Source organism: Aythya ferina (genome assembly GCF_964211825.1).
Source record: "Aythya ferina genome assembly, chromosome: 3".
Classification (NCBI taxonomy): Eukaryota; Metazoa; Chordata; class Aves; order Anseriformes; family Anatidae; genus Aythya; species Aythya ferina.
The window spans coordinates 63,429,281-63,501,369 of NC_140298.1; the positions used below are offsets into that span (position 1 = coordinate 63,429,281).

General features: G+C 36.2%; 1 long non-coding RNA gene across 1 annotated transcript; it reads right to left on the minus strand.

Moving 5' to 3' along the window:
* Positions 1 to 33,849: 33,849 nt before the first annotated feature.
* Positions 33,850 to 41,509, minus strand: LOC311434678. Its single transcript, XR_014691633.1, has 4 exons — positions 41,402 to 41,509; positions 36,249 to 36,365; positions 35,126 to 35,220; positions 33,850 to 34,137 (listed from the first exon to the last, which is right to left on the minus strand). It is a non-coding gene; the product is annotated as an uncharacterized lncRNA (long non-coding RNA).
* Between the last annotated feature and the right edge of the window lie 30,580 nt (positions 41,510 to 72,089).

Below are 72,089 nucleotides of genomic sequence, written 5' to 3' on the forward strand. Positions count from 1 at the left end.
ATTGAATGCACCCTCAGCAAGTTTGCAGATGCCAACTAGCTGAGTGCTGCAGCTGATACAATGGAAAGAAGGGATGCCATCCAAAGGGACCAGACAAGCTAGATAAGTGGGCCCACATGAACTGCATGAGATTCAACAAGTCCAAGTGCAAGATGCTGTACCTGGGTTGGGACAATCCCAGACATGAGTACAGATTGGGAGAAGAACACATTGAGAGCAGCCCTGTGGAGAAAGACTTGGGTGTTCTGGTGGACAAAAGGTTTGACATGAGTCAGCAGTGCATGCTTGCAGCACATGCAGCCCAGAAGGCCAACTGCATCCTAGGCTTCATCAAAAGAGGAGTGACCAGCACGTCAAGGGAAGTGATTGTCCCCTTCTATCCTGCCCTCATGAGACCCCATCTGGAGTACTGCATCTGGGTTTGGGGCCCCCAGTGAAAGAAAGATGTGGACCTGTTAGAGAGAGTCCAGAGGAGGGCCACAAAGATGATCAGATTTTTTTTTTTGTTTTTCTCCTGTGAAGAAAGGCTGAGAAAACTGGGGATGTTCAGCCTGGAGAAGATCAGGTTCTGGGGAGACCTCATTGCAGCCTTTCCTTAAAGGTAAACTAAAAGGAACTAAATTAAATAATTTGATGTCAGGCTTAAAAAGAAATTAAAAAGAACAATACAAGCATTGGCACAAGACATGATTATACATATGCTTTCCTGAGTTCAAAAACCAGACAAATGAAGAAAAAAAAAATCACTGATTTTAAAGGATGTTCATGAGGTGCAGGGTGCTTGAAGCTAAGGAGCTTCTCCATCTGCCTAACCTGTGCTCTTTCCCAAGACATTTACTTGGCAATGGGCTGATACTACAGACAGGCTGCTGAGCTAAAGGGGTTTTCCGACTAATCAAGGATAGCCATTTTTATATTCTCATAAAAATAATACATAAGAGGTTGAAGCAGAGGTTAAATGTTTTTAAGCTTCAACAAACTTATGGTACATCTGTGTTTTCTACTTAAGAAAAAACATAAAACCTACCAAGTAAAATAAATATATATCTAAATTTGAAAAACCCTCATACAGAAGACTAAAATAATAGCTAGCCCCATATTTATGAATGGTTTAATGACATCTAAAAGTTTTTGACTATGTTTTTTGATTTTTCTTGAGTAGTTAGTTTCAACAGTTGTGAGAATATTATGTATTTGTTATATAAGTAACTCTTACTCAGTTTTCTTCAGCATTCATAAAAGCAGCAAACAGCTGAGCATGACTAAAATTAATTCAAGATTAAAAAACAAAAACAACCTTGGCCTTTAATAAAAATTGAAAAATATAATAATTTTTAAATTAAAAACAAAACAAAACATAATGTTGGAATGGAGAAAGTGAAAAAAATGAAATAAATGTTTGAAAAATGATGCCATAGTTAGTACTTGAATAATTGTTTGATAGTATGGAAATCAAAAAGGAATGCATTGTGCTATTTCTTGATTTATTTTGTCTGTCCCCTTTCTCCCCATCCCCTCCCCTCCCTGCAAAAGATTTTTTATGGCTTTTCTTTCCCTTGAGAAAACTCAGAAATCTAAAAGACATTCCATACCTGCAGAGCAGAAGGGAATGAGCAAGATGTCTAATAGTATTGAGTAAAAACAGTTTCTAGCATGGAAAACTGTGACTCTTGAGGGAAATCAGAAACTTCAAAGTAACTGATGTAGGGGCCTCACCTGAACTATTTTACATTAGCTTAAAACAAAACAAAACAAAACAGATAAATGTCTGAGTCAAACAACTATGTCAAAGATTGACAAGTGAAAGGTAGATGATATGCATTACATATCTTCAAATTAGTTTAAGTCACGCTCTTTTGTCCAAGATAATTGGATGCATCATTATCATTCATGCTTGTAATAAGATACATACAAATTAGAAATAATGTGACGAATCATCTGCTGGTGAATATCAGCATAACTCCATTTACTGAAATGGAGATGTATTGAATTCAGTTAATTGCATGTCCTGGTTTATACCAGCTGAAATCACTATATATTAGTGATTTCACTAATATATCTTAACTATTATTACAGCATTAGCAGTATTATCTGAGAATCCACCAGTTGGGATAAAATGATAGACAACATTAAATATGCTACATTTGGATATTGCACTTATTAAAGGAAACAGATGTTTTACTACAAAATTTTCATGGATTTCAATGGAATTCAATAATTCATTACAATTGTTTCTTCCTTTCATATTCTATTGGAATTTTCATGGAATATAATACACAGGCAGAAATATCACATCATTTTAAATATATAAAAAAAATAAGACTAGATAAAATATTTTATGACAATTTTAACAAATAATCAGAATCTAACAATATATAAAGTGAGAATATTTTTACAACAAAGTACCAAGAATGAAGTGATTTTAAATCATCTTTTTTTGTGTGTGTTCTGATTTTACTAGAAATTGTGTCTTAGTATCATTTACTTCAAGTATTTAAAGTGATTGTTAAATTTAGATGTTGACAAAGATTTAGAAGATCTAAGTTAAAGAGTAATCAAGTTTTTAATCTGGGTATGCTGAATTGCCTTCTGGAAGATTCCCACAATGTTAAAAAAGAGCCTCAGAATTACATAACCTGTAATGGGTTTACGTGGCAAGGTTTTGGTAACTGGGGAGGTGTGGGGGTAGGGAAGAGGGGTTGGAATGTTGGGAGGGGGGCATTGGGGTGGGTTCTGCAAGAAGAATCCAGAAGCTGATCCATGTTAGATAAGGGTCCTGATGCTGGCCAGAGCTGAGCCAATAAGTGATGTTGTTTTGTGCCACTGTGAGAGCATATTTAAGGAAGGAAAAAACCTTCCGTGGAACAGCAGCTGGGAGAGCAAGAGAAGTGGGACCCAGCCCTGCAGACCCCAAGGTCAGTGCAGCAGGAGGTCAGGAGGTGCTCCAGGCAGGCAGCAGCAGGCCTGTGGATAGGCCCCTGGTGGAGCAGGCTGTCCCCCTGCAGCCCATGGGTCCCACACGGAGCAGATCTCCATGCTGCAGCCTGTGGAGGAGCCCCCAGTGGAGCAGGTGGATGTGGCCTGGAGGAGGCTGCGGCCCATGGAGAGACCCCGCAGGAGCAGGCCCCGGGCCGGAGCTGCAGCCCGTGGAGAGGAGCCCGTGCAGGAGCAGGGGGTCTGGGGGGAGCTGCCACCCACCCGTGGGGGCCCCGTGCTGGAGCAGTTTGCTCCTGAGGGATGGTCCTCGTGGTATGGAGCCATGTGGGAGCACTTCTTGAAGAGCTGCTGCCTGTGGATAGCCCCAGCAGGCTGAGTTCGGGAAGGACAGCATCATGTGGGAGGGACCCCATGTGGAGCAGGGGTAGAGTGACCATGAAGGAGCGGCAGAGATAAAGTGCTGTAGACTGACTGCAACCCCCATTTCACTGTTCACCTGCACTGCTCAGGGGGAGGATGTGGAAGAGGGTGGATGGGGGAAGGCGTTTTTAATTTCTTTCCTTTGTTTCTCACTTCTTTAACTTGTTAGTAATAGCCAATAAATCTTATCGTCTCCCTACTCTTAGTCTATTTTCCCTGTTGCAATCTCCCCGTCTTTACCTCAACCCTTGAGCCCATTGTATTTTCTCCCCTGTCTACTTTGAGGAGAGGGAGCGAGAGAGAGGCCATGATGGAAATCGGCTGCCCACCTGAGTAAAACCACCACATAACCTTACCCAAAGAAGTATTCTACTTAGTGCTAGGCACCTCACCTCACTTAGGAAGCCAGGAGCTTCAGACTTACTTACTTTCTATGTCTCTATATCTGTGCAGAAAAATATATAATAACAATAATAAAAATATAATAATAATAATAATAATAATAATAAAGCAAACAAAACCAACCAACCAACAAACTGAAAAAAGCATGTTCAGAAACTGATTAAGACAAGCCTGAATTCTGTATTATGAAGTTATCAAATCTGAAAGTGCTTCCCAATTGCTATGTGAGGCCATATCCCATTTACATTCAAATTTCATAACATGAGTTCCCAGATATACAGGAGTTTACCAGTTGTTTCTTTGCATGCCATCATTTTGTAGGCTTCTATCCTTGGTATGTAAACCTATAGTGCACTTCAGCTGGCAATTCTGGAAGCAACCTGAATCTGTGGGAGTATAAACAGACTAGTTGGATGTGGAGTTTAAATGGACTAGTTTGTCTCTTGTAATAGGTTGCAGCCTATTTTAATTACATACATAATAATCTGAGCTTTATTGTGTATTTACCAAAAAAAAAAAAAAAAAAAAAAGGAAAAATCTCTGAAATTACGTTAGTGTTTTGTAGATAAAACATGAGTCACAAACATTAAACCATTAAGATCAAACTTCTCAGACTTCACTTGAGTGAATTGAGTCCCACTGTCTTCAGGATTAATTTTTACTCCCTTATGTAGGGTAAGTCTTAGGTTTCTCTGCAGCCTTAGTATGCCACAGGCCATCTCAGGGTGTGAAAGGTGCTTTTTTTTTTTTTTTTTTTTTTTTCTGGAACTTCAGCCCAAGGGAAACTACAGCTTCCAGACAATTCTGGCTCAGTGTTCAAAACACTGCAATTCACTTTCCTGCTGTTTTGCATGCAGTATTTGAGACAGCAAGACCTATCATTTTAAATAAATGAACAACTAACATAAACAAGGAAAAGGAATGGAAGAAAATCTACATTGTCCAGTACAGAATTTTATACCTTAAAAACAACAGTGACAACAAAAACAACCCTTAACACAAAGTGTTTGAGGATTTAGGGATGTAACAGGAATCAACACAGGAATTTACCAAGCTCTTTCACAGAATCACAGAATCACAGAATTTCTAGGTAGGAAGAGACCTCAAGATCATCGAGTCCAACCTCTACCTAATGCTAACAATCCCCACTAAACTATCCCTAAGCTCTACATCTAAACGTCTTTTAAAGACTTCCAGGGATGGTGACTCCACCACTTCCCTCGGCAGCCCGTTCTAATGCCTAACAACCCTCTCGGTAAAGAAGTTCTTCCTAACATCTAACCTAAAACTCCCCTGGCGCAACTTTAGCCCATTCCCCCTCGTCCTGTCACCAGGAACGTGGGAGAACAGACCAACCCCCACCTCACTACAGCCTCCTTTAAGGTATCTGTAGAGAGCAATAAGGTCGCCCCTGAGCCTCCTCTTCTCCAGGCTGAACAAGCCCAGCTCCCTCAGGCGCTCCTCGTAGGACTTGTTCTCCAGGCCCCTCACCAGCTTCGTTGCCCTTCTCTGGACCCGCTCAAGCACCTTGATGTCCTTCTTGTAGCGAGGGGCCCAAAACTGAACACAGTACTCGAGGTGCGGCCTCACCAGAGCCGAGTACAGGGGGACGATCACCTCCCTAGCCCTGCTGGTCACACTGTTTCTGATACAAGCCAGGATGCCGTTGGCCTTCTTGGCCACCTGAGCACACTGCTGGCTCATATTCAGCCGACTATCCACCATCACTCCCAGGTCCTTCTCTGCCTGGCAGCTCTCCAATCACTCATCTCCCAGCCTGTAGCTCTGCTTGGGGTTATTGCGCCCCAGGTGCAGGACCCGGCACTTGGCCTTGTTGAACTTCATGCAGTTGACCTCAGCCCATCGGTGCAGCCTATCCAGATCCTCCTGCAGAGCTTTCCTACCCTCGAGCAGATTGACACATGCGCATAGCTTGGTGTCATCTGCAAACTTACTGAGGGTGCACTCAATGCCCTCGTCCAGATCATCGATGAAGATATTAAATCTTTCTAATACTTTGATAAAACACTGTGTGAGCAGTGTGTACATTTGAAAGGTGGTTGGAGGAGAGACAAGAGTGAAAAGAGAGGAATGTGAACACAGGAACACGAGTTCTCATGCTGCTCAAACTGAGAAAATAACATCAATGAGAACTTGTTGTGCCACTGAAAACGGCAAAAGCTAGCATCAGTATCAGATAACTCTACTTCTTAAGCAATACAACAGTGGAGAGTTTGTAGATTTCTGAAATCTTTTAGCAATGATCCTTCACAAACCACTTGCTGATAACTTTGTAGAGGCCTTAAATAACTTGTAAGACCAAGAATAGACTGCAAACTCAGTCAGAAGCTCTTAATGAAAACAGTTTAGATCAAAAGCAGAGGAAATTTGCTATTTCATTGTCACTGTATTTCTTTTGCTTCTGCTGCTTTCAACAAAAGTTTATGAAGTGTTTTTATTTAGGTGAGAAATGTTCATTGTAATCTTAAGCATTCTGTTCTGTTCTATTCATTCCATTCCATTCCATTCCATTCCATTCCATTCCATTCCATTCCATTCCATTCCATTCCATTCCATTCCATTCCATTCCATTCATTTGCACTTGCAGCCTAGGAAGCCAACCATATTTTGGGCTGCATCAGAAGAATAGTGGCCAGCAGGTCAAGGAAGATAACTTTATTTATGAAAATAGTGAGAAGATAATTTTATTTCAGAAAATTAATTAGGAAAAATAAAAAGATCTGAACATTTGACAGCTTAACCTGGGATGTTTTCATTTTAGTTCAGATAGTGAAATGTTATTTCATCACATAGCATCAATGCTATAGATGTTGATGAAGTTCCTTACGGAAGTACAAGAGTACAAGTTGATGAAGTTTCAAGATCATTACATTGTGTTATAGTATAGCTGACTGTAAGAGCTCTAGGATAAAAAGTGCTTAATTTGAAGCCACGAAGGAAATCAGAAGTCATGGTAACAAGGAATATATCCAGTGATCTCACCTGGGGTCACCCTGGGGTCACTGCATATTTCTACAGAAATGAAAAGAAATATTGGAAAACAAAAATACTCTATCAGTATATTACTCTACCACTAGTACTCTTTTTTTTTTTTTTTTTTTTTTTGTATTATAGTTCATAGTGTTCATATAGTTCATGAGTTCTGAACTTTTCCCTTGTTTAATATGTCTGCAACACTGTTTCAGAAGGGAAGAAGGGATAGGTCCAGTAAATGTCATAGTACCTTTCTCACATTATTTAGTTTCATATTTGTGGAAAAAATTTACAGTATTTGTGAGCTGAGATGCATATGATCCATTCAAATAACAGGAAATACCTTCTCATGTTTTTGAGAGTATTGTTGAGTTGGGGGCATTTCTTAATGATTACATTAGGAGCAATAGTTGTGTTTAGTCCAGAAAACATGGTTATGATTAGAAAATGGAAGTTGATACTGAAATTGATTCCCTTCACTTTGACTCATCCAGCTGTGATAACATCACTAGTGAAAGAAGGGGAATTCCACTCCCACTGCTCAGTAATTCTACTCATGTCTCTGCTATTTGTTCTCTTGGGGCTCTTTTTACCATTTCATTATGATTTAGTGAACAGAAAGTTTGCTTCTTAGCTGTTGCTTCTGCAATTGTTTCTAGTCCTTCTGACTGTAAATTTCAGCTGACAGGTGAAAGATAATTTTCTTGTTTCAGAAAAATTTCAAAGTATAAATTTGGTATGAAAAAATCAAAATCTCTTTCATGAAATCAAAATAGAATGAAAAAAGAAAAAAAGCTCAGATCAGCTGAGTGAATACATTTTGTTTACACTAGATTCATGATGTTTCCCACTTATTTTGACTGTTTTAAATGATCCGTACAGAGCTTAACATTCAAAATGAAAAGTCATGGTGAAGACATAAACATATTTTTATATATTTATTGGCATCATTCATATTCATTTTTTAATTGAATGTTTGTTTTAAGGAATGAAATCTTCTAAAATACATCCTTCGGGAAAAAAAGTATAAACTAGACTTTTTAAATAATAATGTTATCATTTTAAATGCTTGAAAAGAGATTTGACAATTTAGTTTTAATGTTGCCTTCATTTTTTTCTACTAATCTTTTTATGATGAACTGCAATCTGTATTCCTGTGCTTTCTGTTATTTTTTTTTCTTACTCACTCTGAGTATAACTTCTGAAAGAAGTCAGAAAGTCAAGGAGAGAGAGAAATGCTAGGAAAAACTAGGTAAACTAATCTTAAACCAGAATGGAAGGAGATTAGGGTTGCAAACAACAGAGCTTTATGTCCTTCCTTGCAGATTCCATCAGTCATTAATGCTTCTGAGGGAGTTCAATTCAGAGACCTACAGCTAAACAAATGGATACAGAGTGCACTTCAAAAGTTTCTTTAGAAACAATTACAGCATCTAGTTAGTCTCACTAATTGACGTTTTAATGCTGTGTTAAAAATCTGTACTTAATTCAACAGCAACAACAACAAAAAAAGGATAGAAATGGGACAAAACTAAAATTCCTGGAAGAAAGCAGAAGTGAAACTTTTGAAAGACTATCTTGACTGTAGAATTAGCTTTTGATCAACTGAAGTATTTTGAAGCTATTCAGAATTACTCATAACTGCTGTTTTTGTGCAATTTTCTACCGTAAATGAGGTGGAACTATATATAGTCAATAAAGAAGTGTAAAGGAGATGCAAGATTTTAGAGGTGGCAAGGTAGATGCAGAAAACAGCTAGGTATTGGGAATGTAGCTGAATATAATGTTGGAAAGCAATTCTGATACATTCTAAGTGGTATACCAAAACTAGCTGATATTGAATGACAGGTAGCTTCAAAAATACAGTGTATTTATGAATCTATGGGTATACACCCATCTTCTAATTGATTTTTTTTTTCTTTTAGAGGGAACTAAAAATGATTCTATAACAGGGTTGTACGTGTGATTACGTTGTACTAATAAAGAACTAGGCAACCTGAAGGCTGTCTAAGTCAAAAAATGAATTAGGCATCCCCAAATATGCAAGAATAGGATGATGTCATAGGCCTTGAAAGTGCAAGGATAGGGTGATACCAGACATCCCAGACCTATAAATACTATTAAAAAAATGACCAATTACTGTTTAATAAAGGAATGCAGCTTTGAGAATAGAGCAGAACCAACAGAGAGCAATGAAATGTATCCAGCCTACACAATACTTAGATGTAATGTAAAATTTTAAGATAAAGAATGGTAACAAATGTGAAAGAAGAAAGCTAACTATTAGCAAATTTAAGAACTAAACTCAAGGACACCCAAGAACAAAGAAAAAGACCCCATCATCAAAACGTTGGGATGCTTATGACTTGCTATAACAATACACTAAAAATATTAGGCATAACTTCAGGAAAGATGGTAGATACTATAACCTTATATGTGTTAGTTGTAACTGTAACTTAATTTGGAAGGACTGTAATTGGATACTTTGGACCATAAGTATTAGTACAATTGTAAGGAGACTAATGTTAACTCTGATTAGACTGTTAAGATTTTAATTATATGTCTTAGTTTCAAATATAAGATGTGCATCCCTTGCCCACATAAATGCATGAGGTGTTTCATCTAATTGCTGTTTAATTTTAAATCGAATGGAAGAATAAAAACAGGAAAAAAAAAAGAAAAAAGGAAAAAAAAAAAAAGAAAGTAATATCACATTGTTAAGATTCTGATCTTTTTGCTTTGTTTTTATCTTTGCACCATTTTTAGAAATATTAAATAAAAGTGCGATTTATATATGCCACATCATGTATATGTTTCATGCTTTAAAATTTTGAATTTATTTAAGGTATTACTGTAGATAAAATTGTGTTTTAATTTACACAGTAGTAACGCTTAGTTTTTTCAACTGTACATCTTTTCCTTTGACACCTGATTTTGGCTAATTGTCCTTGTTTTTAGCACGAATAGTTTGTCAGACTTTACACTACAACCCTGAAAAAAAAAAAAAAAAAAAGTTGAATGAAAATTCATCTGGATTTTATAAAGACTGACTGTACAAGTAGTTGCAGGTATTTACCTTTGAGGAATTAGTTCATTATTTGTTCACATTGGTTATAAAAAATATTGTTTAGAAGGAAGTGCTCAAAGTATTCCAAGTTCTGACAGAAAAATGTTAATACTAATTTGTTAATTTGTTAACATCTGTTAACTAAATTTTAATACTAATAACTAATAAGATCTAAGTTGAAATATGTCCAGTTCTGTGTGCAAATTTCCAGAAACATAAATTCAGACTGGAGTCTTAGAATGTATATTCATATCACCAGTATAAAGTACATTCTAAATAAAGTACATAAAGTACATAAAGTCTTCATAAAGTACATTCTATAATATATATATATAGAATATATATAGAAATAACTTATTTGTATGAGAGAAAAGTGAAGATATGATTTCTCTCTATGAACATATTGAGAAAATAAAACAGAAATGATCCAATCCACTGAAACATTATCTATCTATCTATCTATCTAATTAGAATTCCATCAAAAGAGAAGGAAAGGTTCTAAACAGATTTTTGGAAGAGTTGTTTAATGACAGTAGTCAGAAATACACAGATAATTTAATGATATAAGTTGATATATTTTTGAGTTAAATTATGTGACAAAAGTTAGACTTTGAAATCAGAGGGTTTCACCAGACCATCCATGCTAGCACCTACTCAATTAATTTCGACTTCTAAGTCAGAGAATCACACAGAAAATTTCCCATCCATAAGAAAAAGTAAAATTATCGTTGCATTTCATTCAATTCATATTAAACATCCATTTTAACTCTAACAGAAGAATTGAATACCATCTTTTTCTGCTCCCATTGTACTAAAGCTCGTAAGACCAGATCTGCTGACTGTTCTAGAAGAAAAAGTAGGCCAGTACAGAAGTAAGGAAAAATAAAAAAAATAAAATAGTAAGGTCAAGCAGAGAGTAAAGATGGACAAATTCAGAGCCTTCTTAATAAGAGGAAAGACTTCAGAAGAAACTAAAACTGTATGGAAATGGTATGGAGGATGAGCAATATATTATCAATCTGTTATTATGATTTCTTATCAGCTAGTTTTGTGGTTTTATTTATTTATTTATTTATTTAATTGTTGTTCTTCTTCTGATTCAGCAGGTTAGGAAACTGAGCAGTAGCATGATGATATCTTCTTAGAGATATTCAGTTATCCTAATAATGAATATTCCAAAAGAATTATTTTGGAATAGATTTTTTTAATCTGGCTATAAAGAGTTAACATCTTTCTTGAATGTTTACTACTTTTTATTTATGTTAAATGTAAGAGGTCTCTTTAGCTCTGTCTGAGATAAGTCCTCTGTAACCAAGTTTTACTTTTATTAGGAAACCAAATCCTATTTGTTTGTTTTATTTTTTTTTCAGTCAAACATATTTGAAACAAATATATTTTGATTTTTGATTACAATAGTCATAAATGCATTTTCCAAATTAAATAAATAATAATAAAAAATAAAGCAAGTAAGTAATTATGTGAAAAAATATCGAGTTGAAATTTACATTCTCTTTGGAACCTTTACCACAACTGTGATCGATTTTATCTTGAATTGCCCTGGATTTGAGCTTCAGCTTTTTAAATTTTTTCTTGAAAGTACAAAAGTTGTTTTAGCATTTATGAGAAAATTAAGTTAATTTTGTTAAAATGAAAAAAATATTTCATCACTTTCTTCTACTAAGTGCATAAACACAAATTAGAATAATAGAAAAATAGATAATAATAATTAAAAAAAAAAAAAAAACATAATAAAAAGAGTAAAATACAGATTTTAAAATTAAGCTTGAATGACAACAGCAGCAGCTCTTGAGTAAGGAATGTATATTGTCTTTTATCCCTGAACTGGACTTTCATTTGGAATTAAGGAAGTATATGTCCATTAAGTAATTAAGAAAGTATATGGCTATTAAGTAATTAAGGAAGTATATGGCTATTACAAAAAGAGGGATATGAAAGGATTTTTTAGACACTCTTGGTCAGGATGAGCTGTCAATATATAATCAAAGTAAAAAATGAAACTGAAAACTAGATACTTTCCCCTATAAATTGTTATAATCATGTAAGATCTCGAACTTTATAACTGAAGATTTAAAAAAGTAGCAGATAACTGTTACTTTTTAGTTTCTGTGTTGCAAACATACTATCTCCCTACCAATCTTCATCTACTGCCCAGTACATCCACAGTATTATTTAGTTTTTAACACAATAGTTGCTTATTTGAGGTCTGACTGTCAGAGCACTAAATATAGATTTGTTGTTGTTTTATTTATTAAATGATGAGTGAGATTTGTTACTATGTTAAACAGTGCGTTCTTAGTTATGCCTTGAAGGATATTTATACCAATACTGAATATTTCAGTTAATTAGAAGTCATACAAATCCATAAAATTTGAATAGAATTTTACTGTAGTCCTGTTATGACCACTAATAAATGGTTTATCTAACTATTCTGTCTGAATTTGTTTAGACTGTGTAAAGATTCACTAGAACTGTGGAAGCACTATTGAATGCCTTTTAGAAAACCCACACCAAATATTGGCTGGATGAAAGTGATATGGTGATATCAATTGGTACTATCCATGATCCCTTGCCAGCTTTCCTGTGTGGCCTCATAGAATGCATCAGTAGTGTGTAGTACCCAGGCAAAGTTATGTTGAACACTTCCATCAGAAGAAAATGCAGGAAGCCACAGAACTGTGAATGCAATAAGAAAAAAATGTTATTTAAGTAATAATACATTTTCTTAAAAGATAGAAAGAAACAAACAAAAAAGACTGATGGTTTTATGACAGCTGTTTTTTATTCATGATTAAAAAGTATGACCTAGACAGCAATACTGACATGCTGATTTCAAAATTCCATGTTGTGTTGATATAAACTGAGGAAGTGAATTTTTATGACCACTGTCCAACAGAAGCAAGGAAATAATTTCCTGGAAACATTTGAAAGAAGAACATTGGCAACTGCATGTTTGGAAATGTGGCAATAACGATTCAGCACACGTAACTGAATATTGATGTTGCTAAGCACCCACCTGCAGGTGCAGGAATAGGTTGGCCAGCACAGAGTTATTTGAATCATTTCTGAATACAATTTGGCAAGAAAAAAGGTGGTATGAGGAAATCAGGATTTCTAAAGATACATATACATGGAAATGTGAAGAAAGTTCACACCATGCAAACAAATAAAAGTTCACACCAAAATCAAAAAATAAATAAAATAATAATAATAATAATAAAAAAGAAACAAAAAATAAAAAGCAACACTGGGATACTAAGTGCCACATTATAAACTCTGATTTCTCTTCAAATGATAGATTTTGAAAATGTTAGCATAAAGATATATTTGACTATTAAACTGTGAAGATATATATATATATATTTAAGTTTTCAAAAAGACTTCTAAACAAAACATGAGGTTTGTAATGTGAAAGTATTTTTTTTCATTTTTTTCTTCATAAAACACTAATTTGAAAGAAAATATTACTATACCATAAGAACAAAGTTATTAATAAATTTATTCTACTTTTAAGTAAAAATGTATTCAAAAATATACATTGAAAACATGAAAAATGGAGGAATTATACTGAGTCCATGAAATGTCAATAATTGAAAATGAAAACATTTACAAAACTACTTCTATCCTAGAAACAATATTTAAAAATAAATCATGAAGTTGATGTCCTAGAAGTCAGCAAACATTAGTAAGAAGCAAGTTGGTTTAAGAACTATGAGTCATAACAATAGAGCAGTATCATTCTGTTGGATAATATTTCAAGTTATGGCTATAGTGCTCTTCTCCAGGTCTTCCTTTCCACAGTATATTTCGAATTTCTTAGTTATGTTTTGGCATGGTACTCTCAGTCACAGATTTTCCCTTCTGCTTCTGCTTTCTCTTCTCTAATCTGGACTTTGGCTCCCCTATTGTTCTCTTGGACATGATTTTGGTCCCTTGGTCTCTTTGATCCACTTTCTTAGCCTCTTCATATCTTTCTACATTATTGTTTTTTTTTTTTTTTTTTTTTTTTTTTTTTGTTTGTTTGTTTTTTTCTTTTCTAATGTTGCACAGTTTCCCACGTGGCTTTGATTAATGCACTCTTCCTTGTGTTTGCATAAGTAGGAGTAAGCTAAAGAATTCCACAAAATATTTTTAGAAGCAACTTAAAAAGAAATGTATTATCTCCTCAGGTACTCTTTAATTTCTGATGGATTTGGTTTAAAAATGTTGGCCAATATTCACAGTGAAGAAGACAGAATGTTCTCCCTGCCCCCAATCCCCAAGAGCCTGTGGGCTCTTTTATTTAACACAATGAAACACAATTGAGTTGGTTATTTATCTTGCCCTACAGAATCTCCTCTTCCAATGCTATATGCAATCTGCTTTAACCTTTGGGCACTAATAGATTTCTACTATATGAAGACTACTGTCAGCCTGACTCCAGTAACTGATGTCTGAAAGGGTGGGAGCTATGCTTCATCACTATGTTGCTTATTTTTTGGACTGTAGAAATTATCTAATGTAGAAATATCTAAGTCACAACAAAAAGGATCATTTGTCTCTACCATATGTATACAATGTTCTCCACTTCCTGCATTTCTTTTCACCTTCATGGCTCAATCTTCTAGTGTAGATTAGGTGAAACCACAGTTAGCAATGAGAAAAGTTAGTACCTCTGACTGAATACATATCTTCATGGAGGAAAAAGGTAGGAGAGCTAAAATAAAGTCTTCCAAATGTGTGTGTTCTTATTTAAGAAATTAGCAATTGCATTATCTAATTGTAGTACTTTTTTTTTTTTTTTCTTTTTTAGGATCACAGTCAGTTAAAAAGACTAAAAAGATCCATTCCAGCATGAACGTGGCATCTCCTCAGAGCTGAACTTTCAGAACTTCATGAGAAGAGGCACAAAAGGATCAGTAAGAAACATGAAAAATCCTTGTGGAAGGAAAGATAAGAGACAGTAACTGGCTAATTCATCCCATCTGATTTGAGGCATCTAACTGATATACTTAGGAGTATAGTCAATCTTGTAAGGTTAAAAGATGGAGATACTTGAAGGAGACACCTAGATACTCTGACAGGAAAGTTCAGGTCTTAGACTAAAATGCTTTCTAGAGAGCTGTATGTCTCCCTTTGATCAAGGAAAATAGAAATGTTAGAACCTTACCTTGGACACCTTCCTCATTTTAAAGTTCAGTGGAATGAATATAGTTTGAAAAGTCCATGCAATCAATTGGCACACATGCAGAGGATATACTTTTGCATGCTCTTGAGCAATTCATTCAGAAATTTGGTAAATCATTTTATCATTAAAACAAAAAATAAAACAAAATAAAATACATAAAATAAAAGAAAATAAAAATCACTATTAAAAGCAGTATGCCTACCTCCAAAACCATTAGAAGAGGCAGTTTGATTCAGTATTGGGTGGAAAAGGAAAGGAGTGTCTTATACATAAGAAAATGCTTAGACATATTGAGAAAGACACATAACTAAGTGTGGAATGTGAATCTGGGTTTTAGGTGTAAGAAGAGAGCATTAGAAATAATTTAATGTTTGCCATTTTTTCTAGTATTGACAAATAAATCAAAATGTTTATACTGAAGAAAGGCTAAATAGAGATTCAGTAGTTCTAATCTGAGACATAAGAATATCGTTGACTAAATCTTCCATATCATCTTAACTGTCATGGGACACAGTTTAAAAATCTGTCCAAGGTCTTTCAAAACTTGGCTGTTGCCACAGAATCACAGAATCATCTAGGTTGAAAGAGACCTCTAAGATCACTGAGTCCAACTTCTGACCTAACAAGTCCTCCACTAAACCATATCACTAAGCTCTAAATCTAATCATTTTAAACACTGAAATGTGTTAAATGCTTTAATTGCACTAGTTTAAGTGCCCAGACTTTTGAGGTGTTTTATGGACAGTGATGAATATTGTCGGCTTCGTTATATCACTGTCTGGAGGCGATTGCTGTGCTCAGAATAGATAAGGTAATTGGCACCATACTAAAGTAAGATTAGAAAAGGCAGACCCATAGTGCTCTGGGTCATGTTGTGAGGGCAATAATTCTGAAAGAATACAAACAAACAAACAAACAAAAAAGTCGTGTAAATGCAGGCTGTTTATCATTTAAGGCAGTGGGAGTAAAAAACCTCCAAGTAAGCAAACACAGAATCATAGCATCATTAAGATTGGAAAAGACCTCCAAGATCATCTGGTCCAACCTTTAACCTAGTACTGAGAAGTCCACCACTACACCATGCTACTAAATTCAACATGTCACAAAGGCATTTCAAGTGTAGTGGCAGTTCACAAATAAAAAGAGAGAGACATTGCTTTCCAACCACCAAATGACTGCTCTTTCTGAGAAACAGTAAAAGAGTTTCTTTATAAGCAAGCTTTCACTTGATGTTATGTCTTTCCGCACAAGGTTCTAAGACCACTTCATAGTTCCCTCATTTTGGTTTCTCAACAATGTTCTATGCAAATCAGCTGCCAAATATCTAGAATTAACCTGTATTTTTACACAGATAGGACTGCAGACATTAGACAAACTTTCCCAATGAGAGGAGAAAGTTTGTGATTTACTGGGAGAATCAGCCATGCTTATAGTGCCAGTCATCCTGTTCATATTTGGGTTGAAACATGAATCCTGTTTCCTCAAAGGAGCTTTTTTACACTGTTCAGACTTAATCTTTGAAGTCAGTTTCCAGTCATTGAGTGTAGAGGAGGACTCAGACAGTGTGAAAACTTTCATAATACTACTGCTCATAAACCTGAGATTAATCTTGAAAAACACATTGAGATAGTTATGATATTCTGTAATAATTTTCAGAAATGATTGTTCAGCAAAAGTGTGTATTATGAAAGCATATCACCAGTTTAGGCCCCAAATTAGGATGGGTGTGTTCATTTACGTTTGTGCCTGTACTGAAAACATGATAGTCCTGAGCTTGCTTTTGTGAATCCAGTTTTGGTATCAAGGTATCACAGGATTTTAAAACTATATAAATTATCCATGCACAACAGAGCTCACTGTCTAAAGTTGTCAGACAAATCAAATTAACAGGCAATCAGTAAGTTAAAGACGGAATTTAAATCTGTTAAGTAGATAGAAATTAGAAGAAATACATATAAAAATATACCAAGAGATTCTATCTTATGTTTAGCAATTAATGCTCAGGGAGAGAATAAATTCATTTTGTTTGTTTGTTTGTTTTTGTTTTGTTTTTTTCTTTCAGACATTAGAAGTTTATTTATATATATGTATATATTGGAGTTTAATGTTTAATTAGAAAAGCGACAAACTCCTCAAATAAATTCCTCATCAGCAGGTCCAGAGAATTGATCCTTCCCCTCTGCTGTGAATTGGTGAGGCTGCACTTTTGGAGTATTGTGTCCAGTTCTGGGCTTCCCAGTACAAGAGAGAAAGAATGACACGGACATACTGGAAAAAGTTAATGTAAGGACACCAGGATGATGAAGGGACTGAAGCCTTTCTCCTATGAGGAGGAGCTGAGAACAGAGCTGGAATTGTTCAGTCTGGAGAAGAGGAGGCTCAGGAGAATCTTATGTCTATAAATACGTGAAGGGAAAATATAATGAAGACAGAGCCATGCTCTTTTCAGCAGTGCCCAGTGCCAGGACAAGAGGCAATGGACACAAACTGGAACGCAAGAGGTTCAGTCTAAACTTCCAAAAGCACTTCCAAAAAGTGTTTGTTATGGAGCACTGGAACAGGTTGTGCAGAGAGGTTATGGAGTTTCTTTCGTTTCTTTGCTTCCTTTCCTTCATAGAATGAGAAAAAATTATTAGTCAGATGTGCCAGTGGTGAGTTGTTGATAATCTAGGAAGAACTGTCTTTTTAGTGACACTGTCAGTGTGAGGAAACTGAGATTGTGTTAAGCAAAAGGAGGTGAAGCTGACTAAATGCTTTTATGGACATGTGTGTCATGTTGAAGTTTTGGATTTTTTTGATGGTGGTGAAGGAGTTGATGAGGACGATGCCTTGGCTTAGAAATTTTGATTTAACTATCTGTGTGTATTAACTAATATCAACTGCAGTTGATATTTATTACCAATTTCAAAAATACCTCTGTTTACCCTCACTATCCAATCTGTGGTAATAAGTTAGTACATACATGTATTAAAGGTGATTCAGAAAGTTAACAAATGCTACCAAAATATGTTCAACAAGACATAGTACACAGAGGGGTGAGGGAGATCAGCTGTCCCTCTTCAGAGCAGGAATCAATACATAAATCCCATCTTTGGGGATCCTGCTTTTAGCCTTACTTCCTTTGCCTAGTTCCATTTGGAACTCCACAATCTCATGGTCGCTGCATCCCAAGCTGCCCCCAACCTTCACATCCCTAACAAAGCCATCCCTGTTGGTAAGAACGAGGTCCAGGAGCACCCCCCGCCTTGTCGGCTCCTCCACCACCTGCGTCAGAAAATTGTCCTCAACACATTGTAGGAACTGTTTGGACTGCTCATGCCTGGCCGAGTTGCTTACCCAGCTGATGTCTGGGTAATTGCAATCGTGATCATGAGGCTACTAGCAGCTGCTCGTAGAAGGCCTCATCGACTTCCTCCTCCTGATCTGGAGACCTGTAGTAGACCCCCACCACTGTGTCTCCCATACCAGCCCACCCCTTAATTCTTACCCACAAGCTCTCCACTTGTCCTTCACCCTCCCCCAGCTGGAGCTGGGTACACTCTAATTGCTCCCTCACATAAAGGGCACCCCACCTCCTCGCTTCCCCAGCCTGTCTCCTAAAGAGGACATAGCCCTCAATGACAGCGTTCCAGTCATGCGAGCTGTCCCACCACGTCTCAGTGATCACAATGAGATCGTGGCCCTGAGACCGAACACAGGTCTTGAGCTCATCCGGTTTATTTCCCATGCTCCGTGCATTGGTGTACAGGCACTTTAGGGAAGTAGCAGGTGCAGTTACCCCTGGAGGGATGCAAGAAGAAGATTCTGGCTGGGGGATCAGGAATGCTACCTTCTTTGAGAAGCCCTCAGACAATCCTATGGGAGAGTTCAGAAGTTTTTCCCTGTCTTCAACAGTGACAGTAGTGACAACTTCCCCCAGCCCTTCTCTGTCACCTTTAGCTCCCCTCCCTTCCCCCATCAAACCTAGTTTAAAGCCCTGGTAATCAGCCCAGAGAGCTTGCTCCCCAACACACTTGCACCCCACTTGCTCAGTTGGTGTCTGTCCGTAGCCCACATACCCAGCTTCTGAAAGGATGGCCCAAGATCAAAATACCCAAATCCCTGGTCCAGACACCACCCCCTCAGCCAGTCATTTACCTGTCCTGTTCTGGTCCTTCTATCTGCATCCCAGTCACCCAGTGGGAGGACAGAGGAGAACACTACCTGCACCCCTGATCCCCTCAACAACCTCCCAAGGGATGCAAAGTCCTTTTTAATGCTCTTCATTTTTCTAATAGCAGCTTCCTGGGATCCAACCTGAATGACTATGAGAAGATAGTAGTCCTCTGGTTTAATGAGTCATGGCGGAGCCTTCCTAACGTCTCTGACACGTGCCCCAGGAAGACAGCACACTTCTCTGGATAGGTTATTTGGGCGGCACATAGGAGCTTCAGTGCCCCTCAACAAGGAGTCCCCCAATCACCAGAACTCTCCGTTCTTTTTTTGTGGCACAGGTTACAATGCAGCACTCCATCCGGCCCCAGTCCTTATGTTTTGCACTTCCCCCAATCTTGACTCTCTTCTCGGGGTTGCTTCCCAGGTTCAGACTACTGTCCAGACCCCTCAGCCTCTTCCGCAACCTCCCTGAGAGCCTCAAATCTATTTCCCAGGGACACCGTGCGGGTAGGTGGCACCGTAGGTGTCGGGGGTAGATGTCTCTTTCTGCTCTGAGCCAAGACAAGGGTCCAGCCCCTTGTCTCTTGCGGACAGTCTAGCCCTCTGTTCTGCATGCGTTCAACGGGGGCAGCTTCTACCCCTTGTCGGGACATAGGAGAGGGCTGCTGAGCAACAGCAGGGACAGGGAGACCCCTCCTATCTGTCACCCTCAGAGACTCCCTCAGGCTGCTGATTTCTCGCTGCAGCCCAGCCACCTGCTTGAGGAGTCCCTGAATTGTGACAGCGCTCTTCTCCATCATGGCCCAGATGGGCCTCCAGATTCCGGAGCTCCCCGCAGTCACCTGTCTGGACTGCTGCCTCCCCCCTCAGGGGATCCACCTGGGTACCCACATGAGCCCAGAGAGGCAGCATCTCCTCCGTTTGGGTTGCTGCCTTGGACCGACCGCTGCGACAGGTGCCCACCATGGCGAGGTCTAGGTTCTCCTCCCTGTCCCGCTTGAACTGCCCATGCAAACTGCCTGTGCTAACTGCCAAGCTGGTCCTGTTAGCGCATCCTGTTTGTGGTGCTCCCTAGGGACTACTTTTATAGCACCAGGGGTGGGTGGGCTGTTGTCACCCCTGGCTCTGCCCTCAGCACGTCAGCGCCCGCGGCGGCACAAGCACAGCTCCTGCCTGCCCGGGGGTGGGGGGGAGGGCAGGGCTGCGGCTCTCTTCTGCGTTAATTAATGATCCTTCTGCAGGTTCACCTACGGAAACCTTGTAATGACTTTTACTTCCTCTAGATAGTTACGTTCGACCGTCTTCTTGACGCTCCGGCAGGGCGATAACAATAAAAAAGAAGAAAATAATTTCTTGGTCACATCCATTACAAGCCTATTAGCATTTTTATTTTAAATAATAATCTGAATTATTAAAAAACTTTACACAAGTTTTGAAAATTATTTTCCAAAACCACTAGGAAATTAAACCTTTTAAGAAATGAGCAGTGAATACTAATTAATACTAGAGAAAATAGGCCATAAAGCAGTTTTGCTAATGATAGACAGGAAATTATTATTATAGAAGTGGCTAGAGTTCATTTTTCTGATATTAAGCCCCTATTTTAAACTCTTAAAAAAAGCTAAATACATTCTATAGGTAAAAATTAACAGGAGCTGCAGAAGATCATTGAGAAAACTGAATTTGTAGAAGACAAATGAGTAGAATTTAAAGACCGTAAACATTTTAAAACGCTAATGAATTAATAACTGGTAAGAAAATGTAATTAAAACACAGAAAATATAAGAAAAGCTTTGGAAAATCTTAGGCCTTATCTATGTGATTTAGAGGATTTTAGAATTTTATAAACACTAACGATTAAAGAGCTTGTCATTTTAAGATTAGAATTTTTGAGGGATTTAATTGAAACCTTTGGTGTCCAAATTTTAAACCTCAATCCGTGGTGTTTTCAGTCAGCTGGTACTCAAACTACTTGGATATGCAAGTTCCCAGTAACATCTCTACTGCTTGTCACAAATGTCATTTACCAGCTGAACTGCTGGGAGGCATCTGCATCTTTAAGCTCTTTACAACTAATATTAGTTGGAAACACTACTAGTTGGAAATACTACTAATAGTAGTTGATAGTAGCAACTGTTCTCAAGAATGATCACCAATCTGGTCCTTGTGTAGAACCCATTAACCTAATGCTTACCGAGTCACTGGGATATTGAAAATTTGAGAATGAGAGATTTGAATTTGCAGGAGTAGCTGGCATGTTCTCCAGAAAGCATCTTACACTGTGGCTCAAGTTCTTATACTAATCCTCTTTCCCGTTGTGAAAATTATTTAAATATCAGTGACAAATATTTTGTTAAAAAGTGTTACTGATCAGTTAGCTTATTTACATGAAAGGCACAAAGACCAGTACTTTTCTATATAAAATAGAATAACTATTTTTATGGAAGTGATTGAGATACACAACTTTGAGTGCCCTTAAATAAATGCCTATAAGGCAATGAACAATCTAAGTTAAAATGACTGTCAAATAAAAAATGGGGAGCTTTCTTTCTTTTTTTTTTTTTTTTTTTTTTCCCTACAAAATTGTATTCATAGCAGTGAGTTCATAGCAGAAAGAACAGACCTTGAGGTGGATACTTAATTCACTAAGCAAAGTAGGAAAGCCCACACTTTCTGTGGATCTACATTTCTGTGGAGTAAATGTCTCAATACTCTGCACATTGTTTTGTAAATCACAGAATCATAGAATTGTAGAATGGTTTGAGTTGGAAGGGACCTTAAAGATCATCTAGTTCCAGCCCCTTTGCCATAGGCAGAGACATCTTTCTCTAGATCAGGTTGCTCAAAGACCCATCCAACCTGGCCTTGAACACTGGGCAACCTGTTCCTGTGCCTCACCAGTTTTAGTGAAGAACTTCTCCCTAATATCTAATCTAATTCTCCCCTCTGTTAGTTTAAAATCCTTATTCTTTCTCCTATCACTATACACTCCGACAAAAAGTCCCTCTTCTGCTTAGTGTCTGTAGGCCCCCTTCAGACACTAGAAGGCTATAGTGTATCCCACAACCTTCTCTTCTCCAGGCAGAATGATCCCAGCTCTGTCCCCAACTCCCCAGTCCCAAATCTTATTACAAGACAATAATTTTTCCTCAGTGTTGTTAAGTCTATGTCTATCAATTAGCAATGTAGATTTCCCAGGGTGGCAGAATACAAAAGAAGAGGATGTTGCATTCCTGAGGTTCAGGCACCTTTGTGGATTTTGGTCTTTAGGGTTGTTATAATTCACTGAAATATAGCAAACATGGCCCTTATACCCTAGATGAATATAGCAGTGGTACGGAGGTGCTTGCTTTTCTCTTGTGAATACAGTGACTGTATTTACACTCAGAATAAAAGAATAAAGAAATAAGTGATGGTCATAAACCACTCAGACAGCAGCATATAAAGAATTCAAAAATAAAAAGAATGACACTTAGTGAAGTGAGTAGCTTAAATGCATTTCATCCAGAGTTGCTTAATAAAGAGGCAGGTCAAAATATTGAACAGAATACCAAAAGGGGCAAGATGGAAAGAGCTATAAATTGCTCTTGAGATGCAGAAAGGAAGAACTCTGGAAAAACTTTCAAAAAGGGGTAAAATGCAAGAGTGCATAGAATAATGGGATCAAAATGACAAGATAAAACTTGATAGATATTTGTTTGGTGTTATTATAAGCTGTTCTCAAGAGTCAATTAGTTTTCCTCTGGTCATTAACCATATTAATGTGTTTGTGTGCCACATTGGAATTTGAGATTCCCATGGAAGATCTCAGACTGTTATTTCTATAGAAATATATATATGTATATTTATATTTCACAGAATTGTCCAGGTTGGAACATTGCTTAGCAATATTTTCAAGTCAGAGTATCTGCATATCAGCAGGGAGTTGGACAACACAGAAAGTTTGAAAATATTTATCTTTTTTTTTGTTGTTGTTTTGTTTTGTTTTAATATATATATAAAGAAATGGTAAAGAAAAGTCAGGCTTCTTGAATTCACTGTCCCTTAAAAAATGGAAACCTTATCTTCTAACAATTATCTGCAAACCAACAGGAACCCTTAACCCATTGCTCACTGTTCCTAGTCCAATATAATACACGTTCTCTGACTCAACCACATGTTGTGATTGCTCCTGCTGTCATGAAAGAGTTCCTTCCTAAAATAACAGTATGAATCTATCTCTGTTCTTTCACTGGATAATAAAAAGGTATTACTTGTTTATTGCATGCATACCTAATAGATATAACATAACATAATATAAATTCTAATATAATGAAAATATTAATATATAGCAATATGTGTATATTATTATATGTATGTATGAAATTATAATATGAATATATAGGTACATAGATCTTGATACAAACATGTACAAACGTAACCAACTAACTCCTGGGAAGCCAAATTTGTAAACTAATTACAAATTATTTTTTCTGTGTTGAGAATGTACTGTTACTGTAACTAAGCCTAACATTCTATTAATGAGAAAGCTTTGACTTAATTGATGATTAACATACTTTTTATTTATTTATCATTACAGAAAGTGTATCTGTTCCTCGGATAGGAATTTCTGAAGTATATGAGGTTAATCCCACTGAAAAAAAAAATTCTTTATATTTAATAGCAAACTGAAATAGAGAGAAAAACATACAGGTGATTTGTTTGTATCAACCCATGAAGTTTATGAAGATTATCTGCTTCATGCAAGAACAATATTTTCAGGATGCCTTTGTATTTCCAACCTGGATGTCATTGATGGAAGAATTACCATGACGTGCAAGATCTATCCCTGATAAAATGAGGTTGCCAAGGAAGGTAGATTTTTCCCACAGTGCCATTTGCCTTTCGGTAACACTGGAGTCAAGGGTAATGATATAGTTTAAAATGATTTGGTTAAGGGTTTCCTCAATAAATGGGAAATATGAAAGAGAGATTTTTCAGTGACTTACATATTTCAGCCAGCAGCCAAATAGCAAAATAGTCTTGCTTGTGTTTGACTTACCTCACATGAAAATGTCAACAGCTAAATAGACTAGAGCTGCCTCATCCACTTTGTGCTATAGGGCTATAAAGACAGACCCTATTTGCCATCTGTCATTGTGTTCATCTCAGACTGCTCAAAGTTTAGGGTTGCACCAGCTCTGATTTAGTTTCTAGACAAACTGTAGTATAAACAGGGCAGTTTTCCATTCCCATTTTAAAGGTACCTTAGTTTCAACATTGTCAGCATTCCAAAAGCAGTTTCTACTGTCTCTAGTAAACAGGGATTTCCAAAAATGTTCAGTCAGTGTATACGATGAATTAAGTGTCTCTAATTCTGAATAAACAGTATTTCCTGTGTAGGAAAGCATGTACTAGAATCTAAAGGAACCGAAGTATGTCCTTATAAGCAAATCACATGTGGCCTAACTTCTTAAGTCAAAAGGGAAGCAAGAGATGAAATGATGATAGGACATGACAGCTCTTGACAAAGAAAGCAATTAGCTTGACAAAGACAACAATTAGTTTGTATCCCCTGTAATGGAAGACAAGCTTGAAAAGCTGGTTTTAACAGGACAATGATAATCTGAAAAGTCAGAGACAGCAGAAAATAATGAAAAAAGTTACTAGTATGACAACATAACATACAACAAATAAAAGATTTCTGATCAGAAAGTCATTAAATATAATAGTTATAATGAGGTACATTGGCATGAGTCAGACATTTCAAATTATTTTTTATAAGGGGTTATTACTTACATATATTACTAATAGTAGAGAAATTATGACTACATGATTACTTGGGTGGGGGGCTGTTTCACCATCAAACATTGTTTGTCCACAGAAGAATTGCTTGTAGATTGCTTAGTGACTGATTTGATCACATGCTGCAGGCATCCCTCCTTCTTTCAAACTGATAAAAGTAAAACGACTAAGCTACTTTATAAATGGGAGACAGAGAGACATCCTGATTAAGAAAATAAAGGGAAAAGAAAACAAAACATGAACATAAATGTGGAAAGGTGGAAGTGAGAAGTAACAGAAACAACTTAGTAGTATTAATATAAATGGTTATGACTAATTCTGTTCATTACCCTGACTCAAATGTACCTGTACTCTCATGGAAATCTGACTACTTACACAGCCATACTAACATTTAGGAAAGCAAAAATCTAAGTATCATAACATGTATTTATTTAAAAATATTTGGTGACTCTGAGATACAGGATTTGCCAGGGAATCTCTGCTTGCTGTATCTGATCATACTTTATCATGCATAATCATCACTTTTTTTGTGTTAAAAATCTTTTAAAAATTACCTCTTATTTATACGCAGAGCCATTTATACACATATTCATTTGTACATATAAATGAAGTGCTTCTATTTCTAATTTCCAATACAGGATCAGTTATAATTTGTATTAAATAAATAATAAGGACTGTTATTTGCATAATGTGCATCTTAGCTAATAAGTAGGTGTTTAAAATATTGAATACTGTATAAATAGCGGTTTTTAATTTTTATATAGAAAGATTGAGTATCAGATCAGTTATTGAATTGAAAGAAGAGAGTGATATTTAATGGAGGGCAGTAAGGACAGCTTTTTATTGACTGAATCTGTTTCTATATTAAAGATAAAAATTTCTGTTTACTACTCTGAAACTTAAGAGTTATAACTATAGTTCTCCAGTCTGGCCTATGATTAATGAGTTCTATCCTCAGCTGTATTAAAGAATGGAATGAAAACTTAATGGCCAAAGAACACATATATCTTCAAATATAACAAATAAAGCTAAGAGATAAAAGGTGTCCAAGTTGTTCACAATTCCCTTGATGCAGATATTTTTAGAAAATTAAGTACAAGCACACATACACAATCAATAGTTGTACATCTTTTAAGACATTCAACCAGCTCTCACTCTAATAGCTCAGATAGTTAAGTAAAGGTTGGAATACATACTTTGTGTGTCACTGAGTTAAAATAATTCAATGAACTAAGGAGAAATACAACATAAGCTGAAATCCCAAAGAGGAACGTGAAAAGGGGGGAAGCAAAATGAGCACTTGTTCAGGATGGATCTGTAGTTGAAATTATAAGAGAAAAATCATATTGCAAACTTGAGATATTTATCTTAGAAGTAAGCTTGTCTATTCTCCTTTGTTGTAATGGAACATTTCTATATGTACATATACACACACATTAGACTATTTCAGGTTGCTGTGATGGGAGTGTTTAGAAGACAGACACATCAAGCTGGGCATTAACTTTGAAACAAAATTTTGCTAAATTCATCTATTAAGAGCATACATTGTGCTCATGTTGAACTGTTACACATGATCTTCTGCAAACAAAAAAACTCCTGGTCTTTACATTTATGTCCCAAATTAGTTCTATATTGGTATACAATATGATGGATCTACTGCAATGTAGTTAGTGAAGATAGGAACGGCCCTTGATAGATTTTAGTCATAGAGATTGAGGCCCTTCTGTCAGAACTGAAGAGGGCTGTCTTCTCTCTTATTTTCCTTGGTTACACTTGATGATTGTATGCTATTTCCTCCCTCCTAAGAAGGATATGTTCCACTTTCTCCTGAAAGTTCTTATTTGTATATTTGTTTTTGCTTTGTTTTGCCTGTTTCTGTGGGCCAAACTTTTACATATTGAAAGGAAGAATTGTACTTTTCTCTGAGTGAATGACATTCTTTTATGAAATTTAGAGTCCATTAAAATAGCAATAAAATTGAATTCTGAATGTTTGAAGTAAAAGAAAAGAATGCATCACCCTGGAAGAAGTAAAACCGAGAGTGAAGTGGACAAAGGTATTTAGTTTCCTGGGTTGGCTGGTATTATTTATCTGTTTGTTTTTCCACATTTGCTCTTTGCTCAAAACATTGCTCAGTGATACAGATTGGTTACCATGGGCCATGGTAAGGATGTTAACGATGAAAAAGGCCAGGCAACCCTCATGCTCATGTTAGCCTTTGCAGTCTTTCTAGCCTAAAGGCAGAACTTTTAAAATTGTATAGCCCCCTTTTGAACTCTTATATATAACAACAAAAAAATATGTTAAAGAAACAGTAACATTATTACAATTAAGTTATCTTCAATCATATATATAAATGTAGTTTGTTTTTCAATCATAAATATAGTTTGGAGATGTTTTGTGTTTATAAAAAAAAAACACAAACGGTGTTTTACAAACCTCCAAAAAAATATTAAATCTTTTTCAGAGGGAGAAAACCAAGCACATAAAGCTTAACTAAGTAGCCCAAAGTCACTTACAGAGCTAGAATCTGAAATAAGAACTCCCAGACACAGGTCGATAGTGGTGGAACCTGCCTCTATTTTAGTATGGTAATCAAGATGATATGACTCCCTTAAGAGTTCCATTTTAATTTGCCCTGCATGGACAAAAAGCATTTTAAACTGAGAAATAACAAATGTCTTATTTCATATAAATAAAAAATGGAATAGAAAGAAGGTCAGAGAAATGACTCAAGCAAAGAAAAAAAAATATCACTGAAACAGAGTTGAGCTTTCAATCCAGAAAACGTTGCTATTGTCTTATTGATACCACAAAACGGGTGGGGGTGGGGGTGGGGGGGAGGAGGAGGAGGGATTCAGAAAGGATACAACTATTGCTTTATTTTTCCAGAAAAGTAAAAAAAAAAAAAGTCATCATTCTTCCAGTCTTAAAACAGACACATCATTTAATAAATTGTTATCTTGTCATTTAAATAGCAACCTCATGAGTATATTTGAGCTCCAAATTACTCTCCTAAAATATGCCAGATGATAAACTTTGTTCCATATATTCCAAAGAACAATTAGGTAAGTTGAAATTATTTTACTATGTGGAGAAACAAAAATAATAATAATAAAAGAAAAACCTGTAAGAGAAAAGAAAATGTAAAAGGAAATGGAAAAAATAAAAAAAAAAAAAGAAATTAAACAAATAAAAAGGAAAAAGGGGAAAAAAAAAGGTAAAAAGGAGAAAATGGAGAATCAGAACAGAAGAATCAGAGAGTCATGAACACTGAATTAACCATGCTATTCAGAAAAGCGGAGAGGCTAAACTATGGATGATAGAGACTTGAATGATTAACAGGGAGCTGGGAAGAAAAATGGAGAAAAGTAAGATGTGAATGGGAGGTAAACTGGAAAAGTAAGTTTTTACACATTATGGACACGCAAAAAATTATGCTTTCTACAGTATTTAAAACATCACAGGTGTGTAAGCACTAAGATTTTGCAGCCTTGCTTTAGCTCTATGAAATTAAAATATGGCAAAAGTGATCATAATTTTATATTTTTTCCTCTAGAAAAGCCTCCTAAATACAGTGGAAAAAATAAAGTTATTTCAAAAAATTTTTAGACATGTTAAGGGTGGAAGAACTGGCATATTGTTTGAAAATAAACATGGAAACAAACAAATAAAGAGGTATTTTGTTTTGCTTTGTTTTCATATTATTACCAGATAATTTTATGAGAGAAATTAGTGAGAAAATGTAATAGCATTCCTTTCCTAGTAGCTATCCATCATCTAGTGAATACATGAGGCCATAGTGATTCACAGGACACCAAATATAAATTAAAGTCTTCATGCTGAATTTATATTTTAATAAAGTCTTCATGCTGCACATGTTCAGCAATTTAGAAGATCAGAATGCCAAAATACAGAATGCGGGTATTCTGATCTGATTCTGAATACTAGGGTCTGGCTTGTGCCTGAGAAGCACATATTAAGGCTGAAATCATGAATGAATTTTCCTTGTGGGTAGGAAAAAAAATGCAGCAGGTTTTAAAATTACTCAAATACAGTAAAGTCAGTATTTAAAATAGCTCATTATCTAATCCATAAAATCTTTCTCAGTCTTTCAAATAAGCTGGTAATGTCCTTTTGTCTACCAGAATCAGACTACTCTCAGTATTGCAGGGATTTAAGTGCACTTGGCATTCAGCAGAATCAGACAGAGGATATTAGGGGACAAGAAAAAAATATTTTTATGACAGTCTCTTACATAAGGCTTTGCAAATTTGACTTTCTGGATTACCATACTCAGCTTTCTTGAATGAGGGGAATGATCTGCTCTTTAAGTTAACACATCATGAGCACTAGGAATAATATATTTGTTATGGTAGCAGTATATTGAAATGGCTTATGCTATGTTTATCTTACAGCAGTAAATTAATATCTATAGTAGTTTAACTGGAAAATTAAGTGTGCTAATTTCCTGAAGAAGGACTTTAGGTGACATTTTTGATTCTACTATGGATAGTGGAGAAAGAAAATAGCTTATGTAACATTAGTCTCAGATGCCTTGATTTTCAGGAATGGAACAGTTTGAAATCCTTCCATGGCCTACCATCTTTCAGGGAAAGATAACTGTTACTCCAAGACAGTCTTTAGATTTACCTCTGTGCAGACTCAAAGGCTCACAGTAAAAACAATACATTCTTCTTTTTTCACTGTCACAGAATCATCTACGTTGCAAGAGACCTACAAGATCACCTAGTCCAACCTCTGACCTAACACTAACCTATGGAGTGTTAGTGGAGGACTAAACCATATCACTAAGCTCTAAATCTAAATGTCTTTTGAAGAACTCCAGGGATAGTGACTCCACCACTTTCCTGGGCAGCCCATTCCAATGCCTAACAACTCTCTCAGTAAAGAAGTTCTTCCTCACATCCAACCTAAACCTCCCCTGGTGCAACTTTAGCCCATTCCCCCTTGTCCTATCACCAGGCATGTGGGAGAATAGACCAATCCCCACCTCGCTAAAGTCTCCTTTAAGGTAGCTGTAGAGAGCAATAAGGTTGCCCCTGAGCCTCCTTTTCTCCAGGCTAAACAACCCCATCTCCCTCAGCTGCTTGTAGGACTTGATCTCCAGACCCCTCACCAGCTTCGTTGCCTTTCTCTGGCACTCTTGAGCACCTCAGTATCCTTTCTGTAGTGAGGGTCCCAAACAGAGTAGTTTTGGTGCACAAAGAGACATACCATTGAATCATAGAATCATTTAGGTTGGAAAAGACCTCTAAGATCATCTAGTCCAACCTGTAACCTAGCACTGCCAAATCCCCCATTAAACGATGTCACTACACTCTACATGTATATCTACATGTTTTTTGAAGACCTTCGGGGATGGCGACTCAACTGCTTCCTTGGGCATCCTGTTCCAATATTTCACAACCCTTTCAGTGAAGACTTTTTTTTCCTAATATCCAACCTAAACCTCCCCTTACACAACTTAAGGCCATTTCCTCTTTTCTTATCACTTGGTGTTTGGGAGAAGAGAGCAGTCCCCATCTCGCTACAGACTCCTAATATCAATCATGTGGCAAGAGAAGACAAAGCTAATATTACAATAACCAAGCTGAAAGAAAATTAAAAAAATATTGCAAAAAATCTTCTTAGCAACATTCAAATAATTCAGTTGTTTTAAAGCTTCCCTCATGATAAATAAAAATCACTGAGAAAAAATGCTGATTTTCATTTAAGCCACTTCTACCTTTTTAATCAAATTTAATATGTATTACACAATAATAATCTACAGAAGCTATAAAACTCACTAGAAGAAAAAAAATCCAATACTTGTAAAATATTATATAAAAAGCACTTAATTTAACTAATGTTCTGTGTAACAGAAGTCACATAAATAGCCAAGTTATAAAAGTTTCTGTTACTGAAACAGATTCTACTGCAAGAGGTTTAAAGTACAAAGTAACATGAAAATCTCATGGAGACCTTATTTAGATGGATAATGACTGTGATGATTCTCTTGCACTTAGGCAAATGAAGAACAACCTTACCAATAAATGCAGCATCAGAATCAAGGCCAGTAATACTTTCCAGAAATGATTGACTTGTTCATTTGGAATATTGCATATTGGAATACTTCCACTCTACTTTGCTACCACATTTTTTTTTCTTCATGCACACTTGACAGTCTTCTACACCCACCATCTTTCCACTCATCATTCACTGTCTTAAGAAACAGATAAATTTTAAAATAATTAGCAACGTCTTACACATAGGTTTCTCTAATATGACATCTCACTTCATTTTGCTCTTATTCCCACATGTTTTTGTATTTATTTGATGTTAAAATTATCCTTAAAATCCTTAGGTTAAGGAAATCTTTTTTTTTGTTTCAACTAGAACAGGTTGTACTGCCAGTAACACTGAAATGAAAGCAAGAACCATTCTTTCAGTGGCTTTACAAGACCTTTCATCTTCTAAATGGCCTGGGCAATCTGAAAAGGTAAGCATATTTATTGTAGTGTAGTCCTTCAAATAAGAGGTCACTGGGCTTAGTCCAGCTAAACAACTCCTGAAGACAAGAAAATTAGACTGAGAAAGGAGCAGATGAGATTAATACCTTATGTCTGTACTGCCAGTCCTCCTTTTCTGCTAGCATTTATGAGTCTTATTCTTTACTATTCACACATATCAACATTCCAAGACAAAGACATTATTCTAAGGTCCATAAAAGCCCTAGAAGCATGCTAAATTCAACTGACTCAATGAGGATGAATAACATGAGCACGCGTGTAAGTGTGTGTCTGTGCATACATGTGCATGTATATATATATATATATATATACATGTATATATGTATAAATATATATATATATATATGCATGTATAAATGTAATAAATTAGGTGTATGCTATTGGTAGATAATCATAAGGATCTGGGTTCTACAGCCATTCTCCTCATGCCTAAGGAAGTCAGGAACATGTAAAAAGCTGAAGGCATCACATCCCGGCCAACATGGGTTCATGAGGGGTAGGTCTTGCCTAACAAATTTGATTTCCTTGAGATAATGAGGAAACAAGTGGTAGAATTAAAAACTTGAGCAAGGTTGAGATAAAGTAAATTGGCTACAGTGTTAAAGATGAGCTTTGGGCAGTGGCCAACTGCTGGCTGGCTCGAGGTGCGTGTCTGAGGGTCTCTAACCAATTGTGTAACAGATTCAGGCACGTGGACAGTGTGTGGGGCTACGGGGAAAGTATATGTAGTAGAGAAAAAGGGCAATAAACGTCTCCCGTTCAAGTGCCATCAGGAGTCCGTATCTTTCAGTGAAGGGCCTAAAGGGGAAGACGTATGAGGAGCAGTTGAGGTCACTGGGCCTGTCTGGAGAAGAGGAGGCTGAGGGGAGACCTCGTCACAGTCTACAGCTTCCTCACGAGGGGGAGTGGAGGGGCAGGCACTGACCTGTTCCCTTAATCACCAGTGACAGGACCCGTGGGAATGGTGTTAAGCTGAGGCAGGGGAGGTTTAGGCTTGACATCAGGAAGAGGTTCTTCACCGAGAGGGTGGTTGCACATTGGAACAGGCTCCCCAGTGAAGTAGTCACTGTACCAAGCCTGTCTGAATTTAAGAAGCGTTTGGACTGTGCACTTAGTCACATGGTCTAAAATTTTGGGTAGACCTGTGTGGTGCCAGGAGTTGGACTCCATGACTTATGGGTCTCTTCCAACTCAGGATATTCTATGATTCTATGAACTTCACATTATCTTCCCAGATGAGAGGAAAGCAGAGTGAGTACAAAACAATTCATCAGCTACTTCTTTGACACTCTATTTTGCCAGCCATCCTCATGTCACTGTCTCTTTTGCAGTTGTCAAATATCTATACAGTCTAAAAATTACATGGCAGCATATCATGATAAATTAATATTAAATACTGTAGTTGTATGAGAAGTTGTAGAAGGAGAAGGCAGTGCAACTTCAAAGAAACCTGGGATTCCTGCTTTTCAAAGACTGTCTGCATTGAACAATACTAACTGGTTTCAAACAATGCAAGACAGAAAATAAGCTAATAAAAATGCAATTCAATTTATTCATCTTAAGTCAAAGTGGATTTGTCCAGTACTCTCTCCAGTTTTTCTCCAAAAACTGAAGCATATAGGAAAACCAAATAACTTTATAAGCTATAGTATATCACATTTATTTCACTAGGAAGATTCAAAAGGGGAAAAAAATCAGAAATAAACTTTCAGATTAAAATCAATGTAGATAAATGTGAAATGATTCATGTAAATTCATGTGTGCACACATACACAGATACAAGAAACAAATACACACAAGAAATCAACATTTGACAAAAATTGAATCAACAATTTGAATTGATTGAAGTTGTTTTAGAACAATTCTCAGTTGACTGTTCTAAACCGGAGCATGGGTTATGGTTCTGGGTTATGAAAAATAGTTCTGTAAAAACATAAGCTGTAAGCACATCAGGAAGCAGAAAAGCTAACCAGATGTAGGAATTGCACAGGAAAATTATTGTTTCATTGAGAAGAAAAATGTATGGGTCATCCACATCTTGAATATTGATTTCATTTATGGACCTCTATCTCAAAAGATTATATAGACCTAAGAAAATTTTCAGAGATGGCAACCAGGAGGATTGGCAGAATGGAAAAAACATCCATATGAATAAGAATACAAATAGTTCAAGACTCTTGAGTGTGGAAAAGTTCTAACTAGAGGAAAGGGTAATTAGAGGAAGATATAATAAAGCCCCACAAATGCATGAGCAGCATCAAGACTCTGTATGGTGACTAATCATTCACTGCATCACATGCCACAGGTACTAGAAAGCTCTGACTAGAAAGCTATTTAGATCCTGGTTCAAAACAACTAATAGGAAGCAGTTCTTCAAGAGTCGAAGCAGACCTGTGCAATTTATTGACAAGCCTGAAGAAATTTACACTGATTCAGGAGAAAGGAAGATACGTTCATGTTAAAGGAAAGACAGAATCAGATATTTCCTTTGAAGAAAACAACTGGAGATTAAGAGAGCATTAAAACGAAGAATATAGCTACCCAGGTTTTACTCCTCTACAGACAAAATTAATTTAAGAACATTGACACAGACGAAATAATGGATAAGGGGTTCTTCTTACTCCTTGTGTTCTGTCTTTTCTCTGAAAAGGACAGTTCAGCTGGAAACAAAATCAAAAAGGATTTTTGTAAATTTTTGTAGCATTAATAATATTTATAAGTTGATAATAGTTATATGCTGATAAGGCCACAAAGGATGAGGTCTACTTTTATGCTCAGAGACTTTCAAGAAAGAAAATATCAGAGGTTAAGATCTTCAAGGTAGTTCCAGTGTGACTAGCTGAGGTGAAGAACTAGATTACCATGAAGACTGGAGTTATACTCACTCCATGAGTAAGATATTTCTAATGTTTCAAGCCAATAAACCTCTGTAGAGAAATTAAAAACAACAGCTGCATTTCCTTTAAAAAGTTGTCAGATCCATGACATCATTTTGTATTCAAAGTGTATTGTTTAGTTAATTAAAGTTTGTTAAATCCTTTTTTCACTTTAAACCTTTAGAGCTTCAGATGAGCCCTTACAATAAGGATCATAATATATTTATGCCTCAGTAGGATTAAACAAACAAACAAACAAAACATTAGTTATTTTTAGTAATGAAGTGGAAGAAAAAATGAACAGTGCATTAATTACATTTTCAGATAGTAAATTAGGAGGTGTTGCCAAAAAAAAAAGTAAAAAAAAAAAAAAGTGAGAAATTAGAAATATAAAAAGACCTGAAAAACTAAGAATTGAAGTATGAGCTGGAAATAACTAACTGAGCTTCAGCCTGCAAACCGGCACACGAGTATCTCTGGGAATTAATAATCCAGATATTCTTAGATGTGAGATAACACATCAGTAACACTGATATATAACCTTGAGTAGGACTTTGGGCTTTAAATGGACTGTATGTTGAAAAAAAAAAAAAAAAAAAAAAAAAAAAAGAAAAAAAGATTTGAGCTGTTTATAAACAAATATAACGTTATGGAGGAAAAGACTAAAAAACAGGCTTTTTAACCTTCTGTAATATACAAACCAAACAAATCTGAAGACAAATGAAAATTCCATATGATATGTGAATATATATTCTATATATAGAATACTTACGCATTTCTGGGCACTTTCTTATCCAGATCACATGAAGAACTGGAGGGAATTCAGGGAAGGACAATCACTTTGATTAGACATCTGAAGGGAATAATCTATGGGGAAAGTTAAAAACTATTATAGGCATTTATTGGCTAAACAATAAATTAAAATGTTAGCTATTCAGTTGATGCAAATATAGCCATTTGTAAATTAAATTGTGAATAAAATCTCCTTATGTACTTTGCAGGTTTCATTTCTTTTCATTCTTTTATAGATATCAAGGTGGGAGGTTTTTTCGTTTGTTTTGTTTTGGTTTGTTTGTTTTAATTTCTCAAGAGTATGTAAAAAAGGATAACTTTTAAAAATATTTATGCAAAAAAATATGTGAGAACTTTTCCACTGGTAGTGATCTTGTAATTATTTGGGAAGTAACTTTTAAGTATTTCAAAAAAGTGTTCTTTGAAAAATTACAAATTACAAAATTACAAATTACAAACCCCAAACCCTTGAGTTCTATCTCTAGTCACCAGAGAGCAGAGCTCAATACCTGCCCCTCCACTTCCCTCATGAGGAAGCTGTAGGCCACCATGATGCCTCCCTTCAGTCTCCTCTAAGCTAGACAGTCCAAGGGACTTCAGCCACATGAGTACACATTCCCCTCTAGAGAGTTCACCATCTTTGTTGCTTTCCTTTGAACACTCTTTAATAGTTTGTCTTATATTGTGTCACCCAAAACTGCACACTCAAGGCTGCACCAGTATACAGTAGAACTAGACAATCATTTTCCCTTGGCCTGCTTGTGCTTCCCTTGGCTATGTTGTGCTAGATGTACTCCATGAATATTGGTGCGATTGGAGTGAAACTTTATGTTTATAAATTTGTAGAGACTAAAGAGAGAAAGAAAAAATATCGCGATATATCGTGATATCTTTCAAGTCATAAATTGCACTGTGCAACTAGCAATGAATAAAAAGCAAAAGGTAAATGATCATCTAGGAAAAAAAATAAAAAAAGGAAAAGGTGGCAAATACTATCAAAGTATTATCACTTGCAATGATGGATCATTTTGCAAATGTTTTAAGCAGCTATTGAATTACAAGAGCTATGATCTAAGACTATGAAATTTTCAGTACATACTCACTTGCTCCAGTCCCAAAGGTCATGTCATGCAAACACGTTCCCCTCATGAGTCTTCTGGAGGTTTTAGTAGTCACATTTTCCTAGTCAACTCTGTATTTCAGTATTTATCCTGAATGCCCTAAAATTCAGACTGCAATCAGTTCTTTGTATTAGACAGACTGAACTCCTAAACTGGCACCTATATTATTCAATATCAAAGTTAGTTGTACTTCTCTGGTCGCATGCATCTTTGTAATTGTCAAATTTCTACCCATTTCTGTCCTCTAGCTTTTGCTTTTTTTTATTTATTTTTATTTTTATTTTTTTTTATTTTTAATTTGATATGATCACTGACTGTATTTTCTGTTTAAAAATATTATTCTATTTCTTTAATTAATTTTGTTTATTGATACGATAATCAGATCATTATCTTAATTTAAAGAATATTTTCACATCTCTATTCAAAATATAATTTGCCAAAACAAATGAGTTGATTCAGATTCGTGTTTTCTGACTATTAAAGGTATTTTGTTTAAATGAAGTTTAATCCTTCCTAGAACCCTCTTTCTTTCTTAATATCACGAGGAAGTTGCAATATTGTATGTTTCCATATCATGTTTATATCAACAAAAGATGATGGCATAGTGTCTCCTTGAAATACACACACATATATTGGCAAAGTAACAATGTCTCAGCAAGATCAAGAAGATGGGGAATTGTGATATGAGAGAATAATAAAAATAAGCTCCTACTCAAATCCAAATATCTGAAATAATAGCAAAAGGATTACTGAAAATTACTTTTTTACTTTTTTTTTTTTTTTTTTTTTTTTTTTAATTTGGACTATCCTGCAACTGCCTTTTTTAGATCTAAATATAAGACATACTGTTTTTCAGTGGAGTAGTTATTCTCCGTGTAACTATACAGAAATGATAGAAGTTGCACACATGCTGAATTTGGACCTTTGGATTTTATCTTATTTTATCTGAACAGTAAATCTGCAAAAAGGATTACCTTTCAATTTTAATGTAATATTGTAAAGTATCATAAGATGGCTCGGTGTGATAAGGTACTGTATAAATTTAAGTAGCTGTTCTCAGGATAACTCTGTGATAAGTGACCACCAGTTACAGGCCAGTATCTGACTTATTATAGTTTTTTCTTCTAGCAACTGGTTTATAGCTTCAGCTAGTATAAACACTGGTGAATACAAAGAGACAAGCTTTATACTTTTCAGATGTTTTAGGTATCTACTACATTCATAAACATTTTTTTTTCTCATCTTTCATCACAGATAACTGTGAATGCTCACTTTTTCCATTAGCAATTGGTGTTTACTTAGGCTGAAATAAAGAAGAGTGCCTTTTTTGTACCGAATTACCAAGGTAAAATAAAAGTCAAACATCACAGACTTTTCCCATGTTTCTTGATGTATCACCAGTCCAAGTGGAAGGTAGATAGGATGACAATTCCACATCAATTTATTTGACTTTCCTTTTCAAACTTATTTTCTTGAGTGTTAGAATAAATAACAAGATGATGAAATACGGTGTTATATTGAAGCCTAAGTATCAGCTGGAAAAGGGAAGGGAAAGGGAAAGGGAAAGGGAAAAGGGAAAGGGAAAGGAAAAGGGAAAGGGGAAGGGGAAGGGAAAGGGAAAGGGAAAGGGAAAGGGAAAGGGAAAGGGAAAGGGAAAGGGAAAGGGAAAGGGAAAGGGAAAGGGAAAGGGAAAGGGAAAGGGAAAGGGAAAGGGAAAGGGAAAGGGAAAGGGAAGACACCAAACAGTACATTTTATGGTTACCACTTGAGCTGTGATTTCTTGTTCTAAAAATACTCAGAAGCAGGGTGCATTTATTAATAATATTTTATATCACCTTGACACATGATTCTGTATTAGTTAAAGGCCATAATGTGTCTAATTACTAACGTGCATGTAATAAACAACAGTTGGTCCTATAAAATTAATTTATTCTTTAAATACACATTTGCTTCACTATTATATAAGTTAAAGCCTGTTAATGAAATTATTTTTAATATTTGAGCTTAATTTTCATCATCAATAATTTCCTTACAGCATTATGGTTTCTGTACAATCCCATGAGAATGCCGTTATAGTTTTAATATTATCCAAGAGCTTAGTAAGAAGTGTTATAAAAGACTTGGATTGTAAAAATGAGTTTAGTAAGGAGTTTGGGTTCCTTGAATGTCATTTCTACATAACCTTGAAAATGACAAATGAGGATTTGAAGAACATTAATAATGTATGGGAAATGCAATCTATTTTCTGGCTCCACAGTCATAATTAGGTTCTGATAGAGCCGTCTGTACCAATTTACCAAGAAACTTTTACTAAAAAAAAAAAAAAGCAAAAACAAAAACACTTCTGATAAATATTAGTAGTAGTGAGGAGACATCAAGGCCAAGTTTAGAAGTAAAATGATTTGGAAGTAGATGTAAGTTAGGTGCCTTTATTTTCAGCTATTGTCATCAGACATTTGAGCCTGAACTACTTTGAACTAAAGCAAGTTATATTATAATTTGTGCAGAAAGAAACAGATTCTACAACACATCAGAGACCCCCATGAACCTAGATCTATTGAACCTAAATAATTAGAAACAGAAAACAGGTAGCAATAATTTCTGTCGTAATATTTTGTATTTAGTTAGTAAATAAGAAAACACTAGTACTGAAGATGTTTTATTGTGAAGCACTCCAGAGCTGTGCTTTTGCATTTTATATTACAATTACTGAAGTCAAACTCATGTTTGTTTTTGTATTATTTGTTTTTATATTATTTTCTAAACATTTTCTAGAAATAATAATTACATATTGAGATTTTTTTCCTTCATTCCTAACATAATTCTTTATGCTTAAGAGAACTGTGTACAGCACTGAAGACTGAGTAGGATGGCATTTGGAAATGAGAAAAGACAAAACCTGAAAATTTGACCATAACATCTGCAGTTATGATTGACTATAGTAAGCCTTAATAATTATTCTTTGTTTTAATATTTTCTTTTAAAAAATGATTCCTATAAATTATTAAATATTTGCATATGTTAATTTTGGGTGGATCACAAAAGCAGCTAATACTAAATCTTGTTTTCCTGATTTGCTATGACTTTAACTCAGAAATGATAAAGCAAGCCACTAACCAATGGAGTGTACTGAGCTGTACTCTTGCAGCAAATGCTTATGCAGGAGAAGCCATGAATCATTGGAATTCTTTGAACTCCAAGGCTTAAAAATCACGAGTCATCTACTTCCCTTTTCCTCACTCATCCAGTTGTATCACTGGATAAAAAAAAAAAAAAAAAAAAAGTGTTTTGGGACTTTGGGGGTTTGGGGAGAGCTTTACGTTCTGGCATCAAAAACACTGGCATGCACATTTTAATGATTTTGTCCTTAAGGGTTTGAAAAAAATTTTTATGGCAATAAAAGTTGAGATCTCAGTCACTGGTTGCATTTGCTAAAGCTACAAGTATCCGATGATTAAGTACTAAATTCACTGTGTTTGCATTTATATCCACAGTTAATATGCTCAGGAATGCCTATATGGCAGGAATAGGTAAACCCATACACATGCATGAAACATTAGATATTTGCACGTACACAAGTCAGGCCCTCATGAGCCAGAATGTCTATTTCCTTCATAGATGAAAACCCTCTTTCAAGAAGTTAACAAATTGTAAGGGAAACTTCTATGTCATCTAAAAAGTACTTCACTCCCTTCTGTGCAAGGCAACACTTTTCAGATTTACTTGTCTCCCCTGGATATACATTCAGATAATTTCACAGCAAAAGTAAATTAATAGCGTAGGCAGGGATCTGAAATGACACAATGGTTTTATTCAGTGTAAAGACTGAGAGATTACAAAGCATTGCAGGATAGGGAATAATTGCTAAACACATGTGCAATCAGTGTCTTGGACTACCCAACATATACAATAGTATGAAGGATACAGTCTGCAACAGTCCTGAACAAAGACGTTTCAGATAATAATCATAACAGTGGGGCTCTGAGCTCTCAAGATCAATGTTGCATTATCAGACTCATGAAGAAAATAAGTTGAAGTCGACTCCAATTCTTCCAGAAGATTTTTATGTATTTTAGTCAATATCCACATTAGAAGCAAAATGTATCTGCAGTGCAGGTGATTCAGTTTGTGTAAGTATGGTTACAACAGCGAAATCCATTTCTTGTAGTAACAGGACAAAGGGTGACAGCTTTAAACAAAAAGAGTGTAAATTTAGATTAGATATTCAGAAGAAATTCTTTATTATGAGGATGGCGAGGCACTGAAACAGGATGCTCAGAGAAGCTACAGATATCCCATCCATGAAAGCATTCAAGGACAGGTTAGATGAGGCTTTGAGTAACCTGGACTGGTGGAAGGTGTTACTGCCAATGGCAGAGGGGTTGGAAGTAGATGATTTGTAAGGTCCCTTCCAACCCAAACCGTTCTATGATTCTATGATTATATGATCAGTTGACAAAACCACAATATTAAACCGCATAAATAGAGAGTCTTGTGCTGGGGTGAAGCAGGTTTTACTGTATTCCAATTTACTGTATCACCAATTATCATCATAGGCAAACCAGATTCAACATAGGGAGATTAGGGAGATTAATATAATTTACTGCCTATCCCTAACAGACTAGAACAGTGAGAAACTAAAAAGCAAACCATGAACACCTGCCCTTTTCCCTCCCCTCCATCAACACTTTTTTATATCCTCCCTACAATCAGCACAGGGGAATGGGGGCTGTGGTCAGTGCCTAATGCTTTGTCTCTACCGCTCCTTCATGGTCACTCTCTGCCCCTGCTCCATGTGGGCTCCCTCCCACAGGATGCCGTCCTTCCCAAACTGAGCCTGTGGGGGCTGCCCACAGGCAAGAACTGCTCCCACATGGCTCTATACCACGGGGTCCATCCCCCAGGAGCAAACTGCTCCAGCAGGGGTCCCCCATGAGTGGCTGCTCCCCCCAAACCCTTTGCTCCTGCAAGGTCTCCTGTCCATGGGCTGCAGCTCTGGCCTAGGGCCTGCTCCCGTGGGGGCTCTCCATGGGCCACAGACTCCTCCAGGCCACATCCACCTGCTCCACCGGGGGCTCCTCCACAGGCCTCAGGGGAACTTCTGCTCTGGTGACTGGAGCGCCTCCTGCACTGACCTTGGGGTCTGCAGGGCTGGTTCTTACTCCTCACTCTCCCAGCCGTTGTTGTGCAGCAGTCTTTACCCTTCCTTAAATCTGGTCCTCCAAAGGCCCAACCCTCATTGCTCATTGGCTGGGCTCTGGACAGAGGCAGGTTCTTTGTGGAGCCAGCTGAAACTGGCTTTTATCTAACAGGGCAGCTTCTGGACTTTTCTAATAGACAGCACCCTTGCAGCTTCCCTGCTATCAAACCCTTGCCATTATAAACCCAATACAAGAGGGAATCAACAAATAAGCAAGTGAATGAAAGAATGATATTATTTGGTAATTGAAGTTGTTTTTGTTTTTGTTTTCCTTTGACAAAAAACAGTGTAGAAAAATAAATTCTTTAAATAGAATGATACATTCTATTATGGAATTACTTTCTAATTGGGATTCTTTTAACCTTTAGAAGTTAGAAGAAAATCAGAAGTATTTCAAAAGAAACATTTTTTTTATGAAAGGATTCAGAAGCAAAGGTTTCAATAATTTCTCAGCAAAATGCAGCTCAAAATGAAATCATGGATAACTTTTTATTATTGGACTTGCATATTACAATCAATAAATTACTTAATGGGAAAAAATCTACTGGGATTTTCTGATGAGACTATATTAAGATTTAGAAAAAGATTAATGTTTAAATACTAGAAAAAAAGTAGAGAAAGTGTGGTGAGGTTAAGTCAGGAAGTCTTCAAACAGGATTTTAAGCGGATGAGAGAAAAAAAAAAAAAGAAAAAAAAAAAAAAGAAAAAGGTGGAGGGAATTCAAAGAATAAAAGCAGAAGGAAACAGTACCTCCTATTAGAAACTTTGATTAGGTACCAGTAGTGGAAGCTGGAAAAGCATGTTTTTAGAGAAGATTCACCACTGTCCTGGTTTCAGAACAGAATTTTCTTCCTAGTAGCTAGTAGAATGCTGTGTTTTGGCTTGGGATGAGAAGAGTGCTGATAACACACCAATGTTTTAATTGTTGCAGAGCAGTGCTTATACCAAGCCAAGGACATCTCAGCCTTTTGCTCTGTCCTGCCAACAGGCAGGCTGGGGGTGCAGTAAGAGCTGGGAGGGGACAGACCCAGGACAGGTGACCCAAACTAGCCAAAGGGGTATTCCATACCATCTGACGTCATGCTAAACAATATATAGGGGTGGCTAGCCGGGGGGAGGGGGCCGGACTGCTCAGGGTTAGGCTGGGCATTGGTCAGCAGGTGGTGAGCAATTGCATTGTGCATCACTTGTTTGTACATATTATTAGTAGTAGTACTATTATCACCATTGTATTATTATTATTGTTATTATTGTTATTATTGTTGTTATTATTATTATTATTATTATTATTATTATTATTATTATTATTATTATTTTCCTGTCTTATTAAACTGTCTTTATCTCAACTCACGGGCTTCACTTTCCATTTCTCTCCCCCATCCCAGAGAGGGAGGGGGAGGATAAGCGAACGGCTGTGTGGTGTTTAGCTGCCAGCCGGGTTAAACCACGACAACCACCTCTTTTCAATTCAGGAAATAAAGAGGACAACTGCAGCAGAGATTAAGAATAGCTCCTGGAATTTGTTATAGAATTGAAATTTCACAAATTGAAATTCAGACATCCCCCTTCTCTACGTTTTGTCTGTGGACAGTAAGGAGCTTCTGACTGGGTTTCACTCAGCAAGCTGAACAACTACATTGGGACGAAAAACTGTCTTCCACACAGCAAACAACTTTGCAGTCAGGGTGCCCCTGTTAGCAGGACTCTCAAATAAGACTCACTTCTTAATTCTGAGGCCTGTGTCACCCCAGCTCACTGCTGCAGTGAACCTAGGCCTCTTCAAAGGGGTGACAAGTTTTTATGTATGGGGACATTAGGAGCATTGATATGCGATAGGCAGGAAAAAAGGGAGAAGAGAAAGCTGCAAAGCTGCAACAGGAATCAGAGTGCTTCTTTGTCTGGGTTCTCACGTTGTACCAATTTATTATAGAGTTTTTTTCTGACATTCAGGTCAATTTAATTTTGACATTACCAGGTGAGGAGAAATTAAAATCAGTGACATCAAAGGTCATCATATCAGTTCTCTCCTTTGTTACAGGGACCATTGAAACAAATAAAAATCCTGTGAACTGAAAACAATTAAGAACATGGTATATTATTATAATGTTAAAAAACAAAGCCTAAAAGCTACAATGCCTAACAAACACTCTAATCCATTGCTTTTTAAACTGTTGTGTGTCTTTAAGGAATGGAAAGGGAAGATTTTCAGGAACATAGTTGCCATTAGATGAGCTAGTCAATATATTCCATAATTCCGTAACTTCTGCTCTGTGTTTTGCTTCTTGTAATCATAAAGAGCTATTCCTGTGTGGACCTTTCATTAATCTCCAGCTAGACTGTCAAAGGTGTGATACCTTTCTCTTTTTCTTTATTTTACTTATTTATTTATTTATTTTATTTTACCAGGGACTCAGGCACAATGTGATCCACCACATATTATGCTAATCAGTAATTTTATAATTATTGAGAAATCAACTGAAGTGCAACCTTCATTCAGAACTACTTATGGTGAGTTTGCTCCCCAGCTACTCTCTTATAATAAATCTATTTTCCTATCAAACAGATTCAAACTTGATTTCTTCTCTGCATTAAAAATGATGATTATGGTAAGAATGTAACTGGTAGAATAATCTTAAACTTCCGCTGCCAGTTCAATATAGGTGCCGTAAAGAGACTCCAGTCAGTCCTTGGTGACTTGCTTATACATTATATATCTAAAATCTTGATTTCTGTTGTTAGGTGGAGGTATATGTCACTAACAAACTTTGATATGATTGACAGCTTGCATTAGAATTTTGAGCTTATTTTTATATATATATGATTGATTTTTCACATGAAATAAATTAATCTGAGTATAGTAGAGGTTCATGTGAGTAATGTGTACAAAAAATTAATGGTAACTGAATTTGCACCAATATTCCTCATAGTCTCATTTGAACATTAGTTCTTTTTCTTAGTGCTTAGAAGCCTGAGGTGTCTCAGGCTCAGAAGACTGAGGTGTCTGGAGTCTGGTGTCTGGAGTCACATTTGGTGTCTGGAGTCACGTCCAGTCACGTTTCTAGGAGTGCTAGCATTGCCTGTTCAATGCACAAGTAGACTTAGGGGCATAAGGCAGCTGGTCTCCATGTAACATCGTCCATGGCCCTTTTCATCTGAAAAGATGTCTAGTACTTCTCAGGCAACATAAATGATTTAGACATTTCCTCTTCCAGCCAGCATTTAGCCTGAGATAGTGCAGATATAAATACACAGACTGTGTTGACTTTGACACCTGGAAAGGTTAATGCAGCTATGGAGTTAAAAAAAATAATAATAATAATAAAAAAAAAAAAATAATTATAATAAGAAGAATCCTAAATAAGATAAAAAGGTAATGAAAAAAAAAAAAAAAAAAAGTAGAAGTTGTGGGAATTGAAGCCTAAGCTTATTCTCTAACTTTTGGGCCATTCTTCCTTTATGGTAATGATGCTGTTGTAAGAGCATATTCTCTGTTCATATGCAGACATAAGCATGTGTACAATCTGAAGCAGGCTGAAACCAACAGAAGGATTCTCAGGGGGTTCATTGAATTCTAGTTCCATTTTAATACACATTTCAAATGGAAACCACAATTTAGAGTTGTGTTTCAGGCAGCACAAGTCATGCTATAGCATTAGAAACTGTTTCAGCTCATGATGAAGCAGTTAATAAGCCTTGAAGGATATAAGATACACTCAGAAGAATCAAAGCAATGATACTTAGCTGAGTCATCAAAGACTTTTACCCTCATCTAGTCTAGCATCTGTTAAAATGAAGATATTTCAATCTATTCCATTAATGACTGATTAATGATGTATGGATTTTCTCTGCCTACTGAAAATGTGCCCACAGATTCACCAACCTTTTCATGACTGCTTATTTTATTTTATTACAGTGTCCTGGAAGACATATTCTTTATATTGCACATAGAAAATATCTACATCATTTATTTATTTGGCAACCTCAGTGAGTACTGTAAGGTCATCTTTGTAAATTTATTTCATATTTGTCACATTAAATTTTATTTCTGTTTTCATGTTTCTGTTTCTTTTTAATCCTATAATCATAATTATAATAATTATTTTTTTTTTTACTTTAACATTTGATTATTTTTATAAGCTAATTCCTACCCATTTTTCTTTCTTAGAAATCACTGTACACAGTATATAACATTGAAAATATTAAATTTATTCCAATCACATTTACTGCAAACTACATATAGATCAATGCACAATGATATATTTTGTCACATACTTTAGGAAAAAATATTTCTCCACATTAAACAACAAAACCAACAAAAATCTAGCATTTTATTCCTTCAATAAACAAAGAAGGAGGTTCTTGGGAGGTTCTGATGGATGAAAAGCTTGACATTAGCTGGCAGTGCATGCTTGCACCCCAGAAGGCCTAAAAGTGTTAAAAGAGCCAGCAGGTTTAGGGAGGTGATTGTCCCCCTCTACTCAGCCCTTGTGAGACCCCATTTGGAGTGCTGTGTCCAGGTCTAGAGCCCCCAACACAAGGAGGATGTGGAGCTGTTAAAACAGGTCCAGAGGAGGGCCACAAAGTTTATCAATGGACTGGAGCACATCTCTCATGAATACAGTTATGACTTCATTGCAGCCTTGGCTTGTTGACCCCCATGGCCACACTCCCACATCTACCCCTTCTTTATTAACACCAACCATCTTCTTGACATGAATTATTACTCCATATATCACATTTTCATAAAGAGAGCCCACTCCTCCCCACTTATTCCCCTTTCCCACCTTTTATTGCTGAGTGTGACATCATATGGTATGGAATATCCCTTTGGTTGGTTTAGGTCAGATGCTCTGGTGATGTCCCCTCCTCACTTCTTACCCAACCCCAGCCTGCTGGCCCTTGGGGAAGGGTTGGAGGGAGTCCTGATAGGGTGCCAGTATTGCTCAGCAGTAGAAAATACACTGGTGTGATACCAGTGCTGTTCTAGCTACAAGTGCAGAGCACAGCACTGGATGGGCTGCTGTAGGGAACGTTAACTGCATCCCAGCCAGATTCAGAACAGGAAATTAGGAGACGTTTCTTCTCAGAAAGAGTAGTTCAGTATCGAAATGGGTTGCCCAGGGAGGTGGTGTAGTCACTGCCCCTGGGGGTGTTTGAGAAAAGTTTGGATGTGGTGCTTAGGGATATGGTTTAGTGGGTGATACTGGTGGTAGGGGGATGATTGAACTAAATGATCTTGGAGGTCTTTTCCAACCCTAATGATTCTATGATCCTAAATCATTGAAATAAACATTACAGGATTGTAGGTAGTTTTCTTTAGGCATGCACAAATCTTTGTCTACTACTCAGCACATATAAAGTAAGAAGCAATATTTTTACTGTTGTATTCTCAAGATACTTTCAGAATAATAAAATAGCAAAGTAAGAAAAAAATAGCTCTAAGTAAACAAATTGTTATTTAAACATACTTACTTAATAAAGTGTAATTGTAAGAAAGTGTCATCTGAATAATAGATTAAAATAAGATGAAAGTATGATAATGCATTCCAGAAATCACAAGCTGTGGAGGCTCTATCCAAATTGATAATAGATAACTGGAGGAGTGCAAATTTGAGGAGAAGGAACTGTCTGGGTGGTCTGATGTGAGTTGATTTCAAGAGATCTATTATCCTAAAAGGGATATGAAGTATCCAAGGGGAAAAGAATGCGTAAATATTATATGTGAGTAGAGTGCTGCAGACAGTGAATCCATAGGGAAACAAGAAGAAACAAAGGAAGTGTAAACATTGATGCTGATTGCATTGTACCATGGAAAGACAGAGACCAATAACATCAACAGAGCCTGTAGAATAACTTATACTGTCTGCAATGAAACCTTACTTCTGTGGTCAGAAGGGACCATCCTCATGATCTAGTCTTTCCTCCTAACTATAAAATTCAGCTCAATAGTTGCTGAAGTAGGCCTATTCCCTCTGACTGAAGTGTAATTTTAATTAGTTTTTAATACTGAATGAATAAACTGTTCATTAATTTGGGGGCAGGGGGGAGAGGGGGGGGGTTGGGCCGGGGGAAAGAAAAAAAATTATAAAAAGAAATATTCATGTTAGTGTTCGCATCCTCCCTGGAAGAAGTTATTTGAATTTTAAATTATAGTGGTTGATTTGGCATTCTGTACAAATGAAGAATGGAAATCCTTACTGGCCAAGATATGGAGGGAGGAAAAAAGGAAATAACCTTCAGAATTAGATCTGTTCTGGAGCAAAAGTTCCAGTCTTCTGTTTCAGGAACAACACTCTTTTTCTCTGACACTCATTGTGGCTTCTTCTGTCATACCAAATGTCAGTTGAGGTGTTTCTATGACACTAGTGAACTGAGGGTTCAATAAAAATAGGGAAGAGCAGGAGAGCAGAGATGATAGGAGGAAAAAGGAGAGCAGGGAAAAAAGAGAAGAGTTCTTCAACAGGAATAAAACTGAACGTATGTACACCAGCTATTGTTACAATAACTGGTAAGAGATGTTCTTATCCTAAAATTTGAGATTCAGAGAACATTTATTGTCTTGGTAAGGTTAGTATCCTCCTGTAGTCAGTGTTGAAAACAAACGTACTCCAATTTGAGCTTTACTATTATGTGCCTTTGTCTGGTGAATTAAAGGGCTCTATAGAATTTCCTTACTTTATTAAAAAGCTTTAATGTGATAGCAAGCATGAAAACAATAAAATAACAATAAAATGCAACTTTTTTTTTTTTTTTTTTATACAACAGAGTCCCTGGAAATCAAACCTTTGGCAAGAAATAATTTCTTACTGTTCTGAGAGGAACTCATTCTGGAAAAAGAAGTAGGAATTTTTATAAAGGTACCCTCCCAACAGAATTGTGCAATTTTATGTTATTTTTGCTGTTTTCAAAATGATATCATTATCCTAGACTGTTGTGATGCACAAAACCAAAACATTTTTGTAAAAAATGGGGCTATCCCACCCCCCCCCAAAAAAAAGTATTAAAAAAAATAATGCTATTCTAAGAAAAAAGAAAAAAAATCTATTTAAATCTATTTCAAATATTTTTTTTCAGTCATTCAACAACTCTAGGGAGCTATTGTGAAATTCTAAATTCAAGTAAACTGAAGTTAATTTTCATATGTTGAATATGTAGGACTTTTTATTTTATCACATTAAATATACTTTTATGCTACATAATAAATACAATATTGGTGGCACAGTTTTGGAGAACTGATATGCAATTTGATGACTTTGCCTGATTAAACTTGCTTAACACCTATTTTTGGACTTCAAAGATAATTCTTTGATGATCTCTGTGCAATCCTACCCTTTGATTACTGTGTGCGTATATTTATTCTTACATGGTTCATATTGTTAGACCCTGTGCTGTTTCTATTCTGAGATAATGGGATAAATTCAACGCATTTTATGATCTGAAAATTTGTGAAAAGGTTTTTTATTTTCCTCTCTGTTTAATTTAAATTTCTGACTCAGTAAAAAAAGTTTCAGGACTCCCCTATTGCATGATGGTAGTATCAGTCAGGCTATAGCATTACAGCTTGGGGTAATGAAAACCAGGCGGTACTCTACTATCTAATGACAAAACATAAATGCCTAAAACGTAATGCCATTTCTTTATTTGTTTAAAACGTAATCAGGTCTGTTGTAGCCAAACATTTTCTTTTTATCTATCCCCACCTTTTGTGTTAGATTAGGTATTTTGCTTCCCTTCTTGCTAAAATTTTATTCACATTTCCTCTGTGCTTTCAGTACCTTTTATTTTTCTTTCCAAGCATTTCTGATTCTGATTCACTTTCTCTCTTCCCGTTCCCTGTCAGAGTTTTTGTTCTTCTTTTTGTTCTTGATTTAGAGAAAGAAAGAAAAAACAAACAAACAAACAAACAAAAAAAAAGTAAAATGAACGGAAAAAAAATCTATCTTTCTCTATTATATATTCAAGATTCCCCAAATACATTTTTCTTCTTTCCTATGGATCCTTACTTGGTGTGTCTCTGATATAGCCAAAATTGAATCTAACATTTTTTTTTTTCAATTTAGAGTAGATTTGATTAAAGAGTGCAATGGAAAATTATGTCATCTTGCTGGGGAAAAAAAATTAAACCATTGCTCTCTGATTTTTATTGACTATAATATAGCATCAAAATTAGCAAAGCTTGAAGTATCATATGAGGAAATTTAAATGCTTTTATTATACTTCAGTTGTACATGATAGTATATCTTTGTTAATTTTGCATTATATTTTCCTTTGACATCCAGAATAACAGAAAATAGCAACCAAAGGCACGGATTAGATCATCTAATATGTGGGACCTAATCTAATCATAGGACCGTTTTTTTTGCCCATATGGAATCTAACTTGCCCAGTCTGATTTTACATATCACTCGTTCAGGTCTTAAGACATGCAGGGCTATTTCTGCTGATATTCATAGAGCATTTTGCAGTACTCAGTACCATCCAAGTATTTCTGCCTAACATGCTCTCACATTATGCTAAACATGTTTTTCTGTTCCTTGTGCAAACTGTTGACCACTGAAATGCATAGATAACTCCTGAAATGTACAGGTAACTCACCCTGAAGCCAATAACATAGACGTGTTAAAGGATTAATTTGGGTCTTAATATGTAATGATATTAAATTATTCCTATTATTCTTACATTGGTAGAGACTGCATGGAGAATTTTAAATTGAATCAGATATAGGTCTTGGTGGCTCAAATTCAGATAATTTGTTATTTGTTAAAATGTTACTGAACATTTTTTAGCACCTGTTTCCCAAGAGGCTATTCATGCTCAAGGCTCCATGCAAAATTCATGGAGTGTGGTAAGCACTACAGAATATACAAAAATCTGTATATTGTTGTTTAGAGACAATACTAAATAATGAGAGGTAACTAGGATTTCTCCTATCATTGCTATGAAGTCTTAGCTCCTGGCTGCTTCTTCCAACCATTCAACATTCGTCATCTCAAATACTATTTTTGTGGAAACAAGGCTTGTTCTTCTATTTCAAATCATAACCTGTAAAAAGTATCACCACAAATTAAGAAAAAAAAAAAATAAAAAAAAAGGAGAAAAAAGGAGAAAAAAAGAAAAGAAAAAAAAAAAGACGACTGGTCTTCATATAAAACTGCAATTATCTTTCCTTAGATGCGCTCCAGTGTGTGCATAATGACATATAACCTACTGCAAATCAAAACAAAACAAACCCATAGGATATCTGCCTTTCTGATGCACTTTCTGCCTATAAATAATGTTTTTAATGAAAACCAATAAGCAATATTTTCAAACAATCCCATAACTCCAGAAGCTGAACCTAAAGAAAAAAAAAAAAAAAAAAAAAGCAACCATCATTAACAGTCATTGAAAAAAATGGAAGTTGGCAATACTCATGTCATGTTTATCAACCAAGTACTTAAAAGGATTTGGCAAAATTAAATTAAGCCTCTCAGTACTCATGATGATAAGACAGTCTATTCTTATGGGAAAATGAAATTTGAGAAGGTTAAATATTTCAACAAAGTTCACAAAACAAATGATTATTAAAGCTGAGAATTCAATAGGTCTTACGGCACTCTGCTTCTCTGTCCACTGTGCATCTTCCTACATTTCTGATATTTGTATTCAACATAAACTCAAATAACCTTCATGCAGTTCTAAACTTTCACATAAGCCTGTCTTTTTATATATATATATATATTCTTTCACCGTTCTCTTTTTATTTCAGTTTTTCACTATATTCTAATATTTTTCTGTAAGCAAGATTTGCAATTATAGAATCACAGAATCACAGTCATAGAATTGTAGAGTCGTAGAGTTGAGTTTTGTTACTTAAGAAACCTGAATTAATTTTAACCAAGCAACCTGAGTTGCTTGAGTTGATATTTCATAGAATCATATAATCAAAGAACCATAGAATCATAGAATGATTTAGTTTGGAAAAGACCTTAAAGATCATGTAATTCCACCTCCTTGCCATGGCAAGGACACCTTCCACTAGACCAGGTTGCTCAAAACCCCATCCAACCTGGCCTTGAACACTTCCAGGGATGTGACATCCAGCACTTCTCTGGACAACCTGTTCCACTGCCAGTGCCAGAGGGATTCTAGGCCTTTGATCATCCTCATGGCCCTCCTCTGGTCTCTTTCTAATAGGTCCATGTCCTTCTTATGCTAGGGGCCCCAGTGATGAATGCGGTACTCAGGTCTCACAAAGGCACAGCAGAGCAGTACAATCACCTTCCTCACCCTGCTGGCCATGCTTCTTTTGATGCATCCTGGGATGTGGTTGGCTTTCTGGGCTGCCGGTGAATGTTTCTGGATCATGTTGAGCTTCTCGTCAACCAACACCCCCATGTCCTTCTTTTCAGAGCTGCTCTCAATCCATTCTCCACCCAGGCTGTATTTGTGCTTGGGATTTCCCCAGCCCAGGTGCAGGACCTTGCACTTGGCCTTGTTGAAATTCATGAGGTTCACAAAGGCCCACCTCTCAAGCCCATCAAGGTCACTCTGAATGGCATCCCTTCCCTCTAGTGTGTCAACCATCTCACCACACAGCTTGGTGTCATTAGCGAACTTGATAACAGTGCAGTCAATTTCACTGTCCATGTCACTGACAAAGATGCTAAGCAGTGAAGGTCTTAATACTGACCCCTGAGGAACAGCACTCATTACAGATCTCTACTTGGACGTTGAGCCATTGAATGCAACTCTTTGAGGGTGACCATCCAGCTTATTCCTTACCCACCAACTGATCCATCCACCAAATCCATGACTCTCCAATTTAGAGACAAGGATATTAGAGACAATTTAGAGACAAGCCAGCAGCGAAGGCAGAGCCAACAGGGTCAGCCGCGGACCATTTAAATTGGGTGCCACTGCCATTTCACAGCCACTTGCCAAGGCAATCAGCTCCGGGGCAGACACGTTCTGCAGCGGAGCGGGGGATTGGACGGGCAGGGCTAATTTTTCTGGCACCGAGCCCACTCAAGGGAGGGAGCTGCCGGGAGCCGCCAGGGCCCGGCAGCCCTCACGAGGGAGGTGAACGAGGCGAGAACGAGGCATAGCCAGCAGCACCCCCTCCCCCGCCGTTCAAAAGCTGCCTCTAGGGAACGAAAGTGACCAGGAGCATGGCGACCAGGAGGGCAAACAGGGCGTGGCACATCAGAAAGGAGTGGCGCGGCAGTTCACACAGGCAGGGCAAGCAGGAAGAGCAGAGCGTTCCCCCCTGCCCATACGAACACCTCCTGTAATGGCGGGCTACCGCTAGCTCAGCTGCAATACTTTGTTACAAAAGATGAGGAAAAGGCTGAGATGCTTAATGCCTTCTTTGCCTCAGTCTTTAGTGGCAAAGCCAGTTGCTCTCTGGATACCCAGCACTCTGAGCTGGTGGAAGGGGATGGGGAGCAGAATGTGGCCCTCGCTATCCATGAAGAAATGGTTGGCAACCTGCTACGGCACTTGGATGTACGCAAGTCAATGAGGCCGGATGGGATCCACCTGAGGATACTGAGAGAACTGGTGGAGAAGCTGGCCAAGCTGCTTTCCATCATTTATCAACAGTCCTGGCTATTGGGGGAGGTCCCAGTCGACTGGCAGCTAGCAAATGTGACGCCCATCTACAAGAAGGGCTGGAGGGTAGACCCGGGAAACTATAGGCCTGTCAGTTTGGCCTCAGTGCCAGGGAAACTCATGGAGCAGATTATCTTGAGTGTCATCACATGGCACTTGCAGGGCAACCAGGCAATCAGGCCCAGTCAGCATGGGTTTATGAAAGGCAGGTGCTGCTTGACGAACCTGATCTCCTTCTATGACAAAGTGACGCGCTGGGTGGATGAGGGAAAGGCTGTGGACGTGGTCTACCTTGACTTCAGCAAGGCTTTTGATACCGTTTCCCACAGCATTCTCCTGAAGAAACTGGCTGCTCTTGGCTTGGACTGGCGTATGCTTTGTTGAGTTAAAAACTGGCTGGATAGCCAGGCCCAAAGAGTCGTGGTGAATGGAGTCAAATCCGGTTGGAGGCTGGTCACTAGTGGCGTCCCCCAGGGCTCGGTGCTGGGGCCGGTCCTCTTTAATATCTTCATCGATTATATGGATGAGGGGATCGAGTGCACCCTCACTAAGTTTGCAGATGACACCAAGTTAGGTGTGTGTGTCAATCTGCTTGAGGGTAGGAAGGCTCTGCAGGAGGATCTGGATAGGCTGGACCAATGGGCTGAGGTCAACTGTATGAAGTTCAACAAAGCCAAGTGCTGGGTCCTGCACCTGAGGTGCAATAACCCCAAGCAGAGCTACAGGCTGGGAGATGAGTGGTTGGAGAGCTGCCTGGCGGAGAAAGACCTGGAAGTATTGGTTGATAGTTGGCTGAATATAAGCCAGCAGTGTGCTCAGGTAGCCAAGAAGGCCAACAGCATCCTGGCTTGTATCAGAAACAGTGTGGCCAGCAGGGCTAGGGAGGTGATCGTCCCCCTGTACTCAGCTCTGGTGAGGCCGCACCTCGAGTACTGTGTTCAGTTTTGGGCCCCTTGCTACAAGAAGGACATGGAGGTGCTTGAGCGGGTGCAGAGAAGGGTGACGAAGCTGGTGAGGGGCCTGGAGAACAAGTCCTACGAGGAGCGGCTGAGGGAGCTGGGCTTGTTCAGCCTGGAGAAAAGGAGGCTCAGGGGTGACCTTATTGCTTTCTATAAGTACATTAAAGGAGGCTGTAGCGAGGTGGGGGTTGGTCTGTTCTCCCACGTGCCTGGTGACAGGACGAGTTTTAGGTTGGATATTAGGAAGAACTTCTTTACTGAGAGATTTGTTAGGCATTGGAATGGGCTACCCAGGGAAGTGGTTGAGTCACCATCCCTGGAGGTCTTTAAAAGGTGTTTAGATGTTGAACTTAGCGATATGGTTTAGTGGAGGACTTGATAGTGTTAGGTCAGATGTTGGAATCGATGATCTTGAGGTCTCTTCCAACCTAGACAATTCTGTGATATTGTGGGGCACAGTGTTTTGCAGTAGTCCAGACAGATGATGTCAGTTGCTCTTCCTCTGTCCACCAATGATGTAACCTCATTATGGAAGGCCACCAGATTTGTAAGGCATTATCTGCCCTTACTGAAGCCGTGTTAGCTGTCACCAGTCACCTCCTTATTTTCCATGTGCTTTAGCATAGTTCCTGTGTGCCTTAGCATAGTTTAAATATAAATCAACCTAATTTTCCTATTGCAGAATATTTTTGAAATCCTGATAAAAAAACTTTTTATTTTTTCTTTATTGTTTTCAAAATCAGTCAATAACAAACAATTGTGTTTGATAGACGTCTTGTTATTTTTATGAATTCTGTTGCTCTTTCACCTTCTAGACTGGATTTTGCTCCTCAGAAATCCATAACAATCACCTGATTTTTGACCGGAGGTTCACCTCTAAGAGATGAATAGGTCTCTGTGTTTATGATACAGCCTTCAATGTCTTATTGAGGTTTCCATCTCTCATTATGTTTTTCATTTTAAGAGAAATGATGTTGTAAAAGTCCAGCTATTTCTTAGCTTCTCAGTGTCTGGCCCATGTTTTTGTTTGTTTGTTTGTTTTTGTTTTGTTTTAACATCTAATATATTTTTTGAAATAATTCATTTGGACCGAACATTTCAGTTTGTCCTTCTCTCTAGCCACACTAAAATCATAAAACTTACACAAATCCTTGTTATTCTGGCAGGATTTGATCTCCATGTGAGAGAGATCTTCATCTACCAATTACTTACCACATTTTTTTGACTCTGATTTCAAAAATTCATTTTTTCCTGGTATTCAAGAAGTCATTTTCCAGTGTTTAAGATAGCTCTAGATAGTTTGCATTAGTTTAGAAGGCTTCAAAAGGAGACATCAACGAAGTGAAACAAACATATCTTCCAATCTCTGTATTCTATATGAAATATACTTTCTCAAAAGATGAAACTTACTTATCTTGGATATCTGATTTTACCAAAAACAAACAAATAAACAAATAAACAAATAAAAAAAGACAAATCATTTGCAATAGGCTGATTAGGAGAACCGAATAAGTAACATCGAACATATACTATAATGTCCACATACTATTGTCATCAAGAGAAAAACATGCATGCAGAAATTTAGTTCTGGCTTGGCTGCATTAGTTTACAGCAGTTTTTACTACTATTTATTTTGCTGGGGTCTCTTTTACAGGAGATTTAAATAATATGTATTTAAAGTAAATTTAAATGTTTTTAAAAGAAAGGTATATTGAAGACTAACTGTAGGTTAGATGTCATTCCCAGGGGAAACACTCAAGTATTGATTATGCATGCATGTTCTTAATTTGGGGTGAGATCTATAATAATTAACTTAAAACATCAAAAAAAATGAGAGAGCTTACTAAATCTTGTCATGGATACTTGTAAATGATAGTTTGGGTAGGAAATAAATGTAAATAATCATGACCTGTGAGAGTATGTCTTTCTTTCTCTCAGGTTATGAAAGTTATCTAGATCACTAATTTGTATTCAATTTCTTATTTTCGTTTATTTATAATTTTATGTCTTACCTTTATTCTGCTTGATGGAATTTCCTGTTCTTTTACTATATGAATTCTTGTTCAGGAAGGTCCCTTTCAGAAGATCACATTCTTCAACTTACCACATGCCTGCTTAGCAAATACTTTGAGGTATAACTAGACTTCTTTTTTTTTTTTTTTTTTTTCCCAATGATTAAGGTTAACTTTTCTATCTTATATCAAATCTCTCTCTTTATGTTGGTCCTTTTTCAGCTGGTTAGAAAAGATGGAGGTGAGTATTTCAAGTAGAAAAATCCAGTCTTAGCAAAAGGATTTTCAAGGGTATACTGTCAATATTATCTACACTGAGATTATCCTTTTTAAGGGTATTATAGTAATGACAAAATTAACAGAAGCATTTTCTAGTTCTTTTTGATGTTTTCAGTGATAAATATTAAATAACCTGAAGAGCATTGAAAAGCAGTCTTATTCATTAGTAGTGTTATTAATTTCATTTTTCAGTGTACTGTATTTGTAAGATTAAGGAATAGAGAGTAGAGCAAATTTTCAATTTTAGGTGATTAATAAGAAAATAAGTGGACAAATCCATCTTCTAGTTAAGACCTACATTTCAAAGGATGTTCCACAGCCTTGCCATACTGAGCATTTCACTTTTGAATCTCGGATGTTGTAAAATTCCTCCCGTCCAAAATTCCTCCCGTCCCTTGTGTAGTACATAAAGAACATTGACTAGTTTTGCTTCTCTCTCTCTCTCTTTTTTTTTTTTTTACAAGTAACCATAACAAGAACTGGTTGTCTAGGAGCATGGAAAGGAGGGGGACTATAATGTCCTTGCTGTGCCTTGCATAGCAGTGGTAGAAACGGTCACTGGGAATGGCTAACAGGCAGCAGGAATATCTGACAAAGTAGGGTTGTCTGTGTCCCATCTCATAAGAGCAGGCGTTATCTTTGGAGACCAGACCAGCAGAAAAGTGGATAAAGCTCTCCACCACATCTTACTCTTCCTCCTTCACCCAGTACTACTTGATTAGAATTTTCACTTCTTTAATAACGGGCACACTAAAGCCATAGACAATGGGAGAAAAGTCAGGCTTTTCACAGAAGTGATGAGTATAGTGTCCTATCACTGCATCCTTAAATAGGAATAGGAAAAACATTTCTGTCCCTTTCTCTATTTAGTTTTATTCTGTCTCAAAGTTATTAATGAGTGTGAGATGCTGCTCAACATCTGTACAAAATCCTTCTTAAGGAAATACAGTGAAAGCCTGAGTGAAGTATCAAGCTGGAAAAAAGCAAGAGACCAAATGATCTGACTTGACCTAAGAACATTATTTCAAACGCATGAGGCTGTTCACAGCAAACACTGAGAGACACTTAACTCTCGTATGCCAACCACTTATCATTGCTCAGCATCGCAGTGTGCAACTCCATACAGAAATAAGGTGAACTAACTCCTGGGTAGAGCTAATTATCACAGATGTGGTCCTGCGTTTTCCTTTCTGTTAGTTAAGTGACCTCTCTGAAAGCCACTTTAAAAAGTGCTGCATTGCATAACTCCATATGATTTCACCTCTTCTCTGTATTGCCTTATTCCTCATCTTTATCGATGGTATATCATCAACATGAATGCATTACTATGCATTCATGCAGTTGCAACAGGAACAACTAGAAGAGCTGGAGGAAACAAGCAGATATGTCTCAGTAAGATCCTGGGGCCTGAGCCAGGGGGAAAAGGCAGGGAGTGGTCCATTTTTTGCTTCATGCTTGCAGCACAGAGTGCTTGCAGCACAGAGAATTCGACTTCATGGAGGGGAGGAGAGAGAGGGGTGAGAGAAAGAGAGAGAGAGAGAGGGATGACTTTCTGCTTTTCCTTATTCCTTTCTTAGATACTTGAATACAGCCATGCTCATAATAGAGAGATGAAGTTGTGCAAAATTCATTCAAAACTAAAAATTTCATTAGGCAGTAGGATTTCTATGTGCATGGTTTAGCTGTGTTCAGTGGAAAAGACTAAATCCTTCTAAATCTCTGGCTCTGTTGGCCTAAAAAAGACATGGTGATAACATGAGATTTTGCTGATAGAAGCTATGTGCAAAATGCATGGTAAATTGAAATTTATTAGAATCCTTTGTTAGTCAGAGAAATAGCTTGCTGCCATCCAGCTGAATTAAATAAGTAACTCCCTGAGTGTATTCAGAAAACTAGCTATGTTTTCTGAATATGTTCTTTTCATTTTAAATGTTTCATCTATATTTTCTTTATTTATTGAGACCTTAGGCAGTAAGAATAATGATAATTAGATACTTGATCTGCATTTGAAGAATTCTATGTAGACCTTAAGAGATACCTATTTTGTGTGCTCTTCCACATAAAATCCCAGGAAGTAGAAGAAGCAGAAAAAGTAGAAAAAAGCAGACAAAGAAGCAGAAGCAGAAGACGCAGAAGCAGCAGAAGAAATGTACTAACTGAGCAGTATTGAGATTTCATTTAGCAAGTCAATATTTTTACATTAATAGAAAATAAATAAAATAATAAATAAAAGCCTTGCCAAGGCATTCAGAGGCAGAATGTAACAGAAAAAAAAAAAAAAAATAAAAAAAAAAAGCTAATTGTGCATCATCTTCTTTTTACCCCTTTTAGATTTATAGGACTCCAGAGCAGACATTAGTGCTATTTTAGTTGCTGTAAGTAGTTACAAACATTAGTTGGAACACTACTATTTTCTCAGACAGAATACACAATAAATGCTGCCTGTGTGCTGTACAGTCCCTCAAGACAGCTAATATATCCATGTATCTAAGCAGCTACAGTGCCTCTCCCACTCTGAAGAGGTATTCAGATGCTTAGTCAGAATAATTTAGCAGATCCTCTGAGAAACATGTGCTGTTCAAAGAAATATTATCAAGAGTGAGGATCTCATCTGATGTTTTTCCACCTATTCATAGATTATTTTTTTTTTGACTCAGGCTTATACTCTACCTGGTGTGCTGAAGTTCCTTGCTGCAAATCCAATTTGCCTTCAAATATTTGGCATTGCTTCAATAAAAATGATCAAATGATCAAGTTCAACTTGATCCTTTAATTTTGAAATTGCTTGGCTTGCTCTTTTTCCGACAGTGTTGGGTCAAGATTTTTTTCCTGGGGTGAGTTTCAGCTCATATTCCCTATTTTCACCAGCTGAGTTGCAGATCTGTAGTATGTCTGTCAATTTGTATTTTTCGTGTGTCAGGCTGCATGTCCTTGAATTTTCACCAGTATAAGAAGAAGGGAAAATTTCTAACTAACCAAAGAGAAAAGAAAATTCTGAGTATGCCATAAAAAATATAGCTCAAAAAATTAAAAGTTTTTTTTTTATTTCCCTTTCACCCTCAGTTTCCAGGCTCAGACTTAATCTATAAACTATTTGAATCCACAGCTTTGAGAAACAGCACCTTCAGGAGAAGCCTTTCTGTTGGCGACATTCTGTCATCTTACCTAGCAAGATTCCAAGGAACGCAGTATGGCCTGATGGTTTTCTTTTTCTTTTCTTTCACAACATGAAAACTTATAGGGCTTGGAGTGCTAATTAGGGAAACAGAGATGTGTACAAATTGCACCCCTAGCATTGTTCTCCATCACGTACATTATCTTGACCAACCATAGGCCCAGAATGGAAATTTCAACACATTGCACCTCCTCAGTTTGAACTAAAGAAACAGGATATGTCTGTAGGCAACTCATATCTAATTGAGATCAAGCATAAAGGAAGATTAAAATTGCTGTTGCCAATGGGTATATGCTTACATTAGTCTAAACAGTAGTCTGCATGGACGTAGTTATTTCTCTGAAAAAAAAAAAAAAATAGTCTTCCTTCTTTTCTCTTCCTACTGCTTTGATTCAACGTGCAAAAAGTAGTATGATATTAGTTTTTCATGTGAAAGGCACTCAGACTTTTAGTTCTTATCACTCAGAGATTTTTTTTAACTTATATTATCATATTGTAAATCATCCTCGCAGTAGGACACTATTTCTTTGTCAAATTATTTTTCTTCTTGTACAGATGGTCCTTCTCACTAATGTACTATGGCTCTGAATTGCTTTCTAGAGGACATTTGCTTTCTCCATTCCATATAGAAAAATACATTTAAAAGGAGTCTAGTGAAACTAACCTGGTATTTCAGGAGATTAAATGTAGACAGTATGAGTATTGTCCAATAACATTTCTTATGTCATAACAATGATTTTTTTTTTCTTTAATCTTGATGATTATCAAACAGAAACTTTTAACAAAGCTTCTTCCTTTCATAGAAAGAGAAAGAAGGCCTTGCAGAGGGATTTGCAATAAAGGGAACAAGGGGAAATGTAGGACAGTGGGCATTTTTGTCTATCTTTTGTTAAATTCCTCAGCAAAGATGAAACAGTGAATTGAAAAAAAATCACTTTAAGATAAGAAGGAAGCTAAATTCAAGATATTAAATAACTTCAAACTGTTATCTTTATTTTGTGATAAAACTGAGTCCACATTTAAGATATTCAGTGACATGATTCTGCACTGTTAGCTGATGCATCAGAATACAGGTTTTGTTTTACAAATGAGTTGTTTTGCATGGATGGTTTTTGTTTTGTCTCTCTTTTGGATATACTAGAATGGGAATTTACTACTGATCCTACTGAATGTTTACAATAAATGTGCACAGCTACAGCAAGCCTTGCAGGAGGGATTATTTAACCTAGTCTAAGTGCAGTATCGTTATCACACAAAAAAAAAAAACAAAAAAAAACAAACAATTTTCAAAATAATGAGTAATCATTTTCTTTTTTTTCTTCCTTTTTGGGGGAGGTGGGGGGACAGTTGTCTCAAGAAAAATCTTTAAAAACTGTGGTAAAAGCACTTACCAAAGTACGATTTAAATTCATCTCATTCATTTTTTTCATAATCCCATAAAAATAATATTATATTGTGCTTTTTTTTTTTTCCTTAGTTGAGATTTTTTGGCTGATGGTCTGTGCTGCCAGAAGACCTATTTCCAAAAGCACTTGCTGACAGATAATTGACCATCTGACCACTGATCCACATAGCTGTGGAACTGTGAGTATAACTTTCAATTTGCCTTTTTTTTTTTTTTTTTAATATTCTTCTGCTTTCAATTTCATAGCATTCTGGAATGTCGTTTTCTTAAGCATTGTCAAGAACGAGCACAGTAATAGGGTCTTCTGTGAACATAATGAAAAGTCTCATAGGAATCAGTCTACACGCACAATGTCAATGGCGGTGTGAGCTTTGCTGATTTTATTCCAAGGTTGCAGAGCTCTGTACATCTCTTTTTTTTTATAGCCCTTAGTTCAAGTCATGTCAATTGTTTTGCATAACACTCTCTCAGATTACTTTGTTCTCTTTGTACATCTACAGTTAACTATCAGTTAGGAGGCAAAAGCTAAGAAAGTAGTTCTATAGACGTCAGGACATTATTTTTTAAACATCTTTGCGGTGAAAAAAAAAAAAAAAAAAGAAATAATATAAATACCATTGAGATCTCCTATTTACTTTTGCAATTAATATTTTGTTATCATAATAAATCTGCAGAAAACTATAAAGTCATGTAGAAATTCATTGTATTATAAATTATTTTCTATTAGCTGAATTTCATCTTATTTATAATGTATAAATAACAGTAAGTCCAAACATATATTTTCCATATTATGATATCACAAGACTGTAGGATACACCTTCTCAGTATTTTATGCAGTCTGTTGTTTATTGATGTAGAAAATTACATCTTTTCTTCTCAGACTAGTAGTTGTTTTATTCTGTTTTGTTTTTAAGAACATGAGGTACTCCTGATTCAAACAGATTTTCCAGATCAAAATATCCCATTTGTACTGTAATTAAATGTTTTGATATTTTCAATGTGAAGAGAAGATAACCATCCAATGTACCAGAGAGGGAAGCAGATGGCTTTAATGCACTAGAGATGTGATACAAAGGTAGCACCAACTGTTTGGTTAGATCACTTTGGGATCAGGACTAATTAGAATTAATAATAAATTCTATATATTCTATAATTCTATAATAAATTCTTAATGAATTCTATTTAGAATTAAATGAATGAAGAGTGCTTAATAATTATCAATCAATTAATTAATTAATAAATAATAATTAATTATTAAGCACTCTTCATTAATTTAAACATTAATGGTTAGACTGGTTATACTGGTTAGAATATGAAGTTACAATAATATTTGCATCTGATTCATGCAAAGTATTTTGTTTGTTTAAGTGTATTTTTTTTACAGTTATATATATATATATACAGTTATATATATATATAATCCAGGAATGGAAAAAAAAAAAAAGAATATGTCATTTTGGCTTGGAAATTGAAATACTTTAAAAAAAAAGTAGAAGAAGAAGAAAGACAAACCAACAAACAAATAAAAACCATTTAACTTTATTTTCACTCTTCAACAACTTTCCTGAAAATCCTACTTTTAACTTATAAGTGTGATCATTCTGACTTTCTGATGTGTGAAGCCCTGTAGGGTACTATTGAGGACCTCACAGGAATCCCTTTTAAAATGTCATTCACCAGATTGGAAGGAATGCACAGTGCATTTGAAAGAATGCACAGTGATGTCTGCTAGATTTCTGCTCTCTCTCCCAGGGATGACTTACCAGATACTCCTGAGTAGTGTCTTTGTTGAACTGTCCCAGAGCAAGTAACAACAGCTTAGAGAGTCACTATCCTTTTCTGTAGGATGCCTTTGTTGAGACACTGTAATGTGACATAAAGATCAGAACCTCTGCCACATTGTTATTAAGTAAGAAATATTTTTGCTATGTCAGAAATTAAACAATTTCAGAAAATCATATTTAGTACTTGTTTAGTTATAAACCAATGTTATATATAGATACATATATATTTCAACCCTAGCTATGAGGAAGCCTTGTCATTTAAACAGAAAATTAGAAAATTGCATGAAATTAAATTACATTTATTTATTTATTTATTTTTAAATAGTTAAATATTTTAGTGTATAATATTGAAATTGAGCAGCCATCTAGATATAGTTTCTATATTTTGGGTGACCTTTAAAGTAGAATTATTAAGAAAAGAATCCAAGGAAAGGATACCCTTTGTTAGAAAATAAAATGGAAATGAAAGACGAAAAGGTCATATTAAATGTAAAAAATATATATTACTACCACCGAGAACATACTTTGGTCATACTGGAGAGTATACTTACTGTGTAAACATATTAAAGGCCATTTACATTTTATGCTGAAGTAATATTAAATCTATTCTTTGCTTATGCACATTCATGAACTACAGAAAGTAAATGTTTAGTTGAGCTTAAACAAAGAATCCAACATTTCATTTAGAACAGGTCATGCTGGAAGCAGAAAAAGTATCTTTAGAAACAAAGAAAGTTGAAAAAAATAATTGTTGCTGGGTGAGAATGAGCTGGTAATCTAACTAAACACTTTTCCGTTTTTCTGTGTTATGTCTGATCACCAAAGTCATATAGTACTATGACTGCTTGATCATTATATGATTGGCAAATTCAAGCCAGCAAAATGATTACTGAAATTCTCCTGCTTAGATGAACAGGGAATTTCAACCAAATGAGCATATGAAAAAAAGAACTTAACTGCTTGTATGCCAAAGCAGTATGTCATCTCTATTAAAATAATTTCTACTTCTACTTTTTCACTGACCTGTTAGAACAGAGCAAGTACTGACTTCATTGTTCCATTGCTGACAATATAATCCATAGTCTTCCAATTTCTTTTGAATGGATCTGAAATATATAGATTTTAAGTCAGTTCTAGCTACTATAATATATATATACATATATACATATACATATATATATACACACATGCTGTAGAAATCATACCTATGTATCTTATCAAGTATAATTTTGTAAACTAGATCCCGGAGACTAATTGCAGTCAGAGTGCTTTTAAGTTGAGGAGGCAAAGTGCTATGACATTAGAAGTACCAGTCTAGAGGAATCGTTTAGTTGTGTTTTTATTTTTCTCTATTTATACAGCTGAACTGTTTTTATAATCGTTGTGTCCAAAGTGTGTGTGTGTGGATATATTAAGCTACTTTCCCTACAGGAAAAAAAAAAAAAAAAAAAAAAAAAAGTATATATATATATATATATAAACAAACACATGAACTCTGAAATTGTGATGTCTTCTTTCTAAAACTCATAAATCACAGATTACTTTCGTGTTATAAGCAGTTTATTTGGAACTGAAAAATCTATTTCAGGATTATGTTTCTATCCTAAAGTTTATGGATATAAGAGATTCCCCATTTGTGTTTTAACATATAGCAATTTTTGTTGTCTTTAAATCTTTTGACAATAAATGCAATATGTGAATTCAAAAAATTGTATATGTTCTTTGTTCTAAGGGAAAAGCATGCTTGTAAATCTTTGAGTCAATAGACATAATGTAGGATATGATTCGTACTACAAACAGTAGAAATGGAAAAGCTGAGATATATTGTTATTACTTCTTATTGTTATCTACTTATATCGGTACCTCTAAATTCCAAACAGCATTTGCCTATACTAGTTGTGAACTAGCATTTACCTCCAAATTTTATGTTTAATCAGTGCTTCAGGTTAGGGATGCCTTCAGTATTCTGAAGTAGTATTCTCTTCTAGAAAAAAGTAGCATTCTCATCTGCAAATTTTGTGGAGAAACTTTATCTTTCTGTTTCAAATATAATTTATATTTGTATAAATTATATATGTAATTTATGTATATGTATTATATAAATATATGTATATATACATATATTCGTTTACAATAAATGTGTACTTTTATCAGTTTTTACACTGTAATACTCCAAAGAATCCATACAAAGAGAAAAAACTACCACCTCTTTGTTGAAGTTCTCAATGTGGAATACAAATCAGCTTCTAGAGTTCCTCAATGAAATAAAATAAAACCTGTATCTTCAAAAATATAGTCATATAGGGATTAGGGGTAATGCATGCATAAGAATGAAAATCCTTATAAAATGATATATGTCATGTTTTGATTTTATGACAATTTTGTGATCAGATTATATCCTAATTCTGTTTATTGATCTGCAAATTTGAGCTTTTTGTTCAAAATACATATTTTAGAAAAAAAATGCCTTGATGTTTATATCTCTCTGTTTATATCCTCACCATTATGGGACTGTTCTCTGTGTATAACAAGTATTCTAATTATATATGGCTCTCTCTATATATTTAAAACAACAATCAGAATAAATTATGTATGAGAATAATTATACATTCACCTGTTTTAACAAACTAAGCTCAATCTGAAAGACAGCAGCCTTTGTTTTTGACTATCTTCATGCCATGCTCTTTATGTATGAGTTTTCCCTTGGAAACAAATTATGTAAAATTTCTACTGGAAAAAAAAAAAAAAAAAAAAAAAGCTACAAACCTGACAAAAGCTTTGAAATCAGACAGAGGAAATAAATATAATGTCCAATGTTGAGTTTGCAGAGTTGTGTGACAAAGTATATTAAAAAAGAATTAAAATCATTTTTTTCTTGCTCTTATATCTCCAACAGGTTGAGAAGGCTTAAAGGATTTAATATTTGAATGAAAACAGTATACCGCTAGGCAGGTACACATAAACATACAGATCTTCACAACTTATTTAGCATAGTGCAATAGTTCATTGCAAGATCTTTTGTGTTGTTGAAAAACTTAATGCCTGTTTCTTAAACTAGTTTTAATTAAATAATACGTTTTTTTTTAATTATTTTTTTTCCACAATCCAAATGTCATATGTTATAATAGAAAAGGATTCAGAAGAGTTTCTACAAGTGCATAAGCAGCAAAAAGACTGAGGAAAATATGAGTCTGTTGCTGAATGTGTCAGGAGAAATGATGACAAATGATACATAAAAGGCCAAGGTTGTCAATGCCTTGTTTGCCTCAGTCTTCACCAGTGAAACTGCCCTTCAGGTATCCCAGACCACCTAGACCAAAGTCTGGAAAGTCTGGAATTTGGAAGGACCAGGTCCTTCAACAAAGTGTATTTACATAAGCCCATGGAAACCTGATGGGTTTCGTCCATGAGTGTTGGAGAAGGTAGCTGATGCCAATGTGAAGCCATTCAATTATCTTTGAATGGTCATGGTGAAAGGGAGAGGTTCATGAAGAGTGGAAGAAAGCAAAGTCACTCCTATTTTTGAGAATGGCAAGAAGATAGATCAGGTCAACCTTACCTCTGCCCCTGGGAAGCTGATGGAGTAAATCCTCCAGGGAAGCATTCCCAAACACATAAAGGGCGAGAAGATGATCAGGAGTAGGCAGCATGGATTTACAAAGGTGAATAACGCTTAACCAACCTGATATCCTTCCAAAATGATATGGCTACTTTTGTGGATGAGGGGAAAGGAGTGGAAGTTGATTATACTGACTTCAGTCTTTTCACAGTAGGTCCAATATCTATCTCATAGACAAGCTGACAAAGGTCACATAAGTGTGAACTGAGCTGAAAAATGGCTGAACAGCTGGACCCAAGGGACTATCGCATATAGTCCAAAAGCCAGTCACTACTGGTACACCCAGATGTCCAAACTGGGGACAGTATTATTTAACATCCCCATTAATGACCTGGATGCTGGGACAGCATACATCCTCAGCAAGTTCACAGATGATCCAAAACTGGGAGGAGCAGGTGAAAAGATGATCTTTAAAGTCCTTTCCAACCCAAGCCATTCTATGCAAAATCAGATGATTGTGTCATAATTCAGACAGATTTCAATAGGCTGAAGAACTGGTCTCTGAGAAATCTCATGAAGCTCAACAAATCACAGAACCACAGAATGGTTGAGAGAGCAGGAACAAATAGAAACTTATGGATTTCCATTAGAATGCATACAATTTTTTTTTTTTTTTATTTCCCCTCCCCCCCACCATGGAGGTGGTTAACCACTAGCTCAGGTTTCCCAGAGAGGTTGCAAAGTTTCCATCTGTGGATATGTCCTTCATGCAACTTGCTCAAGCAGGGTCACCTAGAGCATGTTACACAGGATTGTATCCAGGTGGGTTTTGAATATCTCTAAAGAAGTAGATTCCAATGGAAATGCAAAGTCCTGTACATAGAGTGGAGAAACCCTAGGCACCAGTACATGCTGAGAGTTAACAAGATGGAAAGTGGCTTTTCAGAGAAGGCCCTAGTGATTCTAATGGACAACAAATTGATCATGAACTGGCAGTGTACCCTAATAGCAGAGAAGGCCAACAACTTACTAGGCTGTGTTATGAAGAGTGTTGTCAGAAGGTCAAGTAGGGTGATCTTTTCCTCTTCTCAGCCTGGAGGACTGTGTCCAGTTCTGGACTCCTCATTACATGAAATAGGTGGACTGACTAGAATGAGTCCATTGAAGGGCCACAAAGATGATTAAGGAAACGGAGTATCTGGCATAAGAAGAGAGGCTGAGTGTGCTGGGTCTGTTCAGCCTGGAGAAGAAGATACTTATAAGAGTCTTATTGATGTGTATAAATGCCTTATGGAAGGGAATGAAGAAGAGAGACTCTCAGTAGCGGCCAGTGACAGGACAAGAGACAGTAGGAACAAACAGAAACTTATGAATTTCCAATAGAACACATACAAAAAATAATAATTATAACAACAAAAAAAATCCTGACTGTGGAGGTGGTTTATCACTAGCTCAGGTTGCCCAGAGAGGTTGCAAAGTCTCCATCTGTGGATATGTCCTGAATGCAACTTGACATGGACCTAAGCTACCTGTTAGCAATAGTTTAGCAATAACAATAACAGTGGATTCAATAGAGTGAACCAATTAGTGTTGAGACACAGAAGTAAAACTTCCTCTATCTCATAGTAGGGGTTTTGACCTAATTCTAGTCTGATTACACATCCTGAACTATATTAATGGCTGGAAATACGGGTGCTGTCTTGGAGTGCATCTTCACTCAGTTTCACTTTACCTAAGAGGCATATATTTAAATCATAGAATCATAGAATCGCTCAGGTTGGAAGGGACCTTGAAGATCATGTGCTTCTGAGCCCTCTGCTATAGGCAAGCCACCCACTGGATCATGCTGCACAAATGCAATATTTCACAAAACTCTTGCATGACATAAATCAGTGATCAGTGAGCAGAAATGACTGAGTTATTTTATTCAAAAGTGATTTCATGGTTGTAAATAAAATACTTGTACCTAGTCGGGCCATAGAAGTGTTATTTAGGCATTATCCTATGACTAATAATTTAGATATTTGTTTTAATACTGTGGACCGGATGCTGAGTTGGGACTATTTCTTTGTTAGCATCCAGCTGAAGTTCTGACCCTGCTGTTCACTAATGCAAGAACTGTGAATGCAGTACTTAGGAGATTCAATACAAGTACATCTGGTGTGTGTAGGGCAATGTGAATGAGAAGTCTGTGTTTTGCTTCAGTAGAATATTTGATATGTATCTGAGATAATTTCCTTGATTATCAGGGATTTATCTCTGATATTTAACAATGTAGGCTATCCTGTGTCTTAATATAAAACTTAAGAGCTGAAGGAGACAGAACCTTCCCATACCTACTCTATCAGCAGCATTTAGGACAAGACTGCACAATACATGTATCGTTAAGATGTTGAGGGCTGATATACCAGCACATTGTGTGGAGATTAGGAAATAACATTGATGGCATAATACATTCATCCTAAATAGCTTAAAATCTAAATTTTCCTACAAGCAACTCCATGTATGAACAAGTATCAGATGTAGAGTGCTACCTGCAGGTTCAAAGTTTAATAGTAAGAAAAGAAGAAAACACTGAGAAGCTTGGAGACAGTGTTATATAAATAATATAAATTATTTAATTTATTAAACATTATTAAAAAATACAGTTTCATTAAAACATTTAAACAGCAGCTGTGGTTGCTTATTCTGGAGAACAGGAGGCTCAGGAAAAAGCTTATTGCTTTTAGCTACCTGAAAGGAAGTTGTGGAGAACTGGGGCCTCTTCCCTCAGATAACGGGACTAGAGGGAATGGCCTCAAGTTGTGCCAGGGGAAGTTCTGGTTGGAAATTAGGAGACACCTCTTCTCGGAAAGAGTGGTCAGGCACTGGAACGGGTTGCCCAGGGAGGTGGTGGAGTCACCATCCCTGGGAGTGTTTAGGGAACGGTTGGACCTGGTGTTTAAGGCCATGGTTTATTGGGTGACATTGGTGGTAGAGGGATGGTTGGACCAGATGATCTTGGATCCAACCTTAATGATTCTATGACTTTATTTTCAATTGTCTTAAATAGAAATATGGACTATATGAACTAAGAGTATTTGTATTCAAAAAGAAGTACATTACAGTCATTTTTACATGAGGATACCAAGCACTTTCATGAACTATAAAAACTAAGGAGGCTGTTAGACATAGTAAAGAGTAAAATTATTCTAAGCGCATACCCATACATTAGCTAAAATTGTTTTCTAACTTAGTCAGATCATTATGTTAGCTTCTATTAAATTTGAAATGGTCTGTTCCTTTTTATGTCAGGTGTTTACACAGGTAAAACTGTCCCCAGCCTTTTCTTCAGTGACTACAAGAGGTGATTTAAGAAGGAATCACTGTGTTTATATTGGAAAGTAATTCATTTTCCATGCTATGGTCCCAGCAAGCATTTTGAACTGCTTTAGTGATATACGATGGCTCTACAATATGGGCTACTAAGGGGAAAATACAAATCAGAAACTATCAAACATATTCCAAAACTAAGTGACAGACTTCAGCTGAGAAAGAAGCTCAAGTAGGGTTTAATCCACCACACCAAAGTAGTGTAGATGTAGGATGCTGGGAAAATAAGACTTTGGCAGAAATCAGTGCCAAATATAAGCTTTTGTTTTAATGTTTAAATTTAAGATATGCTAAACATCTTGAAAACAATTATTGGTGATTAGTTCAATCTGCTGGTTCCTGAAAGATGCAGATGGTACAGCACTAATGACAGTAATTACAGTTCAGATACTTTAAATCCACTTGCAATGTACGCACTTTAAAAACTTTTATGAATAAGCAAGATTAGAAGTGTCTGTACAAAAATAAAAGCCCTCAGTCCTATATCCTGTTTAACAGAAAACTTAGTTGAATATCTTTAGAAATTAGACACATTAAATAAGAAGTAATGTATCTGAGAGATATGCCTAGAATGTGCATGTATAAGAAGAATGGACTCTGAAGTACACTTTTGTGTTTGCGTGGGGTTTGTAATGACTATAAATGCTGATAATGACTATAAAGCTGGTACAAAGGATCAAACAATTTTATTGTAACAATAATATAAATAACAATGTAAAAAGGCTTTCATCTGCTCTTCTTGGTGACGTTATTTGAAGTAGCAATTCATACATTGGCACTATGAATGTGAGGTGTAAAGCCATCACATGACAGAGGAATTAATTACATCTATTTTTTTTGAAAGTTTTTATTTGCAAATAATTTTAATCCAAAACTGAAAAAAAGGTCTAAATATTTAGGCTGAAACGTATTGTTTAGATTCAGTTACAGAAACATTTGATGGAATCTTAATAAAAGTGTAAAGTCAAAGTCAGCACTAATTGGATATTTACATGTTTAAGATGTACAAAGGTAATGACTGATTCACTACCCATTTTAGTTAGTGAAAAAGATCAAAGGAAGGATTTAGTAGAATATGTGTTTGTTGTAGTGCAACATGACAATGAGGCATTAAGACAAGCAGGACAAGGAAGCATTTTACAAATTTATCTCCATAAATATGAATATTTCTAAAGAGAATTAACAATAAAATCCAGAACAAAGCCAGAAATAGAAAAAATGTTTGCTAGGAACACCCTCAAAGGAATCATAATCTAATAAATTTAATACTTTATATTCATAAACAGGAATGTGTTATAACATGTTTTGTATATTATAATGTGCTTAATATATTAGCATGCATAAAGTAATATTTTCATTCAAACAATTGAAATATCAATACTTCAAGGGCATTGTTATAAGACTACATGTGTTTTCTGCTTAATGTCCTAATTAAATCTCTTTCAAAATATTCCATCAAAGTAAGACATTACATCATTTATACAATATACTTTAAAAGGTAAACAACTATTTTGTGAATTATTGAATTATTGTTGTGAATTATTTTATGAATTATTTCTTGGAGATCTGTCCCTTATACACACTGATGGAAGTTTCAGAATGCCTACAACGGTATAAATACAGTCCAGTAAGTGTAAAGGAAGCCATTTCACCTTGAATATTCTGTTAGTCACCTCCCAGTTGGAAACCTCATGAGCAGTTAACAATATTAGTAATTTAGCCTCAACACAGAAGGCCTGTTTTTGCCTGCTTCAAGCTATACCTTATCTCTGACCTCAGGTTGACTCAGTAGTTACCATTTTTTCTTGTCAACAGATGGCTTCTAAATTGTTGAACATATACAACTTAACCTTTGCATCATGTTGTGATAAAGAGTAGATGTTCCTAGCACTGATAATCAATATAACATTATATGTCTACAAATGTGAAAACTTGCATAATTTTAAGCATGTGTAACAATTCAGGTTCAGCATCTGTCCATGTGTGCAAGCTCTCAAACCCTTTGTTTAAACCCAATCAATGCATGTTCTACTTTTCAACAGAGGGAATGGGTTCTGTACCCAGTTCACATACAGATTCATTGAGGTAAGAACCCTAGTGACTTGCCTCAGCCAATGCAATGATACAAAAATCCATTCCTGAAAGTATTTTTCTAAATTGCCATTAGTTTTCTCATTAATGATCACTTTTAGTAGTCAGAATCAACTGAAGTGTTTTGCAGAATTTTTATCTTCATACACCAAGATGTATGTGTGTACACGTGTAGAGTTTCTATGTACGTTTACATTCAGGCTTTATTATTATTATTCCTTTTTTTTTTTTTTTTTTTTTTTTTCCTTGCCTAGAGCTCCAGTAATGTTTTGGATTCCAGTTAAATCTAAACTAAGAAAAAATGTGTTTTGACATTTTAGAGTTAGGATTATTCCTCCTGTAAGCAGAGAAAAATGAAATTATTATTGCAGTGCATAGTAGTGATAAAAATAATT